The 72,089-nt window shown below is 36.6% G+C and overlaps 1 protein-coding gene and 1 non-coding gene across 2 annotated transcripts; both read right to left on the bottom strand.

The window, feature by feature from the left end:
* Positions 1-6,537: 6,537 nt before the first annotated feature.
* Positions 6,538-60,380, bottom strand: LOC110651676 (proline-rich receptor-like protein kinase PERK13). Its single transcript, XM_058150707.1, has 7 exons — positions 60,228-60,380; positions 59,219-59,407; positions 39,391-39,811; positions 39,239-39,319; positions 39,082-39,152; positions 38,833-38,915; positions 6,538-6,779 (listed from the first exon to the last, which is right to left on the bottom strand). Exons 1-7 carry the CDS (start codon positions 60,378-60,380, stop codon positions 6,734-6,736), a joined length of 1,044 nt encoding a protein of 347 aa, XP_058006690.1. The 3' UTR covers positions 6,538-6,733.
* Positions 16,815-16,921, bottom strand: LOC131182749 (small nucleolar RNA R71). Its single transcript, XR_009151009.1, has one exon. It is a non-coding gene; the product is annotated as a small nucleolar RNA R71 (small nucleolar RNA).
* Positions 60,381-72,089: the final 11,709 nt, after the last annotated feature.

Genomic DNA, 72,089 nt, shown 5'->3' on the forward strand with positions numbered 1-72,089 from the left:
AATTATTTATTTTGAATGTACTTTTAAGATTAAACAAAAAAGAGAGTTAGTCTCCATACATTAAAACTGATTTAAAAAATACTCTAAACAAAAGTTTTTTTTTTAAATATAGTATCAAAATTAAATTTTGTTTTTGAATGATTTAAAAATAAAACTCTTTGCATTATGGAATATATTTAAAATAAAAAATTTTAAAGTATTTTCAAATAGTATGCTTTTGATTTTTTTTTAATTATTAAAAATAAATGCTCTCCAGATACGATGGTCATAGCCTCTTTAGACTCGAGACCTAAAGTTACTCATCTATATCTTCAATTTAATCTAATCACATAAGAATAGATATGCCATCAAATCTAAAATGACACTATGAAATGAATTATTAAATAATTCTCACCTCTTTTCATTATATTTTAAATAAATGTAATATTTAAAATATTATAATAATATAAAGAGTCAAATCAAAATGAGAAAGATGATTTTACTAAGTTAACCTTTTGATGAAGGAGCTTCATCCATTGTGACAAATATGCTTTTAAGCAGCGAGCTTCATCCATCCGGACAATGATTCAATGTACAAATATTATATCTTCATCAGTCACCACATGAGTGTGTAAGAAAAAAACAAAAAAAATTTTACCAAGTTAACTGAAGGAGCTTAATCCATCCTGACAAATACGCTTTTAAGGAAAGGAGCTTCATCCATCCCTACAATGATTCATTGAAAAGATGTACCATTCATCCTGATAAATATGCGTTTAAGGAAAGGAGCTTCATCCATCCGGAGAATGATTCATTGAAAAGATGTTGTATCATTCATTAGTCATCACATGAGTGTGCAAGAAATTAAATATATATGGCCTACTGTTCCACGTTCATGGATTCTAGCTAATAATTTTTCTGACAAAAAAAATAATTGAGGGTTGTTCATGGTTTCAATTGGTGGTCATTTTCGTCACGCTTCTATATTTGCCATTTCTGAAAAAAAAAACAAAATTTTCTGACAAATAGCAATAGGTTCCACTGTCGCCACTGGGTGAGACCTAGACAAGCTTTAATTAAGAAGAGCCCAGGAGGCTCAAATGATAAAGAGCCAAGCCCATGTAAATATTTTAAAATAAATGGAGGAGCCTTGTGGCCTTTACGTAGGAGCTCGAATGCTCTCTCGAGAGGCGCAGCCAAAGCGTGAAACTCAAATGTGAAAACCCATCTTCGCTTTCCCTGAACAGGATCTATTCGAAGCTCCGGCATCCTAATCAAATAAACTTATACACTATATCCAGTCTTGCAGGGCCAAACAAAGAAAGGAAGAGTGGAGAAATTTCCTTAAGGGTACAAAATTTCTTCTCAATAATATATATACCTAGACCATGAGAAGAAACTTCACATGTTTGCCAACCCTTCCAAACATATTAATAATTTTAAACTAATATTTAACATTGTCATTGCAATAATACAAATTCTAATATTGATGTTTACTTTACTTCATATATAAATTATTTAATGAAGATTTAAATTTAATTATAAAGGTTTTCTAAGATTAGTTAGTTATAGACAAAAAATCAGATATTTCAAGTTTGTTTATATATACTAAAATTAAATTTATTTGTTAAATAATTTTAAGGCTGTAATTACTCACATTAATATATTCATGATTTTTAAATAATAAGAGTACTTTTTAATGAAGCTAAACTCAAATTAATAAGGAAAGAACAGTATTTAATTTTTGCCGTTAGATTAACATATTAACTAACAATAAATGAAAACAGAATTGGTCATCATTATATATATATAATAAATCGACTCAATAATTAAATAATTTGTGCATGAATTTGATTGAATACACTTATCCATTGTAACTTTAGTGAGATTACGACGATGTCCTTTTCATAGATATTACCTGTACAGCATGAAGGTGGAGATTACTTGGCAAAGTTGTATACGGTGGAGTACATGATTAATTTACGATACAGCTCTTAGATTAATATTTAATTGTGAAGAAAGTTTCCCAATCCCCTCCCATTTACAATTTAGCAAGCCTTAGCAATCAAGTCTTTTATTAATGAGTCCGTATATTTTAATATTGATATGAAGCATTTTCGTATGAAATTATAGTAGACTAAAATTTCATTGAAGTACCAAAGACATTGAGAGAAACGTTAATTCCTCCTTAGGTAAAATACCCAACGTTAGAAGAATATAATAATCAAAGTGAAAACATCTAGATAAAATCAATTAGTAAAATAATTTGACCTTGTCGAGGGTATCTAAATTCACCCATATTAATAAATAAAGCCCAACATCGACATAAAGTTGCAATGTAAGGAGAATAAAATAAGGTATCTTGTGATTATAATTATAATCAAACTATTTATAAGCATATAGTAACTTTTCTTCTGTAGGGGAGATATAAAGCACAATCAATTGCCATCCATAACTCTAAAGATTTTTAACCAGGCAGTATAACCCTTGACAAGCATGGTAAGTTCTACTCATATGTACTATATATATATAAAATCATGCAAAATTTTATCGGAAGAAGTAAAACTTACGTAGATGCACAAACCAATTATTTTTTTAGCTAAAAGTTTTCTATGCACAAATTGGCATTCCATCAAGCTTAACTCAATAATATAACAAGTTCATTTTCTTTTTCATGATAAGGTTTATCATCCTTACTTACCTAAGGTTGCATTTGAATTTTAGAATTTGGATTTAAAATTTAGATTTCAAATAAGGGTGCTTTAGGAAGAAAATTTTGTTCACTTATGGAAAAACAAGATAACATTTTAAATTTTGTTCTAATTCTACCATTGCTTCAATAAATGACTTTTTCTAATGTTGTGTGGGTGATTAACTTTGTGTGACAAAGAATTAATGGATTAATAAATAAGTATTATCTTTTTTTAAAAGGGCATTTTAGTCAAATATTCTTATAAATTTAGACTATTAAATACTTTTAGTGTTAAAACCTTAAACGACGCTCTTTGTGAACTGAGAGAGTATTATATAGAGCTTACTCATTTAATAAGGTGAAAGTAGTTATCTTAAATTTTTAGTTTTTTAAGCTTATTATGAATATATGGGATTTAGACCAAATCTAAATTCATTTTCATTTAGAATATCTAAACAATATATTTAGTCCAAATTCAAATTCAACTAAGGTCAAATCTTTCAATCCAAATATAACATAAAGTAATTTGATTTACGAATGATAGAATCTTATAGTTACATATTGTTACATTTAAATTATCCCATCATTTAGATTAATTGATTTTTTTTTTTAATTATGACAACCATCAATTAATAGTGAATATACTTGTCAAACTTTTGTTAATAATTTTGGAATCTTTAGTTTTTATATTAAATATATTAGATTGTGTTATTTATCATGTTTATTGATTTACATTTGTAATTTGTAATGATATTTAGCACTGACAGAGCTAGAATGACAAAGGTTGCTATGACCCTTAAAATATTAAAAAAATTACACATAATTTTTTGAAAATTTGGAATATGTAATAAATATAATTTTTATTCATATTAATTATCTTTTATATGTATTATCTATAAAATAAATTATTAATTTCTTTTTAAAAATACATAATTCTTAAATTTTAATATATATATATATATATATATATATATATATATATATATATACTTGAAATAAACAGAAATCACATTTTTATTAAATGTTTCCCCTTTCATTTTATGTTATTTTTCAAATTTAAATAATTATATATTTTAATATAAAATTATCAAGTTAAGCATTATCTAATACCAATAATTAAATTTATAATTTTTAAAAAATAAATTAAAATAATTTTTAAATAAATTATTTTTAATTGTGTCAAGTGTCAAACAATGGTAGATATAAGTATCAAATTTTGATTAATAGTTTTTGAATATTTAGCTTTTATATTTATTTATTTATTTGATATTATATTAACTCGTATTTTATATGTATTTATATACATTAAAAAATCAAAAATTGAAATCTTTTGAAAAATGCAGTATATATTAGGTTTTGTAAATTTTATACACTAATAAAATAAAGATGATAAACTAAATTGAAATTTTTAAATATTTTAAAATTTGTAAATTTTAAGTATTTTATTTTTTTAAATAAAATTATTATTTTTTAACTTTGCCTAATGTCACACACACACACACATAACTGTCACCTTTTCACCATTTAGGTCTCCCTTATAGACTTGACCCTAAAGGACCCTCGTCAAGACTCTAGTCGTCGGAGAAACCTCGAGTTGCCATTGTTAGTTCTTGATAAGTAAATCTTCTCTGCTGATAATATTCTTGATGAGTAAATTCCCTCTGTTCAAAGTCATCATTAGCTTCTAAACTGACAAGAGACTTCAGTTTTTAAGATCTGTTGAGCTCAACATTATGCGATCCATTAAGCTTAAGATTATCTGATCAAGAAAGAGAATGGTAAATTAGAGTAGTTAACTGATAATGTTCAGTTTTTTGACATATGAATTTTAATAAATTAAATAAATGTTAACTTTCAATTAATGCTCCACGCTCCAAGGCCAGCTTCATACGTTTTGCGTACCAGAGATTCTAGGAAAATGCTTGGGGACAACTAAATGAAACAATGAAAAGAGCCGCATCTGAATTGCCCAGCCCCAGGGAGAAAAGACTATCCACTGTTGCACTCAACCGAAAAGGAAAATTGCACTGTAGAGAACATATATGTGGGGAAAGGTGGGAAATTTGAGAAGTGAGGGGGGTGGGAAACCGAAGAACAAAACCTTTCTTGCTCGAATTATCTCACAATTAATGTATCTACACTACGATAAAAAAAAATTTCTGAAGGGCAGATATCCAAGAAATTAAATGGAAGATAGAAAATAAATGATGGAGGGAAGGAGAGGTGAGAACATCAAGCCAAAAAACAGATGTTGGTTGGTTTAGCTTCATTTTGCTTAACCTTAAAAACCCAGTTGTCGAAGTTGCAGAATGTGTTGAGAAAGGAACTTACCATCCTCCCATTGTTGCTAAGATTGGAAGGAGGATGGCATGGCTCTCATGGATCTGCAAGCAGCGTGGCCAGAAACTAATGATATGCCTCATCCACGAAGAGTGACGGAGCCAGCATCTTCACTTAGAGGCCCAATTAAAATACATGATTTATTAATAAATTATTTACTTAAATATTAATTGAAAGGATTAATTAATTAATGATAATAATTATTTCATAATTATAAAATAAAAATATTTAATAGATATAATAATAAAAATAAACGCTTTAATTTTTTTTTGAAAAATTGATTTGTTAAAAAATAAATGAAATTGCTATTAGTTAAAAAATGTAATGAATAATTAATATTGTGAATTGCTAAAATTAAAATATATTGATAGCCTAATATTAAAAAATTTGTTCAATTTATCTCAAATTTATTTTTTTAAAAAAATTATAAAAAATAAATTCAATTAAAATCATAGATTACATAAAATAAATAATATAATTTAACTTATAATATTATGAAAGAAATTTCTTTTTTCTAACTTGAGTATGAAGACATTTTAGCAAGGAAAAAAAAATTTAAAACAGTAATAAAATTATAAGAAAAAAGTTACTAATGTTTTAAATTGATAAAAAAATTATATTAAACTTTTTTTAATAATATTATACAATAATTTAAATTTTAAACAATAGAAAATAATAATTATGAATTTATTAGATATGAAAAAAATAAAATAAAATTAATGAAAATACAGGACCAAGTGATAATAATGATTTGAAATTTTTTTAACATGAGAATTTGTATTTTATTATATTATTCTTTTAATAAAAAATTTTAATTTCTTTTTATATAAAATTATTATTAAATTCACTTAAAATTTTTAAAACTTTCAAGTTCCCGTACCTATGAAAATTTAATATAAAAATGAAAAAAACTTTTTTCTTAAAAAAATTAGCATTAAATCCTCAAATTTTTAAAAATTCCCCAGCTGGTTCCACCCAAGAATGTTGCACTTTTCATACACCTTTTCACGATTCTCAGACCACCAAGTTTCTGCTTGTTGCTCATTAAATCTTCTCCGCCTAAAGCGCACTCGTTTAAGATCTCTAGTTCCATCACGCAAGGCCACTAGAGTTATATGCACACCAGGTTCATACCACTCAGCCTCAACTTCATTACAGCTGGCAACTAATGTTGAATCCCTTGGGGTCACACCATTCTCACCATCATTAAGAGATCTAGATTCCTTCCCCTCAACAGACTCTGACTCAGCACTAATTGACTGAACCCGTCCGCCGCCATTGGGCAGTCTTGCATCTGGAGGGTCATCTCTTCCATTGGTTGGAGTTGGATCTGGACCCTGAGTTCCATTTGACAATGTAGAGTCAATTCCCGTGGGGAAGGCAAAGGAAGTTCCAAAGGCGGAGATCACTAAAAAGTTGATCAAAAGAAAAAAGTAAATTTAGTATGAATTTCTTGTAGCAATCGTGTGTATAACATATTAAATTTCCATAGGAAATGGAAATTCACATATACTACTTTTTGGGAATATGTTGTCATTCTTCTCAAACTGTGTTTCTCCTATACGTATATATCCTTCAACAGACTTTAACTCAGCACAAATTGACTGAACCTGTCCTCCGCCATTGGGCAGTCTTGCATCTGGAGGGTCATCTCTTCCATTGGTTGGAGTTGGATCCAGGAATGAAGGATCTGGACCCTGAGCTCCGTTTGACAATGTAGAGTCAATTCCCGTGGGGAAGGCAAAGGAAGTTCCAAAGAGGGAGATCACTAAAAAGTTGATCAAAAGAAAAGAGTAAATTTAGTATATGAATTTCTTGCGCAATCGTGTGTATAACATATTAAATTTCCATAAGAAATGGAAATTCACATATACTACCTTTCGGAAATAAATTGTCATTCTTATCGTTCCGTATTTCTTCTATGCATATATATCCTTCAAGAGCTCGAACTATCTGCATGGCTAGCTATATGTGAATGTAACTATCTCTATTTTCTTTTTATTTTTTTAATATTTAATTTAGGTCTAATGGTATTTCTTCACATTTTGCATCTTTCAAAAGTAGAGAAAGACTAATCAAACTATCCTCTTACATAATTTTTTTGGATACTTTAATAGATAATTAAAAGTGAAAATGAATAAAATATGCCAATAAGTAATGCAATTGAATTTTGACCTGATTCATTTTTGGACGAGAGCTTGAAGGTTTATATACACAAGCCATAGCACAAGAAATCATTGTTTTCATTTCTTTTTTGTTGTAGTTCATTTGCAATAATTTGGAATCGACAAGATTTGTATAGTCTCCACTGCGCAAAGCATACTCAATTTGAGGTTTTGCCTGAAATCGATAAATACAAGTAGTTATTTTTTCACCAAGGTTTAATTTTCTACCATCATTTTCCCCTTTATTTTGATAGTACAATAGAAAAGCAGAATTTGATTTGAGAGATTTGAAAGAATCCATAAATTTCAAAAGATATTAGCTATTATAGACGTGTATCATACCCAAAAAACAATATCAGTGCCTTCGAATGTAGTTTTTCTCCCAGATATTAGCTCTAGAAGAACCACACCATAGGCATAAACATCTGACTTTTCAGAGACTTTTTGAGGATAATATTCTGAATCTGCATAACTACATTGAATAATTAACAATATGAGAGCCTTAAAGCATAGCTTTTCTCTAAACTTTTAGCTCTAGATGAACCACACCATAACAATAAACATCTAACTTTTTAGAGACGTTTTGAGAAGGATAATGCTCTACTTCTACATAACTACAATTTTTTTTTGTTAACATCTGCATAACTGCATTGAATAACCAAATTGAAAATCTTTGATGGAGAAGCCCAAAAGGGGCTCTTTCTTTATTCTTATTTTATTATAAGTATTCCAAATCAGACTATAATATTAATGTATTCAAGCACTCAAATAAAAGGCTGGCTAAAAAAATCCAAACATTTGCGTTGGTTGCTTATTTTATCCAAATCTATTAATTTTGGACAATTTTATCAAAAGTTATAATATTGAAAAAAATTTATCCAATTAGCAAAATCCAATTGAGGATTTTGATTTTTGCCAGAGGAGATGTCAAGTAGCTTGACAAGTCAGAATTCTTTTTTTTTTTTTATTTGATTCATCTCTCTTCCCCCCTTTCTCATCCTCTCTCTCTCTCTCTCTCTCTTTCTCTCTCTTACACAGAGAGAGAGAGAGAGAGAGAATTTTGGAATAGTAAATTTATGTGACTGTAGTATAATACGTAAGCACTTGGTTTTTTTTTTTTTTTGATAAGCCACAAGAATTTTATTAATAAAAAGGGTGAACAATAGAGAGACGAGGAAGGCCTAAGCAAAGAAAGGTGCAAAATAAAAAAAAAAAAAAAACCCAATAATATTTGCAAACTACAAAAAAACAAGCACAAGAAGAAATTGAATCAGCAAACCCAAAATGATGAATGAAGACTAGCAATGGAACCAAAGAAGATAATAGCAGCAAGATGAAGCCCCAGGCAAAAGAACACTAACTGTAACGTCCTCACCATAGATAGTCCGTACATTTTACTGTTCCGACAACCAATGTCTGTTCGGACAGTCAAAATGTTTGAAACTATGCTTAGACTATAGTGAGGAGGCATAAATTGATGAAATAAATATTAAGAAAATATAGGAAAAATTTTGAGAAAATAAAATAATAAAAATAAACCGATATGCACCATGAAGGGCATTTTGGTCATTTCACCCCCAGAGGTGAATTTTGACCTAAATGTCAAATTAAAAATTTGACAAATAAAATAATTAACATAAAATATTTTTGTGAATTTGAATTAGGGAAATGAGGAGAGAAAGAAGAAGAAAAGAAAAGAAAAGAAAAGAAAAGAAAGGAAAAGAAAAGAAAAATGGCTTATGAAAAATTAGAAAAATTAGAAAAATTAAAGTACACAAATATATATATATATATATATATATATATATATATATATATATAGCCATAAGAGAGAAATCCCCGCCAACCCACCTTCTTCTCCACTCTTTCTCTCTCTCTCCCTCTACATTGCCGGCTGCCCATGCTCCCATTTCCTCCATTGATATTCAAGCTTCCAAGCTTGATTTCTCAAGCTTAATCCACCCAAAACCCATAGCCCACTTCACAAAAAATACTTCCCATACCCTAAGGAAGCTATAGATACCAAAAAGAAGCAAGGAAAGTGAAGTTTAACAAGTTACAAAAAAAGGTTAGTGCTCAAAACTCTTAATCTCTTCTTTAAGCATGAAAATCATGCTAAACCAAGTGAAGATTTACATGAAATTAAAAAGAAAATTTTGGGAAAGAAAACCTTGAATTCAACAGCCCTAGAGGAACCATGAAAATGATGGATTTTTTTGGTTTTAGTTTAGTTAGGGAAGTTAATTAACAAGGTATTATATGTGGGAATTGATTTCATGGTTGTATATGTGAATTTGATGTTTGAAATTAGGGTTGTGCACTTGAAATTGAGGATTTTGTGACATTTTTGAATTTGACCTAATTGTGTTGAGATTGATGCTAATAGAAGTGACATGTATGCTTATTTGGAGTTTGGAGAAGGAGGAGATTGAATTTTGGGAGTGTCAAATTTTCTGCAGGTTGGGACTCAATGAGTCCAGTGTGTTTGTTGAATCCTAACTAACAATGTGTGACTCCAATTGGTATGAGGCCAATTGGAGGTGTTTTGGGACATCCAAACCTTCATTTTTCAAGAAGAAACCCTGCCCAAATTCTGTCGAAATCATGACCAATTCTCTGCCCAAATCCAGATGACCAAACACTGAAACCCAGAAAATGACCAAATGAACAGTACGTGTTCATTTGGTCATAACTCTCTTTATACTGGTCCAAATGACCTAAAATTTACATCAATGGAAAGCTTAGACATAGGGCTACACTTTTCATGAAGACCACTTGACCCAGTTTTGCCTTTAACCAAATCAAATTGTTAGCAAAAATTGAGTCACTAAAACTGCCAACCCAGAAATTGTCCAAAATACTTTTCCTTTGGTATGCTTGACCAGTTTTGGCAAAAATGTCATAACTTGGTCTCCAAAGCTGAAAATTGAGTGAAACTAGTGCCAAAAGTTTTATAAGACATAGCACAACAATTTTTATGTTTTGACCAAGCTCTAGAAACCATTGCATCCTAGGGAAAATATTAGCCAAAGTTGGGAATTGAAATATGGAAAATGTTAAGTTGAACCCAGAATGCCATTTGATACCCGTGTGTTCATTTGGCCATAACTCCCACTAGGAAATTCCATTTGAGATGTGCTAATATGATCTGGAAACATGATACTTAGGGATACAATATTGATTTAGACACCTTTGTCAAATTCTAAGTGTAAAGACCCTAAAAAGAGGGTCAAACATACTGCCCTGAAGTTTGGTTATTGCCTTTATAGGATTAAGAGTCCAGGTTAATACATTGACTATAACTCACTATACCAAGCTTGAAAAAATTATAAAATTATACCTAGGAGCCCCTAAGACATAGAGGAACATATCTTGTGGAGGAACCTAAGTCTAAAAATGACCATAAAATGATCAAATGACTAGTCAAAGTTTATTGACTAGGAATTATAAATTCTGGACAGCTTAGAGGCAAAGGGACCAGTTATGGTATTTTGACCATAACTTGAGTTCTATAACCCCAAATTCAGTGATTCAAAAACTGAAATTTAAGTTTAAACATAGAGGAGCAATTATTATGAAGGAGGTGTGACTAAATATGTAACACCTTAGGCAAATCTCACATCGGTAAAACACGGGAGAGATGCTGGGTTTATAAGTTGGTGGTTCATAACCCCTAGTGACGCGTTTTAAAACCGTGAGGGCTTCGGCCCAAAGCGGACAATATCACTAGTGGGCCGGGCCATTACAAAATAGACATCCTAACCTAGTCAAATTCTTAGATAAAGATAACGCATCAACATGAACCTAAAGAAAGGTTCATGGGAAAAATGCTATATATGATAATTAAAATACACATAAGGATAATTAAATATTAAAAATGATATGAATATGTAAATTGGGACTAAAGTTCTATTAATATGAAATTAATGGTACTAATAAACAGTACCAGAAAATAGCAACTTTAATTGCCCATAGTATACCTAGACTTATTTATTTAGTTTGGATAAATTGGTATACCAATTAGGGACTACAGATAGCAGTACTGCCTATCGAGAAAATCATGAACTGACAATATATGTCTCGTATGATTGTTCTATAGGCTATATGCCTACCTACTGGCCATTGTGCCTACTTTATTTCTGGCTTTACAAGCCTGACAGCGGGTCTTATGCCCGACAGCTGGCCTCGTGCCTGACAGATGTATACAGGGTAGACATATGGCTGTCTAACCTGTATACTCCCATGTATCCAGCTTTTATAATTTGTTATAGGTTTCTTGGGCACTGATAAAAATTAATTAAGACTTAAAATACAATAAGTAATCATAAAAGATCTCGATAATGTTAATTACTTCCAAAGAGCAATAAAAATGTAAAAGACCCAGAAATTATGATTTGCAGATATTATTTCAATTGTTAAATTATTGTTATTATAAATTATGCACCACTAATCGTTATGCTTAGCGCGTTGGTTTTTTATCGCTTAGGTACTGGATACCAGTCCCAACAGCCGCAGCAGCAACACCAATAGTGCACTGACAGAGCTCTGACTAGATCTGCCACTGTCCAGAGTCACTTCACCGGTTTTTTGTATTTTGGTAGGGCCCATGTATAGACTAGTATTTTTGTTCATTATGGCTGGTCATAATGTATTTCATTTTGGACTTGTAATTAAACTTGAGATTAAAATGAAAACTTGTAATTTATTATCTATAAATTTCCATATGAATGCAATAGATGATACTTCATTTTGAAATCTCATAAATAGTTGTGAATGATATGATAAAAGAGAATATGATATGGACATGTAATAGGTAATTAGTAGAAACCCACCAGATGCTAATAAAATAAGGGAGGCTCTGTCCGGGTCTCCACAGAAATAAGATATATATAAAAAAAATTTTACACATAGAATACATGTTTTAAGTGACATCAAAAGTTTACAATAGATATGATAAAATAAGATAGAGTGCTCCGGCACCGAATGTGGCACTTCTTGCTCGGCTCTACAGTAGACGGGTAAAAGGAGCCACACTAACAAGCTTTAGACTCCCTCTAAAAGATGAGCCCCTACTGCAATCTCTTTAAGCATGACTATGGGCAGAAGTAAAGCGACCTTTTAAGATATGAACACCCACCAGAAAATGATAAACTAATCACAAAAAATTTACTAGCAGATGCACACCCTATTCCAAAAATCTACAATGACTGCTATTTCGACAAAGAGCCCAAGCAGATCCATAACTTCGAACACACTTTTATTGATTGATTCATGGCACTTAACGCATGATCAACATTAAATCCACACTGGATGAAAATTTCAACAACTCAAAATATGGCCGCCCAATAGTTCTCCTAAACTCAATAAGAGAAATAAGCTAGGACTTTACAACATGCCATCTCTAACTACCCCAAAACTAAACTCAATTTGCAACAACTTAGGAAAAACAACACTCCGAGTCAGCAAATCATGGAAGCACTCCATAATTGCAAAATTTTGAAGGCTAGAAAAAAATGGAGAGCATAACACGCTTGAAATTAGTGGATCAACTTCAAAAGAAACCTGATATGTAGAAGTGAAGAGATGCAACCAGATTGGCTAGGCATGTGTTCTCAAACAAATGGAAGATTGACTAATTAACACCACAGAGGCTACTAGGATTACTAGCGATACCGATAATCAACTAGAGCCCCAACAAATCAAAAGCTTTAAAATCAATAGAATTCAAATAATCAAAACCAGAGGGAAGATTAACACCTCAGCAACAACAATTAGAATCGATTGAAATTTATTCTAAAAGATTTAAACTTGTTGTGAAAATCACACCCACACAAAATAAAGAACACAAAATTTAACGTGGTTCAGCATAAGTCTACTCCACCAACAAATTCACTATCAAGAAAAAATAATTACAACCACTAATTAATTTTTTCACCCTCAAAATCACTCAAACAAAACTCACAGAATTCAACACACCTCTCCACTTTATGGGCTCTCTGCAATACATACCATATAATGGCCAACAAACTATTCATATATATAGGCCACTAAAACCTATCCTTTTAGAACTCTAATTATTAAACTTCATAATTTAAATTCTACTAAACTTTCTAAACTAATTATACTTCCTAAATTAATTATACTTCCTAATTCCAATTGGACTTGGACTCTAACAATCTCCACCTCCAAGTCAAACGGAATTAGTCTTAACAATTTCTGCAAAAGTCAATTTTCTCTTGGGTACTTCCTTGCACACTTGATTATTGATGTTGCCTCTTGCTTCCACTTGCATTCTTCCAATCAATGTGCTTCCTTCCAATTTGTAGAGATTCTTTGTACCAATCTTCTCACCCTTCATGATCACAAGAGCACATCGACTAACTCTTATGACTCCACCATGAATCGAACACCCATAACCCAAAGAATCCAATTTACCTAAGGAAATTAAGTTCCTTTCAAATTTAGGAACATATCTCACTTCATCGAACACTTTTACTTGATCACCATGCAGCTTCATTTTCACTCTTCCAATACTTTCAACTTCTATCTTATTTCCATTGGCTAACTTCACTTTTTCTCCCTTCTTTTCTTCAATCACATCAAACCACTCCTTCTTTGAGCAAATATGGAATGGGCAAGCAGAATCCATTAACCACTCATCTTGTAATGGATCTTTTGCCTTTTCCTTATCATCATCCACATTCAAACATTCACTATCAATATCATCATCCATTGTAATTGCAGCAGTTCCTTCTTTTTCTTTTCCACGACTCCTTTTGAATTGTTTAAATTCTACAAGATCTTCCTTTATTTTCATATAACGGTATTGAATGTGACCTTGGGGATGATCTTGGTGAGTTTGATTAAAGGTGGAGCTGTTGCGATATATAGAAAATCGCACATACAATAATGGTGATAGTGTAGAGTTGAATTTAAGGTGGAACTCTTGATGCAAAATCAAGATGGCTGATGACATGAAGATTTTTTGAAGAATAAAGCAAGTTACACCTAAGATGAAGATTGAAGAATTGATGATTTGAAGGGTTCAAGCTCAAGCATGGAGATTTGATGATTTGATGACACTCAAGAATTTGAGGTATGCAATGATTGATGGATTTTGAGTCAAGGTGGAGAGATTGTTAGAATTATGACTCAAAATCCTAGTAGGATTTGGAGAGATCTTTTCCTAATTTGAGTGAGAGAAATATTCCTATATAGAGTAGAACTCTTATTTTAGTGTTAATCCTAAATTGAGTAGGACTTCTAATCAGATTAGGATTGAGGGAATGATGCACACATTTTGCATAATCATTTAGGTCTAATTTCATAACCATTTTACTTGATTATTAGTCATTTTTAGCTAATTTCATTAGTTAATTAGTTAGTTTTTCATAATTGTAGATTTTGGATTAATTTGTATTTTTTTACTTTGTTTTGTAGGAAAAATGGTGTTTTTGAAGGACTGAAGAGAATTTTGCCATTGAGGGATGTCTTCTACAGCCAAAGATGTCAAAAACAAGTTTTCAAGCTGAAATATGCATTGACCAAACTGTGCATAACTTGCCGCATAAGCTATGCAGATCTGCATAAGGAGAAAGATCACTGTTCCAGAACCAGCCGAAATGTGCATAAGGAGACCGCATAGCTTATGCACATTCTCGCCTCCCTTATGCGCATTCACGAAATTGTGCATAACCTATGCACTAAGTCATGCAGCTTCGCATAAGTGACCCGTAATCAGCTGAAATCAGATAAGGGTGCATAACTTATGCAGTCCACTTATGCAGTCCCATGAAGAGTTCATTAATGAGCTGGCAGGAGATTCCCTCAAATAATTCCTCCTAGAACATACCATTTTAGGGCTCCATGTCAGAAAAATGCTATAAATAGTCTCATTTTCCCATTTTAGAGGGGAGCAAAAGGAGCAGAAAAGGAAAGGAGGGGTTGAGCAGAATTTGAAGAGTCACCTTCACCTTCCACACCATTTTTAACCAAGATTTGCAGATTTCTTTCTTTCCTTACACTTTTCTACATTTCTAGTGTTTAATTTCTTACTTCTTAGCTTAGATTAAAGCTTTATTTCCATTTAAACTCATCATATCTTGTAAGCATTATGGATAGTGAGTAGTTTACTTTTGATTCTGGAGTAAGGGTTGTAATATTTGAGATATTTTGTGGATTTTGATTGGGTAATCCATATTTTGTGGTCTTAATGAGTTTTATTCATTTCTTGTATGCTTAAATGACATGCTTAGTGTAGGATCCCATTAAGTAATGTTCTTAATCCATGGTTGAAGCACCGAAAGGAGAAGGCCTTGTGATAGATAATCAATAAATTGGACTTAATTAACTTAGACCTAGAAATAGGCTAAGGATTAAGAGGATTCACAGATTAATTAAAGAACTTAATGGGTCTTAATTAATTCTAACTCCACGAAAGTAGGATTAGTTTGATTAAGGCACTCTTTGTCTCACTCGAAAGGGAATTCAAAGGATTTAAGAATTAATCTCCTTAAAACCCATAAGTTTCATAAAATTGGATAACCGATTTAAATCCCAAAATAGCTCGAATATGAAATCCCGAACTCCGGAATCGCCTTTTTACCATTGTTAATTTCTAATCGAATTTAATTACTTACCATTTTGAATATTGCCATATTTGAATTTGCTTATTTCAATTTGATGCAATTTTAGTTTAATTAATACATTGTTGAATAGAATATTAATTTTGCACATTTAGATTTCATACTCCATTACCCATCAATTCATTACTTTAATTTCGAAAAATATTTCAATTTACTCAACTTTTTATATCAAAAATTCAATCATTAACACAACTCCTCGTGGGATCGATATCTTTTCTATACTACTTGTACGACCCGTGCACTTGCGGTAGGGACGCATCAAGTTTTTGGCGCCGTTGCTGGGGAGTTGTTTGTTTAAGATTGAATTCTTGATTATTTTAGTTGTTTTTAGTTTTAGTTTTTGTTATCTTTTCATTTTGTGTTTGTTTGTTCTTTTTCAGGTACTTTTAACCTTTTATGAGAAGAGCTAGAAGCTCAAGTGACACAACCTTACTGTTCAATCCTGAAATTGAAAAGTTTTGTAAAGCCAACAAGAAAGAAACCAGAAAAAGAAAAGAAGCATTGAGAGAAACTGAATTAGAAGCAGAAATGGCTGATGAAAGAATTAGAATTAGTGTTGGTAATGCTGGAAATGGTCAAAACAATGAAAATGAAGCCCAAGGAGAAGAAGTTGTTAATGCAAACGTGCCTAGGGAAAGTATGATGGATCATGCTTTTCCACGTTTTGATGACTTGAGAGAGAGCATAGCAAGACCAAGGATTGATGCAAATAGTTACAAGATGGATTTTGGAGTTCTTCAAATGATTCAAAATTCTCAATTTGGAGGACATCCTTCTGAAAATCCACACACACACCTGAAGAAATTTGCTATGATTTGTGACATGCAAAAACAACCTGGAGTGTCTGATGATGCAGCAAGATTGAAGCTATTCCCGTTCTCTTTGAAAGATAGAGCATTGGATTGGCTTGATTCTTTACCTCACAACTCTATTACAAATTGGGAGCAACTCACTGATGCATTTCTTGCACAATATTTTCCACTGAAAACTCAAGAGCTGAGGAATCAAATGACAGCTTTCAGACCAAGAGAAGATGAAACTCTTTATGAGTCATGGATGAGATGGAAGGAATTAGAGAGATTATGCTCACATCATGCCATTCCAAAATGGATGATAAATCAGAATTTCTACACAAATGTTACTCCTGCAATCAGAGGAATCATTGATGCTCAAACAGGAGGAGAATTTATTATTAAGCATGAAGATGAAGCTTATGAGCTACTGGAGAAAATTGCAAAGAACACTCATCTTTGGAGTAGTCCAAGAGGACCAGCTCCAACTCAGAAAAGGCAAGCTGCTGGAATGTATGATCTTGATCCATTCAACATGATTAATGCAAAGTTTGATGCACTTACAAATGTTCTTGCTAAAAAGATGGAAGATTTGAGTATGTTGGTTAGTTCAACATCATCAGCTGGAAGTTCACAACAAGTGGCTTATGCAGAGAAAACTACCAGCTGTGGAGTAGATTATGGAGAACAAGCAGCATATGTTGGTAATTATGGAAACAAGCAAATGGGGAATCCTTATTCTCAAACTTACAATCCAAATTGGAGGAATCATCCCAACTTTTCATGGGGAAATCAGCAAAGTCAAGTTCCAAATCAGAATTTTCAACCACAACAGCAAAGTCAAGTTCCATATCAGCAAAATAGGCAACCATTGCCTAATTTTCAGCAGAAAAATATGAACCCTCCACCAAAACAGCAAGAACGAAACTCCATCACTGAAGCTTTATTGCAACAGATTCTTGCTAACCAAAATAAGCATGATGAGGAGATGAGAGAGATGAAAGCAAGGTCGAACAGATGCGTACAATCTTTGGAAAACCAGATTGCACAACAAGCATCTTCCTCAAGTGCTAAATCTTTTGGAAAGCTTCCAAGTCAACCAGAAAATCCAAGAGAGCAGTGTCAAGCTATTACTTTAAGAAGTGGAAAAGTTATAAATGATGAGAAGAGTGAAAACAGTGAGAAGAGAGAAAATGAGAAAGAAACTGTTGAGAGTGAAAAACAAGAGAGTGCAGAAAAATATAAAGAGAAAATTGAAGAAAAGGAAGAGAAATATATACCTCCTGAGCCTTACAAGCCACAACTTCCCTTCCCACAAAGATTTCACAAAGCCAAGCTTGATAGGCAATTTGGGAAGTTCTTAGAGGTTTTGAAGAAACTTTACATAAATGTGCCTTTTGTTGATGCTCTTTCACAAATGCCCTCTTATGCAAAATTCTTGAAAGAAATTCTCTCAAATAAGAGGAAACTTGAAGATGATGAAACTGTAGCTTTGACAGAAGAATGTAGTGCTATCCTTCAAAGGAAACTTCCTCCAAAGCTCAAGGATCCAGGGAGTTTTTCAATTCCATGCCACATTGGAGAGTCTTGTTCTACAAAAGCCTTATGTGATTTAGGGGCTAGTGTTAGCCTTATGCCCCTTTCCATCTATGAGAAGCTCAACATGGGAGATCTAAAGCCAACCCACATTTCTCTTCAGTTAGCCGACAGATCAATCAAGTATCCTGAAGGGATTTTGGAGAATGTGCCTGTGAAGGTTGGGAAGTTCTACATACCTGTTGACTTTGTCATCTTGGACATGGAGGAAGATTTTAATATTCCAATTATCTTGGGAAGGCCTTTCCTGGCTACAGCAGGAGCATTGATTGATGTTAAGGGAGAAAAGCTGACTCTTAGGGTTGGTGAAGAGCAATTGGTTTTCAATATTAATAACACTATGAAAAAGCATCATTCTGAACCTGATACTTGCTTGAGAGTTGGTATCATTGATGAGCTGGTTGAAGAACACTTCAGAAAGAAATATCCAGAAGATCCACTTGAAAATTGTTTGGTTCATGGAGGAGGCATAGATTATGACAACCCTCATGTAGCTGCATATGCTCAACACTTAGAGGGAAGTCCACCATTCATTTCTGCTACAGTTTTTCAACTCACACAAAAGGAAAAAGTCGAATTTAAGCAACCATCATTCAAGGAAGAAGATGCACCTAAGGTAGAACTTAAGCAACTTCCTTCTCAGCTCAGGTATGAATTTCTTGGCACTAATAACACTTATCCAGTAATTGTAAATGCAAATTTGAGTACTGTAGAAGCTGATAAGTTGTTAAGAGTGTTGAAACAATTTAGAAAAGTTTTGGGATACACCATAGATGACATTAAGGGAATAAGCCCACACTTTTGCATGCATAGAATCATTTTGGAAGAAAATTGTAAACCATCTATTGAACATCAGAGGAGGCTGAACCCAAATATGAAAGAAGTTGTTAAAAAGGAAATTTTGAAGTTGCTTGATGCAGGGATCATATATCCCATCTCAGACAGTACTTGGGTGAGCCCAGTACATGTTGTCCCAAAAAAGGGTGGAATGACAGTTGTCAAAAATGAAAATAATGAATTAATTCCCACCAGAACAGTGACTAGTTGGCGAATGTGCATAGATTACAGAAAATTAAATGTTGCCACTAGAAAAGATCATTTTCCACTTCCCTTCATTGATCAGATGTTGGAAAGACTAGCTAGGCATTCTTACTTTTGCTATTTAGATGGATATTCAGGTTTTTTTCAAATCCCTATCCATCCAAATGATCAAGAGAAAACCACTTTTACTTGTCCATATGGAACCTTTGCTTATAGGAGGATGCCATTCGGGTTGTGTAATGCACCAGCCACTTTTCAAAGGTGCATGATGGCAATCTTCTCAGATTTCATTGAAGACATAATGGAGGTTTTTATGGATGATTTTTCTATTTATGGATCTTCATTTGATATATGCTTGGCTAACCTTTCTAGAGTTTTGCAGCGATGTGCAGATACTGACCTTGTGTTAAACTGGGAAAAGTGTCATTTCATGGTTCAGGAAGGGATAGTGCTTGGACATTTGGTGTCTAACAGAGGAATAGAGGTTGATAAAGCTAAAGTTGAAGTGATAGAGAAGATGGCTCCTCCTACCAATGTCAAGGGAATTCGAAGTTTTCTAGGACATGCCGGGTTCTACAGACGCTTTATCAAGGATTTTTCTAAAATAGCTAAACCTTTGTCTAATTTGTTAAGTAATGACACACCATTTGTATTTGACCAAGAGTGTTTGGATGCCTTTTGCAGGTTGAAGCAAGCTCTTATCACTGCACCAATCATGCAACCACCTGATTGGAGCCTACCTTTTGAAATTATGTGTGATGCTAGCAACTATGCAATTGGGGCTGTTCTTGGTCAAAGAAAGGACAAAAAGGCTTATGCTATTTATTATGCTAGTAGAACACTGGATGAGGCTCAAACAAATTATGCAACAACTGAAAAGGAATTTTTGGCAATTGTCTTTGCATTGGAAAAGTTCAGACCTTACATTATTGACTCAAAAGTGGTTATATTTTCAGATCATGCAGCCATCAGGTATTTGCTCCGTAAAAAGGAGGCCAAACCTAGGCTCATTAGGTGGATTCTGATGCTACAAGAGTTTGATTTGGAGATTAGAGATAAGAAAGGAGCTGAAAATGTAGTTGCTGATAATCTTAGTAGGTTGAAATTGGATGGTGAAGAATTGGATGAAATCCCTATTGATGAGTTTTTCTTGGATGAACAACTTTTCTCTCTTGTTGCTAAACTACCTTGGTATGCAGACTTTGTGAATTATCTATCTTGTGGAGTTTTACCCCTAGGAATGACATGGCAACAAAAGAAAAAGTTTTTGCATGAGGTGAAGTTTTATAGATGGGATGATCCTTTACTCTTTAGGAGATGTTGTGATGGTCTAATTAGAAGATGTATTCCTGAAGAGGAGGTACAGAGTATTTTGCATCATTGCCATGCTTCTGATTATGGAGGACATTTTGGCATCTCTAAGACAGCTAGTAAAATTTTGCAAGCTGGTTTCTTTTGGCCAAATCTTTTTAAGGATGTGAGGAAATTTGTGTCGGATTGTGATAAATGTCAAAGGAGTGGAAATTTGTCAAAAAGAGATCAAATGCCCCTAAATAATATTCTTGAAGTGGAATTATTTGATGTTTGGGGAATAGATTTTATGGGGCCATTCCCTCCTTCATATGGTAATAGATACATCTTAGTTGGGGTTGACTATGTGTCAAAGTGGGTGGAAGCTATTGCAACCCCAACTAATGATGCTAGAGTGGTAGTGAAATTCTTGAAGAAATTTGTCTTGAGCAGATTTGGAGCTCCTAGGGCTATAATTAGTGATGGGGGTTCCCATTTTTGTAATAAGCAATTTGAGAGCTTAATGAGGAAGTATGGTGTAGTGCACAAGATAGCTACCCCATACCACCCTCAAACTTCAGGACAAGTTGAAATTTCTAACAGAGAGCTCAAGCATATTTTGGAGAAAACAGTGAACAATTCTCGGAAAGATTGGTCTATCAAACTAGATGATGCTTTATGGGCATATAGGACTGCCTACAAAACCCCTATAGGAACTACTCCCTTTAGGTTGGTGTATGGTAAGTCTTGTCATTTACCTGTGGAGCTAGAACATAGAGCATATTGGGCCATTCGGACCCTGAATTTTGATCTTAAGCAAGCTGGTGAGAAAAGGTTATTACAACTTAATGAGCTTGAGGAATTGAGGATGGATGCTTATGAAAGTGCCCGTATTTACAAAGAAAGAACTAAAGTTTGGCATGATAATCATCTGAGGAAAAAGGAATTCAAAGAAGGTGATTTAGTTTTGTTGTTCAACTCAAGATTGAAATTGTTCCCTGGAAAACTCAAGTCAAGGTGGACTGGTCCATATAGAGTTTCTAAGGTTTTCCCTTATGGAGCAATTGAAATTTGGAGTGAAAAATCTGGGAATTTTAAGGTCAATGGGCATAGATTGAAGCATTACATAACTGGAGACCCAATAAAGGGAGCAAGCTGTTATAAGCTCTCCAATCCCTCACCTCTTTTCAGTGAAATTCATGAAGAGTCCAGCTAAGGACTATAAATTAGCTCTCTTGGGAGGCATCCCAAGTCCTTTTATTTTGCTTTTGTTGATTTACTTTCATTTTCATTAATTTTGTTTTTATCTTAAATCTCCCCAAATTAAATTTTTGACATTGTTAAATCTTGTCCCTTGTAGATGTAATTCAATGAAGAAAGGCTGGTAAACTGATGGGGAAGTGATTCTTAACTTGAAAATTTTGTCCTTCAAATTTTCCCAAGAACTGATTGGTTTTTGCTGCATAACCTGTGCAGCAGCTGCAATCTGGTTTATGCAGAGAGGAAGAAAAAAATTTCTGCAGCAAAGAGGGTGTTTGCAGCAGATGGCTTGTGTTTTTGGTGAGGTTGGGTGTGTGACTTTTAAGTATATGTGCTTTTAATGCTAATATGGTGGTAAGTTGGTCATTTTTATAGTTTTGAGATTACTTGGGTTTTGGAATTCAAGTTGGACAATATTGCATCTTCTTGGCAAAACTTGGAGAGTTCATTTCTCATTTGTGGTTAGATGCAACTTTATGCAGATTTTATGGAGTTTTATGTGCTAAATGTTGATTTGCAGAATTTGAGTCAAAATGGCATAGTTCTCAAAGGTCTTTTATGTAGGATCCATTTTTACATGCTTGTGTGATGCATTTTTGATGAACTTTGTATATATTGATGTGTTTTTGGTGAAAATTCTCATGGTTTATGCTTCATGGAATTATATTTCTTCATTCTAGGGTATTTTTCACACTTGCAATTCATGTTCCATTGCAAACTTAATCTTGTTGAATTGTGCATAAGCAACTGCATAGCTTATGCAATCCTGCATAACCACAATTCTTGCCATTTTTCACCTTTATTGCAAGTGCATAAGGAGAATGCATAGCTTATGCAACTCTGCATAGCCTAATTTTGTCAAATTTCACATCTTTAGAAACTTGCATAAGCAGAGTGCATGACCTATGCATATTTGCATAACCTCAAATCCTTCATTTTCTCTCTCTGCCGAAGTTTGCATAAGGGGAGTGCATGACTTATGCACTTCTGCATAACCAAAAATCCAAAACTCCAATTCTGCCGAAGGGTGCATAAGCAGAGTGCATAGCTTATGCACTTCTGCATGACCAGAAACCCAGAAAAACCAAACTTGCCGAGGGGTGCATAAGGAAAGTGCATGACTTATGCACTTCTGCATAACCAAAAACTCCAAAAATTCAAATTTGCCAAGGGGTGCATAAGCAGAGTGCATAGCTTATGCACTTCTGCATGACCAGAAATCAGAAAATTCCAAAAGTTGCCGAGACCTGCATAAGCAATGTGCATAGCTTATGCACTTCTGCATAACCAAAGATTCTGAATTTCAAAACCCACCGAAGAGTGCATAAGCAGAGTGCATAGCTTAGGCACATCTGCATGACCACCAACCAAAATTCCAAAAATTGCCGAACAGTGCATGAGCAGAGTGCATGACCTATGCACTTCTGCATGACCCGATTTTCTGAAAAACCACTTCTGCCGAGAGATGCATAAGGGGAGTGCATAACTTATGCACTCCCGCATGACTTCGCTCCTCAAAATTTCAAGGGTCACCGAAACATGCATAAGGACAGTGCATGACCTATGCACTTGTGCATAAGCCATTTCTCTGAAGTTTAAATCATTCTGAAACATGTATAAAAGAGTGCACAGGTTATGCATAAATCATTTTCCCCTTATGCAGTCTCTTACAAACCCGATTCAAATTCATTTTCGGCAAACAAAAATTCCCACCTCCACTTCCCGACTCTTCACCCCACAACCGTCCTTCAACCTCCATTCCTTCCGGCATTCTCACCGTCTCTCTCCCGTCTTCTCCACTAGCACTTTCATCACGTAAACCCTAAATTTCCCCCTACATTTTCATTTCCCCCTTATCTCTTCCATCATCTCCATCGGCAATGGAGTCCTCCCCATTCAGTCCACCTTCTCCTCTCGAAGTCTCTCCATTGTCATCGATACCCCCTAATCCCAATTCTCCTCCACAAGCGACACCCCCACCACCTCCCCCAACCACATACAAACGTAAAATCCGGTCAAAATCCGTGCGACCCATGTCCTCTACCCCTCCTCTGTCCAAACGCAAAGACCCACCCACCCCATTGTCGGAACCACCACCCAAAAAGCCAAAAGCTCCAGCCTCTACACCCTCTTCCACCAAAAAGACAATTTCGGCAGCCTCACTTGTATCAAAGCTACCCTGGCCTCTCCCTGATACAATTCAAAAAGCAGCTTTTAAGCGCCTTAAGGATAGGAAGGTACAACCCACTAGGTATATATCTGCTGATGCTTTACAATCTCTTGGTTTATTTGACAATGTAGTTACATATCTTGATGGTATGGGTTGGACAGAATTTGTGCATAAGCAGGAGATAGTTTATCCAATTCTAGTTTTGGAGTTTATTTCTTCATTCTCTGCTACCCTCAACTTGCATGATGTAGACCATAAACCAATTATGAAATTTAGATGCTTGGGGCAAAATAGAGAACTGTCATTAGACCAATTTCATAGCATTTTTGGTTTTGCAATTGATGGGTTATTTAGAGTACCACATACTGGAGTAGAGGTAGCCAACAAGGGCATTTGGAATGCTGCCCAATTTTGGAGAATCATCACAAACCAACCCCAAACTTTCTCTGCTGGAAGATCAAAAACATCCCAAATACTCGACCCTGCACTTAGGTTTATTCATAGGTTGATGGCTAGCACCATATTGGGCAGAGGGACTAGTGCTGGTGTTGTGGGAAAATCTGAACTTTTTATGTTATGGTGTGCATTTCACAAAGTTAAAGTTTCTCCTGGTTATTTCTTTTGTGAGCATGTGCTGCATATTGCCACCAAATCCATAGGTGACATTGTTTTGGGTGGGCTTATCACTGTCATAGCCAAGCACTTTGGTTTTAATCCTGCAGAGCACTCAATACCAGCACTTGAGGACACTTCATATTTTGATACTGCACACTTAACCAAAACAGGGTTCAATTTGTCATATTTTGATACTGCCCACCCTGCAGCAGAAACTGAGCCCCTTGCACAACCAGAAACCCAAGCTTTCCCATCCGTCCCACAGCACCCTACTACACCCATCCCACCCCCTCAGCCTGCACAGGACATCCCAGCAGCCTCTGATCAGCCTATACCCCCTACAGCTGAACCTTCCTCATCCACAGCACCTCCTGCATTCAACACTAAAGCCTTATTCACCTATCTTGAAAGGCTTAGTGATGATATATTCTTTGTGGATAGGAAGCTTGACACTGGTCTTGATACACTTAAGGATCGTCATGATCACCTATTTGACCTTGTCATGGAAACCAGGGACAAGCAGAAAGAATTGAAGGAAATGGTGAAGCAACTTATGATCTTTTTGGGCATGCCACCACCACCTCCATCACCCCCTCCAGCACCATCCTTTCGACAGCCGGCAGCAGCCACCAGCCCCTTAGCAACATCTTTGGACAAGGGCAAAACAATAAACCTCGATTAGCTTTTGTTTTACTTTTGTTCAATCTTGTAGGACCTTTTCTTTGTAAATATGTTCAAACATTTATAGTTTGTTTTGGATTATGTTTGTTAGTTCTGAATTAGTTTGTTTTAAATTCTGTTTTTCTTGAAGTTTTATTGGATAGCTATTACATTAGTCTTCTTTGATTTTCATAGCACTTATTGCCTTTTTGTACATATTTGCCCATACTTTGTATTTATTTCAAATGTTTCTACTGCTGGTTGTACATTTCTCTTGCCAATTCCCATGCAGCAGCTTTTGTATACATTGCACAGCTATGAATTTCCTCCTGCAACTGTTTTGCATAGCCTGTGCAACCCTTTCTGCTACTTATGCAGCACTGCACAGGTTATATTCCCCTTTTGCAACTGTCTTGCATAGCCTATGCAACATATATTGCCTCTTATGCAGCACCGCACGGCTTATGCACCTTACTTATGCACATATTCTGGACAGCACTTAACTCTGCATAACCTGTGCAGTTTCTTATGCATCCCTTTATCTTGAATTCTCATCTGCTCCATACCAGGTAACTCTTTCTTTTTGCTCTTAATCTTTATAATTCCTGGTAATTACTATTTGCTTTGACTTTTGATAATCCATTGTATGAGACATTGAGGACAATGTCCAATTTTGAGTTTGGGGGTGCACATTCTGATTTTTGCTTAATTTTTGCTTCATTTTTCACATTTTGAATATAGGAACATCTCATCCCATTTCATTTACATATATTGTAAATATTTTACATATATTTCCACACATACATATACATAACACATTTACACACACATTATACATCACTTAGAAATTATACACATTGCATACAAATAGACTTCCTCCATTTAGTTAATGCATCACTCATTTTAGGAATCATGCACCATGCATTAAAATCTTTTGCCAAATCCCTTGAGTATTGAAAATGTGCCTATGAGAGTGATTTGACTCACCTTTTAGTTGGGTTTGTGGATTGAAAGTTTCCTAAAAGGTGCAAGGTTTTGGAGTGTCTATCCCTTGCCTATATCTTTTTAGCCAAAAAGCCACCCAACTAGTCATTTGGAGATGGAAGTGTTTAGAGGGAATTATTGGATATAAGGTAGTCAAATGATGTCTCACCAATCCTAGAACAAATTTTCTAAATCTTTCAAGGCGAAATACCAGCCTGTACTTGAAGAGAGAGATGATTAGGCATTCTTTGATTTAAAACCTTCTCATTTTAAACCTTTGGCCCTTTTTCCCAATTAAAATTTACCCTTGCAAACCCCTTTGAGCCTTTTTATCCCTAATTTTTCTTGAAATCCTTATTACTACCTAGCCAATGAACCAAACACTCCAACCCTTTTCATGAGAATAATTATTCATAATATTAGGTACATAAAAAAAATAAAAAAAAAAAGAAAAAAAATACAATAAAAGGGAGAAGAAATGCTTGTCACCTTGTAAAAGTGCTAGTATATGTACTTTTCATTATTGTCATTCAAATTGAAAGAAATCCACCCAAAGTATTAAAAGAAATGAGTTTGGGGGTGGCAAATTCTAGGGACAAGCATCAAAAGAAAATGCAAAATACAAGTCTAAAGTATCAAAATGTCCCTCCATTTTGTGTGTCTTGTAAGATATACTAGCACTTAACAATCCTCATTGTGTATTTCTTTCTCCTATGTATAAAAAAAAAAAGAAAGAAAAAGATATAATAAAGTGTACCTTATGTTTCAAAATTGCAACATATTCTCATGCTTTGAATACTTTTTACCCATTTTTCTTTTTAGCCTCTTTTTGAATCCCATGGCCCCATTACATCCCTAAAAAGACCTTTGATCTCTTGATAGTACTTGCTACATTAGTGGAGATAGGAGTAGGGAATTTGCCTATGGGATTGGAAAACTATTCATCTATTCATTCAATTCCATCATTCCATTTAGAGACACTTTGACTATTGATTGTTCTAGAATTCCTTTTGAGCATGACCCTCTCTTTTGATTGGTTGGTTTGGGGATTTTGAATGATAATTGACTTGATGGCTAAGCGGTGAAAGCTTGGATAAGCATTAAATTCTTTGCATTTTGAAGGATGGGTATATGGATTCTTTGGTATGGCTGAAGGTGTGTTAAGTTACTTCAATTGGTAATTTTCATAGCTCTTTGGATAAGGCACCCCTAAAAATTTTTGCATCACATTTTAAAGTTTGCTTGAGGACAAGCAAAAGCTTGAGTTTGGGGGTATTTGATGCACACATTTTGCATAATCATTTAGGTCTAATTTCATAACCATTTTACTTGATTATTAGTCATTTTTAGCTAATTTCATTAGTTAATTAGTTAGTTTTTCATAATTGTAGATTTTGGATTAATTTGTATTTTTTTACTTTGTTTTGTAGGAAAAATGGTGTTTTTGAAGGACTGAAGAGAATTTTGCCATTGAGGGATGTCTTCTACAGCCAAAGATGTCAAAAATAAGTTTTCAAGCTGAAATATGCATTGACCAAACTGTGCATAACTTGCCGCATAAGCTATGCAGATCTGCATAAGGAGAAAGATCACTGTTCCAGAACCAGCCGAAATGTGCATAAGGAGACCACATAGCTTATGCACATTCTCGCCTCCCTTATGCACATTCACGAAATTGTGCATAACCTATGCACTAAGTCATGCAGCTTCGCATAAGTGACCCAGAACCAGTAGAATCGCATAAGGGACTGCATAACTTATGCAGTCCACTTATGCAATCCCATGAAGAGTTCATTAATGAGCTGGCAGGAGATTCCCTCAAATAATTCCTCCTAGAACATACCATTTTAGGGCTCCATGTCAGAAAAATGCTATAAATAGTCTCATTTTCCCATTTTAGAGGGGAGCAAAAGGAGCAGAAAAGGAAAGGAGGGGTTGAGCAGAATTTGAAGAGTCACCTTCACCTTCCACACCATTTTTAACCAAGATTTGCAGATTTCTTTCTTTCCTTACACTTTTCTACATTTCTAGTGTTTAATTTCTTACTTCTTAGCTTAGATTAAAGCTTTATTTCCATTTAAACTCATCATATCTTGTAAGCATTATGGATAGTGAGTAGTTTACTTTTGATTCTGGAGTAAGGGTTGTAATATTTGAGATATTTTGTGGATTTTGATTGGGTAATCCATATTTTGTGGTCTTAATGAGTTTTATTCATTTCTTGTATGCTTAAATGACATGCTTAGTGTAGGATCCCATTAAGTGATGTTCTTAATCCATGGTTGAAGCACCGAAAGGAGAAGGCCTTGTGATAGATAATCAAGAAATTAGACTTAATTAACTTAGACCTAGAAATAGGCTAAGGATTAAGAGGATTCACAGATTAATTAAAGAACTTAATGGGTCTTAATTAATTCTAACTCCACGAAAGTAGGATTAGTTTGATTAAGGCACTCTTTGTCTCACTCGAAAGGGAATTCAAAGGATTTAAGAATTAATCTCCTTAAAACCCATAAGTTTCATAAAATTGGATAACCGATTTAAATCCCAAAATAGCTCGAATATGAAATCCCGAACTCCGGAATCGCCTTTTTACTATTGTTAATTTCTAATCGAATTTAATTACTTGCCATTTTGAATATTGCCATATTTGAATTTGCTTATTTCAATTTGATGCAATTTTAGTTTAATTAATACATTATTGAATAGAATATTAATTTTGCACATTTAGATTTCATACTCCATTACCCATCAATTCATTACTTTAATTTCGAAAAATATTTCAATTTACTCAACTTTTTATATCAAAAATTCAATCATTAACACAACTCCTCGTGGGATCGATATCTTTTCTATACTACTTGTACGACCTGTGCACTTGCTGTAGGGACGCATCAGGGAATTAACACTATAAATAGGAGAATAGTAGAAAAGATTATTTGGCTTTTGCCCAATGAAGAGAGGGGCTTTTGCCCATTGATGAGAGTGGCTTTTGCCCATTGAAGAGAGTGGCTTTCAGCCCATAGAGTGAGGTTGTCGCTCATTGTAGAGAGGGTTTTCCCAATTGCTGCAGATTTGGCTCTGCCATTGATGAGGGGCTTTTGCCCATTGCAGTGAAGAGAGGCTTCGGCCTGAGGTGGAGAAAGGATATAGAATTCAAGAGGAAGGGATTCTTGTCCATTGATGAGAGGGCTCTTGCCCATATAGTTGAAGGCACCCTTTGTGGTGTAGTGTTATAATAGTAAATATATTGGGTTATGTCTAGAGGAGACTGAGAAAGACTAACTAATATATTTACTATGAGTAGTTTGATGTAGTATTGATTCTCTTGGGTGTAATTGGGTTGATGGATAGTATAGTTTTGAGCTTGTAATGATGATTTATTTATTGTTGATAGTAAAAGATGGCATGTCCGTGAATGTAGCCCTATGTGAGAGGGTGAACCACGTAAATATTGGTGTTTTGTGTGTTTGTTTTATTTCTTTGCAGTTTACATGCTTCTGAGATACACAACAAAACTCAATGGGCAATGCATGATACATAGGCAAACACTAATTTTTATATGAAGATGAAGATAAGGAAATCCCCATAAAGCAAAACCCATTTGGAGAAAACCAAGAATTGAGCGATAACAACTAACTCTCTATTCTAGACAATATAATATCTTTGGAATATCCAACACCATCAAAGGAAACCCAATACATAACTCCTAAGGCCCGAATACTCTTAATCATCGAGAAAGCAGCAATGAGACATTGAAATCCATAATGGAAGCAACAACCCAAACAAAATAGCAGGTACCCCAGCAACTATAAACAAAAAATAGATAAGAAACAGAGTTATAGAGTAGCAACATACTTCTTTTGGTCCTTAATAATTTGTCGTGCTAGTTGATCCAAGATAATTGATTCATCTACTTTGAAAGTTAGGCCAAGATTCCTGCCTAGCTCGAGCGTTAGTGTCGCATCTTTATGGGGAGAAAGTGGCAAAGGATCTAGTAAAGCTTATAGGTGATGAGTTCATCCGCCTAATCTCACTTTTAGTCATTGTAGAGGCCTTCTTGGATCTGCGTTTCAAAGGTTGTTTTTTCCCATCCTTTGATAACTTAGGGTACAACCCTAATAGGTCAACAATAGCTTTAGTTCTTCTCTATCATTTAAGAACTCTGTTTACTTTGAGTTTGAGGTGAGATAAAGCTATATCATTTGGTAGGCTTGAGCAAGGTAGGGGTAGTTTACTGGTGGGCTCTATATTGAGGATAGTTAGGCTTCTTGTGCATGAAATCACTTGCATAAGCCCATGAAGTGGGCTTAAAGGAAACTAATTGAAGCTTATTGATAGATCCATTCTTATTCAGTGGTTCAACTTGTGCTCTTCCTTCAAGGACATCTAGGTCAAGAGAAGGTGAGGAATGCAGTGAATCTTGCATATCTAGCGATTGAAGTTCAAAAAAAGGATCCATTGTAACCTAGACAAGTTGGGTTCCCAATCGTGTCTCGATAACCGAAATGAAGTCATTAGATGGTACACCTAGATGAGAATTATTAACCGGGACATTAGTAGTGTGGGTGTCATCTTGGAACTACAAAGGAGAGTCTGCCAAGGAGCCAAAGGACCGACACCTACCTAGCTTATTGTCATCTTCTGAGGCTCGATAAGGCTCAGCAAAATTATTATCAAAGGGTTTGTCTCCAAGAGTTAAATGACCAAAGCTTGCATAGTTGGCATTTCCATCAGCTGACAGGTTAGGAGTGGATTGAATTGTATCCACATCATCAACAACTTAGAAGAAAATTTTTGCACATGTAATGGAAGAGCCATGGAAGAGCTCAGTGCATGGCTCTTCAGTAACGATGATATTATAACGAACTTTGTTAACATCCATAGCCAGGACCTTGTTAATAGGAAATTTGCAATTGGTATTAATAAGAATTCTTACAAAATCCAACCTTAATTTGACTTGCGCATCACTAGCGACAGAGATAAAATCACCAAATTTATTTCCAACCCATTCCAAAAAATTTGAGGTCCAAACATTCAATGGTAGCAATCTAATCCAAATTAGTATTCTTGTTGGCATATAAACTTGCTGCCAAGGATGAATATCTGCAACACACTAATTTAGCTAGGAACAGTCATCAAAGAAAGGTTCCATGACCTCTTTTGAATCAAAAGTTAGCAGCACTTGGTTGCCTCCCATTGGAAGTACCTTAATTGAAAGAATACCATCTGCCATGAGATGTTCCTGAAGGTTAGTGATTGCATGAGTGTTTAAAAGCGAGCCCACTGCTGATCTTGAGAGCCATTCTCTATTTTCATCTGTGCTTGGATCACTTCTGCCTACATGATAGATCCGCTTAACGAGGCTGGCCTTAGCATATGTCAAGGCTTTTTTTTTGCATTGTCACTATGTATAGGACAAGTAGAAGACGCACCAACATCCAAGGGGAATTTCTCCTTTTTACTATTAACTTCTTATACTTTGTATACTCTAGTTTGGGGTTGTACTATTCGCTTGTTGTGATTAGCATGAAGAACCTAATCTTAGGATTGGGAATGTGTCCCTTGTCTACGATTGTGCCTTGACTGAAAAGCTCATAGCTTGTATGTTAGTACCCACAAGCTTTTTAAATCATTTAGAAAGTTCCTTAAAATGGACTAAGATTGAACACGAATGAAGCCAAATCTCCTTCCCCTTTTATTGAATTTGTTAAGAATAAAGATATTAAGGACTTTACCAAATTTGGATAAAACATTCCAAAGATGTGTCCTAATATGGAGGAAGATTTTCACGGTATAGATAGGAGGGTTTTGATATGTGGATCTATTTTGGGAAGCCTGATGGGAGTTGAAGGGAAGGTTTTGATTGCTGCTGGGGTGAAGGGTGTCAAGGGGTAGGAAGTTTGGGGAGAATGATGTGTAACATAACCTCTTTAAGGGGCAAAAGAGACAATTTGTATTTTATTTTTATTTTTGTAATTTTAGGGGTGTGACCACTCAAGCACATTGATGTTTCCTCCTGCCACAAGGCATTATGTCCCAAATGCTCTTTAGGGGGGAGTGACTGGTTGGCCTTGGGTGGGCAACTGGCCTAGCTAGTCACTGTGCTTGCCGTGTCCCGTTGTGTGCTCCTTATAGGTTTCCCCCCTGCCTATAATGGACTGGTTGTAATTATGTTCCATGAATGAATGAAGTAGCCTTTTTATGAAATGCTTGTGCCTTGCTTTGTTGTGCCTTTCATGCTTGTGATGCTTGCTTATTTGTTGCCCCATTTATACGAGATGCTTGTGATGCCTCCCAAATTAGCCTAACTTGGCCTAATGCTAACCATGTCTCTGATTTCTCGCAGTTGTTGTGAGATTCTTGTGGGTTGACTTGTCTTGAAGAGTTCAAGCCAAGTGCCACACGGTCCCAACTGAGTGCTGAAGCTGGACCTGTGACAATTGGTATCAGAGCAGCGATTGATCCGTGAGCTGAATTAAGGATGACCAACTTTACTAATCAACTTGATGACCTGGAGAGAAGGGTTGAGGACGCTTTTGCTCTCATTGATAATTGTCCCACATACGAGGCATTGACAGAAGAACTTGAAGTTGTCCGCCTCTCTCTTGATCAACGAAATAAGCACGTTGAGGTGCTAGAGAAGAAAGTGGAGCAACTTGTGGCTGTGGTAGCCAAATTGATTGGGGGTGAGGATGAGCCAATAGAGCTTGAGGCCATCCAAAATTCCCTACCAACAAATATTACTCGATTGGGGATATTGAGAGCAGAGTGCTCGCATTAGAGGCAGAGGCCTCTCAAGCAGGGGATTGTGCAGAAAGCTTAAAAGCCCTCACCATCGCCCATGATTCCTTGGTGGGTAGTGTGAATGACATGAAAGAAGACGTCGTCGAAACGGCAAAGAAACTTTAAGGAGAAGTCCAAGTATTGCAGGGACAGGTGAGTTTGCTCATGAAAGCAGCAAGCAATACGAATGGGGGAGCCTTTGAGATGGGAAAAGCCAAAATCCCTGAGCCCAAGTCTTTTGGAGGTGCCCGTGATGCCAGGGAGGTAGATAATTTCATCTTTGACATGGAATTATACTTCACTGCTACCAAAAATGACTCTGATGCAGGTCAATTGAAGATGGTGCCGATGTATTTGGCAAATGATGCAAAACTATGGTGGAGAACCAAGGTGGAGCAATCTATTTCTGGCCAATGTTCCATTATCACATGGGACGATTTTAAGAAGGCACTAAAGGCTTAATTTTATCCTGAAAATGTGGCCTATAATGCGCGGTGCAAGCTAGCAGAGTTGCAGCACACAGGCTCTATCCGAGAATATGTAAGAGGCTTCACGGCACTCATGCTAGACATTAAGGATATGTCTGAAGCTGATAGATTGTTCAACTTCCAGAAGGGTCTAAAGCCTTGGGCCAGGAATGAACTGGTCAGACGGGGAGTAAAGGAACTCAGCACTGCCTTAGCTGCAGCTGAAAGTCTCGATGATTATACAAGCAATGCCTCAAAGAGAAAGTTTAACTCTTCGCTAGGTTCGGATAATCGCCCAAACAAATGGGGTCGAAATCCGAGTGGGGGAGTGGATCGAAGCAACTCCACCTTTGGAGGGACTGAAAGGAGAACTTGGACCTCGGGGCCTAACACCAACAAACCTATGAGCCAAAATAGGGAACAGGGTAACTCAAGACAGGGGTCGACACACATGTCCACTGATAAGACCAACTCCTTTAAGACTAATCCGTTGAAATGCTTTCTCTGTGATGGACCACATCGGGCTAGAGAATGTACAACTAAGAGTGCTTTAAGTGCCTTAAAGGCCATCTTTGAGGAAGAAAAGAAGCCCGAAGAAGGAGAAGAAGAAGAAGATAGGGAATCAAATGATCGTGATGCCTCAGTAATGGGTGCTCTTCGAATTCTTAGAGCTCTGGAAAAACAAAAACCAACAGCTACTGCGGAGAGGGGATTGATGTATGTGGACTTACTCATCAATGGGAAAAATGCTAGGGCTTTGATAGACACAGGTGCCACTGACAATTTCGTAGCTGACACATTGGTTACCCGATTTAAGCTAACTGTGCAAGCAGATGCAGGAAAGATAAAGGCAGTGAATTCTCAAGCCTTGAACACCGTGGGAGTCTCTCGTGGGGTGTCCTGTCAGATGGGACCTTGGAATGGCAAAATAGGTTTTACAGTGACTCCCCTTGATGACTTTGATGTAGTAATCGGAATGGAATTTCTGAAGAGAGCTCGAGCAATCCCAGTCCCAGCTGCAGATTGTATCTTATTAATGGGAGACAAGCCATGTACCATTCCCACAAGTTTTAGCCTAATCAGTGAAAAGAAGTTGTTATCGGCCCTCCAGTTTAAGAAAGGTGTCAAGCGTGGGGAGCCATCATATGTGGTAGTTCCCCTTGTCAAAGAAGGTGGAAAAGCACCTCCATTCCCTCCGCAGATTCAAGATGTGATGGCTAAGTTTCAAGATGTAATGCCCGAACAGTTACCTGCAGTCTTGCCGCCCCGACGTGGTATAAATCATGAGATCGAGTTATTGCCAGGAACCAAACCTCCCGCAAGAGCCCCTTATAGAATGGCCCCACTGGAATTGGCAGAATTAAGGAAGCAGTTGGATGAGTTATTGGAAGCAGTATTTATTCGACCAGCAAAAGCTCCGTTTGGTGCTCCAGTTCTTTTCCAAAAGAAGCAAGATGGTAGTTTGGGGCTTTGTGTGGATTATTGGGCTCTCAATAAAGTCACAATACGAAACAAATACCCCATTCCCTTGATTGCAGACTTATTCGACCAGTTGGGGCAAGCTAAATTTTTCACCAAGTTAGATCTCCGATCGGGATACCATCTAGTTCGTATCAAAGAAGGAGATGAGCTGAAAACTACTTGTGAAACACGGTATGGTGCCTTTGAATTCCTGGTAATGCCCTTTGGACTAACAAATACTCCTGCCACTTTCTGCACTCTAATGAATCAGGTCTTTCATGACTACCTTGACAAATTCGTGGTGGTATACCTTGATGACATTGTGGTGTATAGCTCCACCTTACAAGAGCACAAAGAACATCTTCGTCTAGTTTTTGAAAAATTGAGGGAGAACAAGCTTTTTCTGAAGAAGGAGAAATGTGCTTTTGCTCAAACCAGGATTAAGTTTCTGGGCCATGTAATCGAGTAAGGGAGAATCCAGATGGACCAAGCCAAGATAAAGGCAATTCAGGATTGGCCGGTACCCAAAGGTCTTACAGAATTGAGATCATTCTTGGGATTAGTGAATTACTATCGACGGTTCGTGCAAAGCTATTCACAGAAGATCTACCCCCTCACGGAGTTGTTAAGGAAGGGAAATAAATGGCAGTGGACTATAGAATGTCAAGCAGCATTCGAAAAATTGAAGCAGATGATAATAGCAGAACCAGTGTTAGCTCTCCCAGATATGGAAAAACCTTTTGAGGTACACACGGATGCTTCAGACTTAGCATTGGGAGCAGTTTTGATGCAAGATGGACATCCAATTGCTTTCGAAAGCCGAAAACTGAAAGATGCAGAACTTCGCTATACAGCTCAAGAGAAAGAGTTATTGGCGGTAGTGCACTGTCTTCGTACATGGAGGCACTACTTGTTGGGGTCAAGATTTGTAGTGAAGACAGATAATACAGCGGTGAGCCACTTCCTCTCTCAACCAAAGTTGACTCCCAAACAAGCACGATGGCAGGAATGCCTAGCAGAGTTTGATTTCCTATTTGAGTATAAGCCAGGGAGTTCTAATCGGGTTGCAGATGCATTGAGTAGGAAATCGGACTTAGCACCCTTGAAACATCTCGCTCAATTATCAAGGAGCCAGGCAGACACATCATTGCGGAGACAAATTCGGGATAGCTTGAAGAAGGATCCTCAAGCAGTAGCATTGATGAAACTGGTGGAAGAGGGAAAGACCAGACAATTTTGGTTGGAAGATGATCTCTTGATGACCCGAAGAAATCGGGTGTATGTCCCAAAGGCTGAAAATTTGAGGAAGCTTTTACTGCAGGAATGTCACGATACCTTGTGGGCCGGGCATCCAGGGTGGCAACGCACATTGGCTCTGTTGAAGCAAGGGTATTACTGGCCTCAATTAGAAGATGATGTGAGGGAGTACACGAAGACTTGCTTGGTCTGCCAACAAGACAAGGCAGATCGACAAAAGCCTGCTGGATTATTACAACCTCTGCCAGTTCCAACTAGACCATGGGAGAGTGTCTCCCTTGATTTCATTGCGGGATTACCGAAGGTTGGGGAGTATGACCACATCTTGGTGATAATTGATAGATTTTCAAAATATGGAACCTTTGTGCCGATGTCAAGATACTGTTCAGCTGAGGATACGGCTCGTGCCTTCTTCAAAAATATTGTGAAATACTGGGGGATCCCAAAGAGCATTATTAGCGATCGGGATGGCCGATTCATAGGCTCCTTCTGGTCAGAATTGTTTCGCCTCTTGGGGACTAAATTAAATGTCTCCACCAGCTTTCATCCACAAACAGACGGCCAAACAGAAAGATTCAATGGTTTGCTGGAGGAATACTTGCGGCATTTTGTAAATGCCAGTCAGAAGAATTGGGCCTCCTTGCTCGATGTTGCACAATTTTGTTTTAACTCTTTAAAGAGCTCTGCTACTAATAAAAGTCCTTTTGAGATTGTTTCAGGACAACAACCTTTGGCACCTCACACGTTGGATGGTCCATACACTGGCAGGAATCCCAAAGCATACCACTTCATGAAGGAGTGGAAGCAGACAGCTGATATTGCCAGAGCTCGATTGGAAAAGGCAGCCAAACGCATGAAGAAATGGGCAGATGAAGATCGACGACCACAGGAATTCACAGTGGGAGACCTGGTGATGGTGAAGTTACTTCCAGAACAACTCAAATTTCTTCGCAACAGAGACAGCAGATTGGTCCGCAAGTATGAAGGGCCTATGCCGATCATTGCCAAAGTGGGCCAAGTTTCCTACAAAGTAGAGCCACCAGCATGGATGAAGATCCACCCAGTTTTCCATGTGAGCAGGTTGAAGCCATACCACGCCGATCAAACTGATGTCAGCCGCAACAAATCCTTCAGGCCAGCCATCACCACTGCACCACCAGTCAATCAAGGAGTCGAAGAGATTCTTGCCGAAAGAGTAGTCAGAACCACCAAGAGGCCGCCCCACAAGGAGTATCTCGTCAAATGGAAGGGCTTAAGCGCCGAGGAGACCAGCTGGGAGAAAGCAACAGACCTCCAACAATATGTCCAGAAGATTGAAGATTTTCTACAAGCGCAGTCAACGAGGACGTCGACCATTCAAGTGGGGGAGAATGTCAAGGGGTAGGAAGTTTGGGGAGAATGATGTGTAAACTTAACCTCTTTAAGGGGCAAAAGAGACAATTTGTATTTTATTTTTATTTTTGTAATTTTAGGGGTGTGACCACTCAAGCACATTGATGTTTCCTCCTGCCAGAGGGCATTATGTCCCAAATGCTCTTTAGGGGGGAGTGACTGGTTGGCCTTGGGTGGGCAACTGGCCTAGCTAGTCACTGTGCTTGCCGTGTCCCGTTGTGTGCTCCTTATAGGTTTCCCCCCTGCCTATAATGGACTGGTTGTAATTATGTTCCATGAATGAATGAAGTAGCCTTTTCATGAAATGCTTGTGCCTTGCTTTGTTGTGCCTTTCATGCTTGTGATGCTTGCTTATTTGTTGCCCCATTTATACGAGATGCTTGTGATGCCTCCCAAATTAGCCTAACTTGGCCTAATGCTAACCATGTCTCTGATTTCTCGCAGTTGTTGTGAGATTCTTGTGGGCTGACTTGTCTTGAAGAGTTCAAGCCAAGTGCCACACGGTCCCAACTGAGTGTTGAAGCTGGGCCCGTGACAAAGGGGAGGGGGTGGAGGAGGAGGAGCCATCTTTATGTTGATTAAGCATTTGGTTTCTTGTCAAATAAGCCAAAGTGGTGAAAGAATGGCTACAATATGGATTAGATGGTTTATGATAGATGTATGAATGTTTAATTCATATTGTCAAACCATAGTATCTTGAATTGGGAGAAGCTCAATTCAAAGGTGCTAGTTTGCACACTAGGAACTGATTATTCATAAATCCTGAAATCAGTCCATTATAAACATCAATTAATTAGGTGCATCAATTACTCCCAATAATTAGACATTTTTCACTTCAATATCAGGTTCCTTCTGCTGGAACTATGTGCTTGTACCATATCGCTGTGTTAATTGTTTATTTTTTATGTTCGCCTGTTTATATTTCACCTACATTGCTGTCATTCTAGGTGTTTGCTAGATTTATTTTTCTTGAATTTAAGTTTCATAGAAACATCATTAGCACAAGAAAATAGAAATATTGCCATCATATAAGTTTACTACTTTATATTTTTTATTTTTTTTGTGTGTGTGAAAAAGAGAGATGAATCAAATTAAAAAATTAAAAATTGTGACCTGTCATACCACTTAGCATTCCATGTAACAAAAGTCAAAATCTATTAGCAATAAATGTAAAAGATTTGAATTTATTCTGCTAATTGACCTAAAAAAAAGAAAAGAAAAGAAAAGAAAAAGCATCTTACGCTTGAGTTCCCTTGTTTGATCTAGTGATGTGAGTGGGGCTACCAGTTTCCGGAAAAAGAAGGGCAAGTCCAAAATCTGCTATCTAAACAAAAATAATCTAAGCAGATTTAACAGATTTATCGTGGCAATTTTTTTTTCGCAATTGTAGGATATAATTTAATATGAAAGACAATCAAACATAATAAAATAAATTGATATCCAAATATGAAATTAATATCTCTTAAAAACATCTTGGCACGTAACTCTACCTTTGGCTCATACTTATCGTCAATAAGTATATTTTCGGCCTTAACATCACGGTGAATGATTTTGGGTGTACCTATATGGAAACAATAAATATTTTTAGCTATAAATAAATTAACAACACAAAAACAAGAAAAAAAAAAAAAAAAAAAGCCTACTCACAGTTTTCATGTAAATATTCCAGCCCTTTAGCTGTTCCTATGGCGATTTTCATTCTCTTTGTCCACTCCAAAGTCGTCTCTCCTGTGTTATCATATCTTGTGAGTAACATCATATTTATTTTTTGTATGTCTCGGGGCAGAGAAAGGATTTACCATGTAAATGATGTTTCAAGGATTTTTTGGGAACATACTCCAAAATAAGCAATATATCGTCTCCTTCAATGCAGTATCCAAGCAGCTTAACAAGATTTTTGTGACTCACTCTGCTAATAACCTTAATCTCCTCCTTCGATTCTTCTTCCGACTGCGACCGTTCATCCGGACGAATTTTTAGTTTCTTAATAGCAACTTTTTTCCCATCTAGTATTCCCTCATAGACTAGACTAAAACCGCCCTCGCCGAGGAAGTTTCTGTTGGAAAACTTATCAGTTGCTTCTGCTAGTTCATCATAGTTATATTGCCTCAGCCCAAATCCTTCTCGTGGGGTAGATCCAGCATTAAACCAAACTATAACACGCCTCAAAGTGGAAGGAAACAAAACGCTAGAATTAGAACATAAGAGTATATATTTTCCCTATCCATCAACCATCTAGACAACTTCTAAGGACAAAGAAATGGAACCCATAAAAATAAAATAAAGGAGTGGATTAGTTTCGTCATGATCTTGTAAATCAAAGCATAATTCAAGAACGGAACCATACCTATAGTTTCAGATCGGCGATCTGCCTCAGTGATTCTGAAACAATTCCTCACGAAAGCCATCAAGACCGCAAGTCGATACAGTACTATGATATAGTTGTATAGTTATAAACTTCAGGATTGAGGACTTTAGAGAAAAAGAGAGGGTAAGGTTCAGATTTTAGAGAGAGAGAGAGAGAGAGAGCAAGAGGGGAAATTATGATGGTGTGAACCCTTGATAATGCATCTTCCTACATTTTTCTCGGTCATTACATTGACAAATATGTTGAATTTGTCGGTTAATTAGGTGAGGCATTCTCCTTATCTAGTATTGGAATTTTCTTCGGATACAATATCATCCATAATGATAAAAATGTAGCAAAATCAAAGGCTATTGAATCTTGAATTAAATTTATTCCAATTACTTTTTTTATACTCAATATTATAATAAACAAATAAATAATGACAACGTATCATAAGTATTTTATATTTAATAAATAAATAAATAAATAATATATATTTTTAAATGTTTTACTTATGACACGCAACACATATTCATTTAATGTGGTATAGGTGGATTCACTCTTTTTTATCAAATTAAATTGATAAAATCCATTTTTATAGTATTTAAATAGAAACCAACAAATTAAATTTTAAAATTTTATATTTTTGATTTTTACAGTAAACGGGTTGAATTCGGTTTAGATAGTTTTTACTTCTATTAACACTTTTTAGGCTTTCATAATTCAACTCTCATTAAACCTTTTTGATATAGATATTATTATACTCAAGTGAACTCAACTCAACTCAACTAAACCTGTTATATGGATTCTCTTTCTCCACTCTAAATGATTTTGAGTTAAATTCTTAGAAATGTGTAATGATTCTAGATTATGTTATACTGCTCTCTTCCAAAATAAAAAGTCAAAAGAAAACAGCCAATGGCAAAATCGTAATAATCTTGGAAGACAAATCCAGCTTGAACTTCACAACAACAAAAACTCAGTAACAGCGAAACCACATAAGGTCACCAAAAAAAAAAAAAAAAAAATCATAGAGAAACTCAATTCTCTTCTCTTATAGTCAGCTAAATTCCTGGTATAGAAACCCAAATGGCAAACAAACTAGAGAATCTATTGCAGTTAATAAAATCAAAGGTTCGAGCCTTGAAGAAGAAGTCGAAGAAAGCATACATCAAAATGGACAAAAGCTCTAGTGTGAAGGTTAAGATCCGTAGTACAAAAACTAGACAGCTTATTGACAAAACTCTCAAAGTAGCGATAGTCCTAGCAAGAGAAGCATTTCTTGATGACACCCAAAATCGAGTTAAATAGTCTGTGCTTAGATAAAGTATTTAACATGGCAGCCAAATTGTTAGTATTCGGTCAAATAGTCAGATCGAGTAGAAGAATGCCTTGACAACTCAGACTGAACAGAAGGGTGCTTGGGCAACTCGAATCGAGTAAAATCAAACCGAGCAAAAGTTTGCTAAGAAAGAAGAGCAGTGACAATGCTTACAAGAGAGAATCTTGGGATATTAACCCAATATCCGATATTCAGGCAATCCATACAAATAGCTATAACGATTACTTAGCCTTTAGTCTATAAATATGAGAAACGGTCATTAATAAGGTAGACTTATTCTGCTAAAATCATTGCAGAACTCTTTCAATTGTCATTTTTCTATTCTCAAACAGTATTTCTAATTTGAACATCAAAGTGGCTGGCCAGAAAACCATCGACCTCACTGTTTCTTTCTATTTACAGGCTTACTTAGCACTTGGACTATTCTTCAAAAGCTCATAGCAGTGTCAATGCCGTCGTATGTGAGAAACTCATATTATCAATTGATATCCCACATTTGAAACCATTATTTATTGTTTGCATTTTTCTGTGCTTTCTATGAGTTTTAATTTTTAGTCCTTATTTATATCCACTTTTGTGTCTTTTTGCTATCTTAATAGTAGCAAACCCAAGAAACATTGGCAAAAATGTGATGGCTGGCACTCCTGTGATTGGGACCAATTCATCAGCAATTGCGATGACTCAGAATGTAACTGGGCCCAATGTTGCACCCAGTGGCCAAGTCTCACCACGCAATTCTGGTTTGTTGCCTGTCAGATATGACCAATAGGGCCAACCCCAAGGACTGACGTCGAAGTAGGTCCACCAGCGCACTAGGGAAATGGAGGCACAAATTGCTTTTTTAAAGGGACTGATCCCAAGTAACAACTCATCGCCTAGAGCACTTGCATTGGGGGCAGAACTTCCTCCAAACTCCAAAGGCACCATTCAGAGAAGCTAATCCCACTCAGCCTAGAGGAACAGGTCCTAAGGCTACTTGGGAGGCTTGTTCTATAAACAACACAATGACAAAAACTGAGCGAACAAAGATGGATGAGTAGGAAGAGCAATTAAATGAATCACCAAAGCTAAAGGTGAATTGAGGTTTGGTGAACGCTCTTTAGAGATATCAAAAGTTGGTGGAGGAAGAGAACTTCGGATTGGAGATGAGTCTCCATTGTCTGAATCAATATTGGTTGAGCAATTTTTACTAAAGTTTAAATTATTTGTCTTGGAAAAATACGAAGGAACCATACATCTGAGGAGCCATGTAGCAAACTTTTGAGTAATGATGATGCTATAGAATGTGAATGACAACCACCTATTCCGGTTGTTTCCAATAACCTTGATCGGGCTAGTATAAAAATGGTACCATTGCCTCAAGCCTAGATTAATCTAGTGTTTCCACTAGCTCGCCACAAAATTTAAAAAATAAATTCATCTCCTGTATCCTACTGAAAAAGCTACCCTCGGATCTCCAGAAGGTGAAGCAGCAGGGGGGAGAGTCCTTAAGGGAGTACATTGCCCAGTTCAATGCCGAGGCAATTCAGGTTGAAAGCTTGAACCATGAGACTGCATGCAAAACTTTGAAAAAGGGTACAAGAAATGTCAAGTTCGTCAATTCCTTCATTAAAAACCCAGTGGTGGATTACTATTAACTGATGGAAAGAGTACAAAAGTACATCAGGTTGGATGATAAATGATAAGCCTTGAGAGAAGATAGGAAGTTTAGACAAGGCAATGACAAGAGATATGGAAAGAAATGTAACAATCAGGCTTCAATCACTAGAGAAATTATCCGCTTTGGCCATAAGCCTCATGGTTTTGTCTCATAGGTGGAATGGAGAACTTCCCAGGAGGTCACCCATCCTAGGATTTCTCTCAAGCGAGCACGCTTATCTTTGGAGTTCTTCCAACTCTCCAGGCTATTCCACCAAAAGGCGCCTCTAGTGATTAGTTCCCCCATTTTATATATCATTACTTTTTGAACCCAAGACCACCTCCGTGCTTTGTCGATGTGGGAATTGCCCAAGGGACCTTTCTCCCCCCCCCTTCCGGGACTCAGCGTCCTTGCTAAGGTTTGCCCCACCATCGCCCAAGAGGACACGCGAGCGGCTCTGATACCAATTGTAATGATCAGGCTCCAATCACTAGAAGAATTGTCCGCTTTAGCCATAAGCCTCACGGTTTTGTCCCATAGGTGGAATGGAGAACTTCCCAGGAGGTCACCCATCCTAGGATTTCTCTCAAGCGAGCACGCTTAATGCTGGAGTTCTTCCAAATCTCCAGGCCATTCCACCAAAAGGCGCCTCTAGTGATTAGTTTCCACATTTTATATATCATTACTTTTTGAACCCAAGACCATCTCCGTGCTTTGCCGATGTGGGATTTTCCGACAGCTAAGAGATAAGATCAAGCAGTTATGTAACACCCCTATATGCATAGCCTGGTATATTTTACTATTCCGATGACTGATGTCGGTCCGAACAATTAAGGGGATTATAACCACATTTGAGACACTTAGATAAGCTCTGAATGCAAATAAATAGTGACTACCTGATAGGTAAGTATAAATAAGAAAAACAGAACATAAGAAGTTAAATGAGTAGGGAGTAACAGCGATGGGTGACCTTTCCCAGAAGTGACTGCGAGGTCAGTCTTAACCAGAATTTTGAACATAAAAATGTGACGCCACGGTGCTTAGGAATATTGCGAACACAGTGGAAAAGAGAAAATCACAGAAAAGCATTGTTAATCAAGTCAAATAATTAGGTCAGAGATCCGAAAGAAATATCGAATAACTTACAAACCGGATTGAACCGGCGAGGGGTAATTTGGTCAATTCACCCCTAGAGATGACTCCTAACCTAATTGTCCAATAAAATTGAGGAAATGAAAATTTCAGAATCGAGAATTGAATTAAAGAACTATTGAAAAATTTAAGCAAAAGAAAAAGTAAGGAAAAATGGAATTATTGCATCATGTGGATGACATCAATTATGATGTCAAAATTTAATTTATTTTTCCCACATTTTTTGACCAAGTAAATAACACATAATACAACATAAAATAATAAACAAAATGAAAAAAAATTTCATTTTGTCTTCCTCACCAATTCGGCAGCCCTCACTCTCTCTCCCTCTCCATTGTAAACCACCATGAAAGCTTGAGCAAAGCTTGATTTCACTCAATGAAGCCCTAATTTCCCCCTCAATTTCCTCATAAAAACTTGTTATCCCAACTTAAGAAGGTGATTGAGCAAGAAAGAAAGAAGAAAAAAAAAAAAAAGAAGTGACGAATTGAACATCAAAGAAAGGTTAGTAGTTTGAATTGAAAATTTTAGTTTATTACTTGTGTTCTTAGTTCAAGTAACCTAGAAATTAACTTAAAATCAAAACAAAACAATTGTTGGGGGATTAATTGGAATTTCAGCTAGCTTATGTGAGGGTTGAAATTGAATAAATTTGATGTAATTGAATGATTATTTAGGTTGAATTATGTATGTAGACCATGCATATATACTTTGATTTTATTAGATTTGAAATTTATGTAATTAGGGTTCTTGGTATTTTGAGAATTTGGGGAAAAATTGGGGGAATGTTCAATTGATGTAATTGACCTTAATTGAGTTGAGAAATGGTCAATTGGGACCATTGGTGGTGTGTGTGAATTGCTAGAACCAAGTTACAATTCAGATTGGTTAGTGTTTAGATTCTGGTAGCTTGACCTAGGTCCATTTCAGGGACCAAAACTAAAAATTTACCAACCCAATTGGTGTGAGGCCAATTGGGAATGAAAACAGACACATAATAGCACATTTTTCATTTAGAAACCATGCCTAGAAAATAACCATAACTTAGTAAACAATTAGGCCAAATCTGGATTTGGGCACACTGGCCTGTAAAAAAATGACCAAATGAACTGTGTTTATTCATTTAGCCATAACTTGGGCTATACATATCCAAATGACCTGACTTTTGTGGAATTGGAAAGGTATGACATAGCACTACAACTTTCATGAAGAACACCAACCCAAATTCTGCCCATAACCCAATCATTTTGCCACCCAAATTTAGTTGTCCAAAACTGCCAGAACCAAATTAGGTGCCCAGAAAATCTGGGTTAGATCAATTCAGCCAGCCATGTTCAAATGGCCATATCTTGGGCTACAAAACTCCAAATGGAGTGATTCAAAAAGGGAATTAAATTTAAGACAATAAGAAACAACTTCTATGAAGAAAACTTAACCAAATTTTCACAGTAACATGACCAATGGAACAGTGCAAAATAGGATACCAAATCTGGAAAATTGAAATTTGTACTTAGGAGACCTGAAAAATTGAAGGGGCAACTAAAACCAACAAAATTGGTAACCAAAATGTGGTATGTGGGTGAAATTGAAATTCTCATACCTATTAGGCATAAGAAAGTCAACAATTTGACTTGAATAGTACCGTGAATAGTAACCCCGAAATACAAAATTTAAAGAACGTTAAATTAAGCATATTAGGGCTAGACATAAGTATTTGTAAAAGTATTTTTGAATTTATTATAAGTTATGATACTGAAACACTGTAAAATTGTGTGTTTCAGTTGACAAGAATACCGAGAAAGAACCCGAGACATCGAGTCAAGGCCTAGAGGAGACTCGCACGAGGTTTGTGCACAACATAAAATATTCTTTAAATTTCTTTTACAAAATGCATAAAATGAATTGTGATTTATTTATATTGCAAAATGGTGATTGAAATGTACACTATGCTTTTGATCTAAATTGTTAGAAATTTAATGATATGTGTTTTAATTGTTAATAAATGTTTAGTAAATTGTCAAGATAGTTTTGAAACCACAGTGTCATCACCATATAATTGAATGCATCACTAGCATGAATAGTGGAACGAATTAGTTTTAAATTTTGATTCTCTCTCTGGCTGAAGTGTTGAGGTGTATGTCAGTAGAGGAAGAAATTGAATGGGTACCCATAGATTGAGCTAGCTAGCCTTGAGATTCCTCATAAGCCTCTGGCTATTGAGATGAACATTGTTCCGATGGCATGATATAACTGTGTGTTTTTATGAAATCTGTTTTGAGACTTCCTAAATGTTATTGTTTGGACTAAAAATTTATAAATTATGTTTTGTATCTGCTTTTCATGTTCAGTACTATATTTGAATAAATGTGATTTAATTTATGCATAAAATGTTATTTTAGTATGTTGTGCACCACTGAGTCATAGTACTCAGCGATAGCTTTTTATTGCTGTCGCAGGTAAAGAGACTGATAGGGCAGCTGAGTGAGCTGCTAAGGATTATTGTGCTACTTTTGGATATTTTGTCGGGTATAAATTTTATACCCTGATTGTAATGTTTATTTTGATGTATGTAACTGTATGTGCATGTGTAAATTGGTCTTGAGCAGTTAGTACAGATTTTTGTAATAATATTATTTTGGATTTTCTATTTGTTAATTAAGATATGTATATGTAAATTAAATATTAAATGCAATGTGGATGAATTTATGAAATATTTTGAGATGACAAATTTTGATTGAATTATGTTGAACTGAGTTATTTTGGTGGTTGGGAGTTGTGAAAACAATTATTGGAAGTGTTTTTTACTGGTTTTTGAAAAATTGTTTTCTCAAAATACAGACGGCACTCTGCCGAAATTTTCCAAAATTTGCGGATAAATAAAAATGGACAAAAATTTTAATTAGCTTTTAAACTCCTACTAAATGTAAGAAAATGCTCACCACTTCCAAAAAGAAAGAAAATGGTTTTAAAATCCCTTGTAGAGTACTTAATGTGTTATCGGTAGATGAAGTTCGGTAGTTCATTAGGTATTCTACGGGATCATGTTATGCCTTACAGAGGGGTAAGGTGTGACATGTTTTAGTGGTATCAGAGCAAATTTTTGAAGTATGTTTTGACTTGTGAATTTGTGTCCTTTCTTTGATAAGTGCAACTGCTCAGTGTCCTTATTTGTTTCATACAGTGCATTATATCATAAATATGAACTAACAGAGGGAAATCTCCTTGTGTTATTTGTTCAGGAGATATCCTACCCCAGATTTGAAATGGAAGAAGGGAACCGCTCAGTTAAGCAATTTGTTGAAGCTGAGGCACAAGGGAAAGCCCCAGCTCTACAAAATGTTAGTGTGTCAATGGCACCAGCCCCACAAATGCCACAGTTTTCGGCACAGTTCGCCCAGCAAATGGCTGTAATGTTTCAATAAATGGCTGGAGGTATGCCTGTTCAAGCTCCACTTCAGACTCCTATGGTGCAACCTCAGGCTCCAGTCAGACAGTATGATAAATTATTGAAATATGGGGCGACAGAATTCAAGGGTATAGTAGACCCTCTAGAGGCAGAGCAGTGGCTGGAGAGAATGGACTGAGTGTTCAAGAAACTACACTGCCCAGATGAACTAAAATTTGAATATTCAGTGTCTTTGCTACAAGGGGATGCATATGATTGGTGGAAGACCATCCCCCATAGCTTGGTAGAACATCCAGTACTAACCTGGGACGACTTCATCAAAGAGTTTAGACAGAAATATGTCCCAGATGCTTATGTGGATCAGAAATTACAAGAATTTTTAAGTTTGAAGCAAGGCAACATATTAGTGGCAGAGTGCGAGAGGGAGTTCTCCCGTTTAAGCCACTATGCTGGGAGTCTCCTGTCTACCAGCAGAGAAAGGTGCAAGAGATTTGAAACTGGCTTGAAGCCCAGTCTGAGGATGCAAGTAGTGGGATTCAGACACAGTAACTTCTCTGAGCTGATCTTTCAGGCACTGGAGTTAGAAAAAATTAAATCAGAAGAAAAACCAGTGAAAGAAAAATAAGAGAAGATCGAAAAATCAGAAAAAGATAAAAGTGGAAAAGCAGTAGAGCAAGGTCTCAGTTGTACATCTGGTAAAAGAAAGAAATTTGGGGGATCAAGCAGAGGTGGAAGGTTTGGAAGGGGCAGATTCTCTAGACAGAGACCTCTTCGGTCTGGTCAGCAATCGACCAGGAGTTCTTATCCTCCCCGCCCCTGTGAGACATGTAGCAAGACTCATGGGGGAGAGTGTTATTGGGCTACAGGAGCTTGCTTTAACTGTGGAGGCATGGGCCATCTTGCTAAGGACTGCACCAGTGCCAATAGATTTGGGCCAGCTCTTACCACTGCAGAAGAATCCATCCAGAGTTCTGCTACCAGAGATTCACAACCGGTTAGCAGAGGAAGAGGCAGAGGTAGAGGCAGCATTTCTGCCAGTCAGGCTCGTTAATCCTCTAGCCAGAATTTATAAGATGAGACAGCGGAAAGAGGCTGAGACTTCTGATATTGTAGCTGGTACTTTCTCTATCTCTGATCAAGAAGTATTTATCTTATTTGATTCGGGTTCTACCCACTCATATGTTAGTGCTAGTAGAGTCAGTTCCTTTGTTGTTCCATGTGTTAAAATGGATTTGAAGTGTTAGTAACCAGTCCGTTAGGACAAGAGGTCTGGGTCAATAGAATCTATAGAGATTGTCCTTTGGTGATCCAAGGACATACTTTCCTATTAGATTTGATTGAAATGCCCTTCAGAGATTATGATATCATCTTGGACATGGATTGGTTAGCCAGGCATCATGCAATGATTGAATGTAGACTGAAGACAGTCACTTTTGGTCTCTCTCAGTATGGTAATGTGATAATACATGGGGAGAGGCAGTTATTGCCGTTAAACATCATTTCAGCTGCACTGGCTAGAAAAATGATTAGGAAGGGGTGTGAAGGGTACTTGGCACATGTGATAGACACCCAAGTGGGAAGTCCAGCACTGAGGGACATCCCTACCGTATGTGACTTTCCAGATGTGTTTCCTGAAGAGTTGCCAGGGTTACCTCCAGAAAGAGAAGTGCAGTTTGAGATTGATGTTATGCCTGGTGTGGATCCAATCTTGATTACTCCATATCGAATGCAACCTGCTGAATTGAAGGAGTTGAAGGTGCAATTGCAAGAGCTGCTTGATAAGGGCTTCATTCGCCCTAGTGTGCCACCTTGGGGAGCACCAGTGTTATTTGTTAGGAAGAAAGATGGCACTCTCCACTTGTGTATTGACTACTAGCAGTTGAATAAGGTGACAATAAAGAATAGATATCTATTGCCCCGCATTGATGACTTGTTTGATCAATTGAAGGGTGCAGCTGTGTTCTCCAAAATTGACCTGAGATCGGGTTATTATCAATTGAGGGTGCAAGAGCAGAGTATCCCTAAAACTACCTTTAGAACTCGCTATGGCCATTATGAATTCCTGGTCATGCCATTTGGGTTAACTAATGCTCAAGCTACATTTATGGATCTGATGAACACTATCTTCAGGTCATACCTTGACCAGTTTGTAGTTGTGTTTATTGATGACATATTAGTTTATTCAAGGAGTGTAGAGGAGCATGATAGACACTTGAGGATTGTACTGCAGACGTTGAGGGAGAAACAATTATATACAAAATTATCAAAGTGTCAATTTTGGCTAAAGGAAATATCCTTTTTGGGGCACATAGTATCAGCAGAAGGCATTAAGGTAGATCCTAGCAAAATAGAAGTTGTCCTTAATTGGAAGCCACCTAGAAATATCACAGAGATTCGCAGTTTTTTGGGGTTAGCTAGATACTACTGCCGTTTTGTGAAGAGAATTTCTATGTTGGCTTCTCCACTGACCAAACTGCTTAGGAAAGATGTGAAATTTCAGTGGACGGTTAAATGCCAGCAGAGTTTTGATGAATTGAAGAGGTGTTTGACTGATGCTCCAGTCCTTACTTTACCTACCCCGGGTAAAGAGTATACTGTTTACAGTGATACTTCTCACAATGGGTTAGGCTGTGTATTAATGCAAGAGCATAATGTCATTGCATATGTATCACGCCAGCTGAAACCGCATGAGAGAAACTATCCGACACATGACTTGGAGCTTGCAGCTATTGTGTTCGCTCTTAAGATTTGGAGACACTATTTGTATGGGGAAAAGTGCTACATCTACTCTGATCATAAGACTTTGAAGTATTTGGACACTCAGAAAGAGTTGAATTTGAGACAGAGGAGATGGTTAGAGTTGATAAAAGACTATGATTGTCTGATAGACTATCAACCAGGGAAAGCAAATGTGGTGTCTGACGCTTTAAGTCGTAAGACTATGGCAAGTTTAAGAGTTTCTCCTTTGTCTATGGTACATGAGTTGAGAGCATTGCATGCCAACTTAGAGATTAATGATGAGGGGTAGACAGCAGTTGCATGGCATGTACAGCCAGTGTTGATTGATCAGATCAGAATGGCTATTCAGAATGATGAAAGATATTAGAAGTTACTAGAAGAAGTCAGACAAGGCAAGAAACCTGAGTTCTCCATAAGAGATGACGGTCTACTGCTACACCAGGGCAGAATGTGCGTTCCTAATGATGCTGACTTGAGACAGATCATTATGAAGGAAGCACATGTATCTCCTTTTGCTATGCACCCTTGTGGTACTAAAATGTACAGAGGATTGAAAGAGCACTACTGGTGGATGGATATGAAAAGAGATGTAGCTGAATTTGTATCTAAATACTTAACTTGTTAGCAAGTGAAGGCAGAGCATCAAGTACCAGCTGATTTGTTATATCCACTACCAGTACCACAATGGAAATGGGAAAGAATAATGATAGATTTTGTGATGGGACTTCTGAGGACACAGAAGAGCCATGATGCAGTATGGGTCATTGTTGACAGATTGACCAAATCTGTTCACTTATAGATTCTGGGGTAGTCTTTAGAGAGCCCTAGGAACTAGATTTAACTTTAGTACAGCATTCCACTCACAGACAGATGGCCAGTCTGAGAGGGTAATTCAGATCTTGGAGGACATGCTACGGGCTTGTGTGATAGATTTTGAGGGCAGTTGGGACACACGCTTGCCTCTGATTGAGTTTGCATACAACAACAGCTACCAATCAAGCATTGGGATGCTGATACACTTGAATTGTGTAGATGTTTTTAAGCACATTTGTATTCTAAATCATAGCATTTAGACAAGTATTTTCATGCATAGTAGTTGATTTCATTAGTTTTCATAAATTCTATTGCCAAGCCCTTAATTCCATGTTTTCTGCATTATTTCAAGTGTTTGGGTGAAGCCTCAAAGGATGGAAGTGCAAAGGAAAGCTTGGAGATAAAAAGACAAAGAATTGCTGCTGATACAAAGTACATGGGTCATGTAAACCAAGCCCCAGACCCGTGTAACTCTCTGTCAGAAGAAAGCCAGGAGAATCGATGAGAAACATAAGTACACGGGTCGTGTAAGTAGACCCGTGTAATCTGCAAGGACCCGTGTAATCTGCAAGGGCGCAAGCTTGAAGAACCTTATGGGAACAATAGTACACGGCCCGTGTAGTTGGCACAGACCCGTGTAACTTTCTATACCAAAACAAGACCACGCGATTCTCCTCCAGCAATTTACACGGCCCTACTTTGTGGGACCCGTATAGTGACACACGGGCCGTGTACTATGCTACAACCTATTTTCTGACTCGAATTCCCCTCCTATTTTCTGATTCGAATGAGACTCCTAAAGGTTTTTGGCCTCAAAATGACCTAACCCTAGAGCAACCAATATAAATAGAAAAGAAAACACCAGGCAAAGGGGGTTGGCCACTGTCATCGGGAATGCTGCTGAAGGTTGCTGTTATCGGACTCTACATCAAGACCAAAAGAAGTCTTTCAGCTGAAGCTCCACAAGATCAAAGCTAAAACTCTCTTTAGTTCCTTCGTTTCATCTCCTTAGACAGAATTTTATTACTTTATTTCTTTTGCATAACTCTCTTTTTATTGTTTCTTACTTTTTATCATGAGTTTTATTGAACTCACCATGAGTGAGTAGTTTTCCTATTCTGGATTTGGGAGAGTAGCTCTTGTAATTATTATTATGGATGAACATTGAGTTTTATTTGTTGGATTTGAGATTCGTTTCTTGATTTAATTTCTTGTGATCTTAATGCATGCTATGTGTTGGTACCCACTTAGTTATGATTGTAGATGTTAATTGAAGGACTGAAAGGTGAAGATTAACATTAGAAAATTGAGATCTTAAACCTAGGAATTCTGACCTAGACATAGGCTGATACCTTTGTGGAACTTAAAAATTGGTCAAAGGTCTTAAAGGATTTTAATTGATTTGATCACCACGAAAGTAGGGTTAAAGTTAATTAGAATACACCCTAGATGCCTTGAGAGAGGATTTAGGATAGCTTAGGACTGATTTCCATCAAGGAAAACGATCCTCAATTCAGTAAATAAATGAGATAACATCCCTAGTATGATTCAAGTATGAAATCTTAATTCCAGAATTGCTTCAAATAAATCATTTAGTTTTAAGTTTACCATTTTAGTATTTAAAGTTAACAAACTTCATTCCCTAAGTATTCGATAGCGTAGACAGTCAAGATTTCTGTGTAGATTGGTACTTGTTAAACAAAATTCCTCATGAGAATAATACTCTACTTATCACTTTATTACTTGTTAGCGATATGTGCACTTGCGGTAATTGCGAAATAGAGAAACAAGTTTTTGGCGCCATTGCCGGGGAATTTTGGTTTTAGTAATATCAAACGATAAGCGATTTAGCTGATTTAGGCAATTACATTTATTATTTAATTTTATTTTACTAGTTGTATTTCTTTTCTTTTCTCTCAGGCACCCGATCTGGTATATGACCAGAATAAAGCCAGAAGAAATTTTAGACTGTTATCCAGAAATAGACAAAACTCTGAAAGCCATCAGAAAGGAAAGGAAACATCAAGAGCGCGGTCAAGGAGATCCCGAAATCCCAACCATGGCCAATAATAATGACAGACCAAGACTCTTGAGAGATAACGGAGCTCTATCTATCCAAGGATTTTAGCTCAGTGTCACTAGACCCACAGTGGAAGCCAACAACTTTGAATTAAAACCAGCATAGTTCTAAATGATTTAACAAACCCAGTTTACAGGTTCACCAACAGAGGACCCACACTATCACCTCCAATGCTTTCTTGCCCTATGTGATACATTTAAGATGAATGGAGTGTCTGATCAAGCAATAAGACTCAGAGCATTCCCATTCTCCCTTCGGGACAGAGCAAGGAAGTGGTTACTTTCTCAACTGGCTGGAACATTCACTACATGGGAAAGCCTCTCTCAAGCTTTTCTAGCAAGGTATTTCCCACCTGCAAAGATTGCAAAGCTGAGGCTTGCGCTCAACACCTTCAGACAAAAGGAGGGAGAATCACTCTATGACGCAAGGGAAAGATATTAAGACCTGCAGAGGGAATGTCCATACCATGGCATAGAAGATTAGCTATTGGTGCAAAATTTCTATAATGGATTACTACCCTCTACAAGGAGCACAGTTGATTCAGTTGCAGAGGGTGATCTAATGGAGAAAACAGTGCCACAAGCACTTGAACTCCTAGAAAGGGTTGCATACCATAATTATGAGTGGTCAAATGAAAGAAGAAATGCAAGAAGAACTGCAGGGGTCTTGGAAGTAGATGCCCTAAGCATGATAAATGCCTAGTTTGATTAGCTCACAAAGAAACTCAAAAAAATGCAAGCCAACGCAGTTGGTACAAATAGTCAACATGAGGGCAGCTACGAAGGAGGATACATGAATTCAGAATACAGCAATTTCAACTAACCTATAGAACAGATGAACTATGTGAATAATGGAGGAAACTTCAACCAGAGGCAGCCAAACAATCTGTATTCAAATACTTACAACCCTGGATGGAGAAATCACCCAAATTTCTCATGGTCCAATCAGCAGAACCAGCCAATAAACAAGCAACAAGGGTACAAACCTCTAGCACCCCTTGGATTTCAGAACAGAGGTCAGAACATTGCACAGCCATCACTACCTCTCCAACCTCAACAACCTGAACCGAAAATGACCATGGAAACCATGATGGAAGGATTCCTAGTAGCTCAACAACAACAAACTGAATTGATTAAACAAATGACTTCCATAATGGACCAACTTGCTACCCATAACAAGATGCTAGAGAATCAAATTGCTCAGTAAGCAAGTTCTTCAAGTAAGGCTACTGGCAAACTGCCTAGTCAACCAGAAATGAACCCAAGGGAGCATTGTAAGGCAGTTGCACTGAGGAGTGGGAGAACTCTAGTACAACCAGAGGTAGAATCGACAGAGGAAACCATAGAAAAATCTAAAGACCAAGCAGAGAAAAAGGAGGAAGAAGCTAAGAAAGATCAGGAAGAGGAAGCAAGGAAGATAAAGAAATTACGAGAACCATACCAGCCTCCCCTACCTTTTCCTCAGAGATTTCACAAAGCCAAATTAGACAAGCATTTTGGGAAGTTTTTGGAAGTTTTATAGAAACTTTACATTAACATTCCCTTCACTGAAGCACTTTCTCAGATGCCATCTTATGCCAAATTTCTTAAGGAAATTCTGTCAAAGAAAAGGAAGCTAGAGGACTATGGAACAGTAGCTCTAACAAAGGAATGCAGTGCCATTCTGCAAAACAAACTGCCTCCAAAGTTGAAGGATCCAGGAAGCTTCTCCATACCCTGTATCATTGGTAACAAGAAAATAGACAAGGCCCTCTGTGATCATGGGGCAAGCGTCAGTCTAATGCCTCTATCAATATGTAAAAAGCTGGAGATCAGGGAACTAAAACCCATAACAATCTCATTGCAATTGGCTGATCGATCCATTAAATATCCTGTAGGGATACTTGAGAACATCCCTATTCAAGTGGGCAAATTCTTCATTCCAGTGGACTTTGTTGTCCTTGAGATGGAAGAAGATGTCCAAATTCCCATCATCTTGGGAAGACCATTCTTAGCAACCACCGGAGCTATCATAGATGTCAAAAATGGATGATTAACCCTTAAGGTAGGAGAAGAAGAAGTGGAGTTCAACTTGTTCGACACAATGAAACACAAATTTGAACCTGATCAATGCTTCAAGGTTGACATAATTGACGAACAAGTCAAAGAGGAATTTCATGAGACACATCCTAAAGATCCTCTTGAAGTATGTATTGTGTGCAGCCACACAGTGGATGATGAAAATACTGAAATAGCAGCATGTGCACAACAGTTGGTAGCTCCTCCACCCCTACCTTTAGCTAAGGCTTCCGAGATGGAGGATTTGAAGGAGGAACAAACTGAAGGTAAGCTCCAGGAAAACTCCAAACAGGTAGAGCTTAAACCTCTCCTGTCTTTGCTAAGGTATGCATTTCTGGACTCAAATTCTAAATATCCTGTTATAATAGATGCTAGCCTGCCTAAGTTAGAAGAGGAAAAATTATTAAGAGAACTTAGGATCCATAGCAAAGCATTAGGGTATAAAATAGAAGACCTGAAGGGAATCAACCCTTCGATTTGTATGCATAGGATACCCATGGAAGAAAACAGTAAACCTACAATCGAACACCAAAGAAGACTTAACCCAAACATGAAAGAGGTAGTCAAGAAAGAAATTTTAAAACTTCTAGATGCAGGTATCATATACCCAATTTCTGATAGTAAATGGGTTAGTCCAATACATGTAGTTCCTAAGAAAGGTGGGACAACAGTTATCCGAAATGCAAGCAATGAACTAATCCTTACTAGAGTAGTCATTGGTTGGCGAATGTGCATAGATTATAGAAAATTGAACAGTGCCACCAGGAAAGACCATTTCCCCCTCCCCTTCATTGACCAAATTAGAAAGATTAGCGAAACACTCTTATTTCTGTAACCTGGATGGGTATTCAGGATTCTTTCAAATTCCTATTCACCCAGAAGACCAAGAAAAGACAACATTCACTTGTCCCTATGGAACATTTGCATATAGGAGAATGCCTTTTGGTTTTTGTAATGCCCCTGCTACCTTTCAAAGATGCATGATGGCTATCTTTTCTGACTATATTGAAGATATTATGGAAGTTTTTATGGATGATTTTTCTGTTTATGGAGCTACTTTTGATGATTGCCTAGCTAATTTATCTAAGGTGTTGCAAAGAAGTGAAGAATCAAACCTGGTCCTAAATTGGGAAAAATGCCACTTTATGGTAAGGGAAGGTATAGTTCTGGGACATTTAATATCAGAAAGAGGAATTGAAGTAGATAAGGCAAAAATTGAGATTATTGAAAACATGCCACCACCAACATTAGTCAAGGGAGTGCGAAGCTTTTCGGGACATGCAGGATTCTACAGAAGATTTATCAATGACTTTTCCAAAATAGCTAAGCCACTTACTAACTTGTTAAACCAAGATGTTCCTTTTGATTTTGATGAAAATTGCTTTGTCTCCTTTAACAGAATCAAAGAGACCCTGATATCAGCACCAATAATGTAGCCACCGAATTGGGAGCTACCATTCGAAGTTATGTGCAACACGAGCAATTTTGCAGTTGGAGCAGTGCTCGGGCAAAGAAAAGATAATAAGCTCCATGCTATTTATTATGCTAGCAAGACACTCGATGATGCACAAATCAATTATGCTACCACAAAGAAGGAATTCCTAGTAGTGGTATTTACAATAGACAAATTTAGATCTTACCTCATCGAGTCAAAAGTCATTATATTCACAGATCATGCTGCAATCCGGTACCTTATGAACAAAAAGGAAGCAAAAGCAAGATTGATTCAATGGATTCCACTCCTGCAAGAATTTGACCTTGAAATAAAGGACAAAAAGGGATATGAAAATATAGTAGCTGACCATCTTTCTAGACTAAAATTGGAGTACATGGAAGATTTCGAAGAGTTGCTAATTAGCGATTCATTTCCTGATGAGCAATTACTTGCATTCTCCAAAGCTCCATGGTACGCTGACTTTGTTAATTTTCTTGTATGTAGGGTACTACCTCCAAACATGACTTATCAGCAAAGGAAGAAATTCCTACATGATGTGAGATATTACTTATGGGAAGAACCACTACTGTACAAGAGATGTAATGATGGGCTGATAAGAAGGTGCATACTAGAGGAAGATATGGAAGGTATCATTTATCACTGCCATTCATCACTATATGGAGGACATTTAGGCACTTCAAAGACCGTAGCCAAGATTTTACAAGCAGGGTTTTACTGGCCACATTTATTTAAGGATGTAAGATCCTTTGTGCTAGCTTGTGATCAATGCCAAAGAACAGGTAACAGTTCAAGAAGGAATGAAATGCCACTGTATGGTATACTTGAGATAAAATTGTTTGATGTATGGGGAATAGACTTCATGGGACCATTTCCCTCTTCTTATGGAAACAAGTATATTTTGGTTGGAGTTGATTATGTGTCAAAATGGGTAGAAGCTATTGCAACGCCAACCAATGATGCTAGAGTGGTCATCAAGTTCCTTAAGAAGAACATCTTCACAAGATTTGGCACACCACGAGCGATAATCAGTGATGGAGGAAGTCACTTCTACAACCAACAATTTGAAACACTACTGAAAAAGTATGGAGTGACTCACAAGGTGGCCACACCTTATCATCCTCAAACCAACGGTCAAGTAGAAATATCAAATAGGGAACTAAAGCAGATTTTGGAGAAAACTGTAAACAGATCCAAGAAGGACTGGTGCATGAAGCTAGATGATGCACTATGGGTATACTGCACTGCATATAAAACCCCGATTGGCACAACACCCTTCTGACTGGTTTATGGAAAATCATGCCATCTCCCTGTTGAACTTGAGCATAAAGCCTGCTGGGCAATTCAGGTACTAAACTTTGACCTCAAAGCTGTTGGTGAAAAAAGGCTCTTACAACTGAATGAGTTGGAAGAAATCCGACAAGATGCATACGAAAGTGCCAAAATCTTTAAGGATAAAACCAAAAGATGGCATGACAAGCGCATAGCAAGGAAAGAGATAAAAGAAGGAGATCTTGTTCTCTTATTCAACTATAGATTGAAACTCTTTCCAGGGAAGCTGAAATCAAGATGGTTCGGACCTTTCAAGGTCACCCAAGTCTTCACACATGGAGCAGTAGAGGTATGGAGCGAAATCTCAGGTACATTCAAGGTCAATGGGCAGAGGCTAAAGCCTTACTTTTAGGGAGAAGCCATAGAAACGGGAGTAAATTGCACTCTCAATCCTCCTACTGATAGACCATAAACAAGCAAAGTCCAGCTAAAGACTATAAACAAGCGCTTTTTGGGAGGCAACCCAAAATTTTTCTGAACTTTTCTTCTTTTCTTTTTTCTTCAATATTGAATTTTTGTTTCATACTCATTAGCATTTCATTTTGTAGGATTTTTTTGAAAAAGGGAATAGAGATCAAGAGAGGAAGGGAATCACCAAGTCAAAACCACAAAAGGGAAAATTGAACAAAACTGGGGAAGTAACTCTATTGTTAATCTTTGCATCCATTTCATGTGTTATTATTTTTCATCTGCCAAAGATTTAAAAAACCAGAAAATTACACGGGTCATGTACTAGTAGTACACGCCCCGTGTAACTTTCTGGAAGCCCATAAATTTCATGCAATCTCAACCCTTCGGAGACAGAAATTTACACAGGTCCATATCCCAAATTACACGGACTGTGTAATGTCTCTAGCAGAATAACTGTGAGACAGAAGGTTACACGGGGCTCCTTGAATTTTACATGGGTCGTGTAACATATCCAGTAAAGTAATTCGACAGACAGGAAGTTACACGGGTCCCATAGCTGATTTACACGGGCTGTGTACTACGACAGATTTCGAAAATTTCAGGTAGAAATTTACACGGCCCTACATGTCGGGACCCGTGTAGTGATACACGACCCGTGTATCTCGTCACAGACGCAACTCCTAGGCCGCGAAAAGCACGAAACGAAGAGTCTTAACGGCTCTTTAAATACACCCCTAGCATTAAAACCCTTCATAAACAGAAAACCTTTCATCTACTCCCTTCTTAGCCTATAAAAACCTCTCAAATCTCATCTCCCTTCACCAAAATCATATTCTTCTCCTTCCCAAAAACACACCCATGGCTCCTGCGAAGAGATCTGCAAGGAGAATCGGCTCTTCTTCAAGACAAAGAGGAGAATCCTCACCTTCTCCACCCCAGCCTCCAACTCAATGCCCAAGGACGAGGGTAGCCACTCCCCAACCATCTCAATAAGCCCCTCCTCCACAGCAACCACAGCCCCAACCCGCTCCACGACCCAAAATCTCTATTCCTTGGTGATTTTGAGATGACGCCCACAAAAAAATGTGCACCCGACTTCATGCATGAAAAATATCCTCCATCAAATACATAGATTTTCTACTTTTAGAGCAAATCGGGTTGCAAGAAGAAATCAATGGGCTACTTGATAGCATTGGGTGGATAAGGTTCGCCCAACTCCAATTTTCGACTTACGAAGACACAATGCTAGAATTTTTGGGTAGCTTCAAGGTCAACTTATGGCCCACCGACAGGGAAGACAGGGGCAGAATTGAGTTTCGCCTACTTGGTGTAGACCGGGTAATGAATATGGACGAGTTCAATGCCATCTTCAGCTTTGACAGTACTGGCCACCAAGAAATCCCAAGGAACCGCATGCTATATAACAACATCAACTTTTGGGATTCCATTGCACCAAACACAGAGCCCTACAACTCCAGAAAATCCAAATCAATGGGCATCACTAGTCCAGCATTGCGATACATGCATTGGTTTGCCACCCACACCATCATGGGCCATGGCGACAGCCTTGGCGTTGTCAACGCTAGTGAGCTATTTTTCCTATGGTGCATGGTCACCAGGTAGCGGTGTAGCACTAGCTTTTTCCTGTGCAACCATCTCCGACGCCTTTGCCATCAGCCTACCAGGCACATAGTGCTTAGAGGCCTTGTCACCACCATTGCCCTCCACTTCGGCTTTGTTCCAGGACATCATAGACTGCGCTTTGTTACTGGAACATTGAGAATTGATCAAACTATTTGCATATCCATGGGGATATGTAAGAAAGTGGGCAACAAATGCTACTTGGTGGATGCTGAAGGAAAAACCATCCCTCGAAGAGACGAGGCAAGGAAGGGACCCAGTGAGACTTCACAACCCCAAGAAGAAAGGCAAGAGCGGATGTTTGAAGAGTCCCCTATCCGAGTGCCTCCATACACACCACCACCGATGGACTCGGTCCTTGCATACCTGCAGCGCATAGAGACCACACTATATGGCAGGATGCGAGCTATCGAGGACAGCCTCCAGGAAGCACATAACAAGCTGGACATTCTAATGGACAAACTAAATGAGGAGTGTAACACCCCTTACCCGGTCTATAGTGTAGCCGAGCAAAGTGTGCTACATTCGGTGTCGGAGCACCCTATTCTGTCTTGTCATGTACAATATTAATTCAATTATATTATATTATGTGTAGAAATTTTTTTGTCCCATTCTGTCACATCATTTCTCATGTTAATTGTTCATGTACCATATCATAACATTACTCATAAAATCTTCAAATAAAATAAACTTGCATTTTATTCATATAATATTACTCACAATAATATACAATTTTATATACAATCCAAAATTTAGTTACATATCTCAATCTGATTTATTACATACAATAACCAAAATACAAAATCTAACTATACATGAGCCCTACCAAAATGAACTGGTGAGGTGACAATCTACACTGTAGCAGATCTGCTCAAGTCCTATCTAGGCTCTACTACTGCTGCTGCTGTGGCTCTCCTGTACCTATGCGTGGTAAGAACCAATGCGCTAAGCATAATGCTTAGTGGTGCATACATTGAAATAAAAATAAACAAATAACTGAAATAATTATTCTACGTGTATTCTTATAAGGAAATATAAAATTTTATGAATTTCTAGGTCTTTTACATGTTTATAGAACTTTGGACAAAATAAATTAATCGAAATCTTTTTATCATGTATCTTATGTTTAATTCAATGAAATTCACCTTAACAATCTTCTCCTATTTTTATTTCAATTTAAGATTTCTACTCATTTCTGTGCCCAAGTAACCTACAACAGACTATAAAGACTGGATACACGGGAGTATACAGGTTAGACAGCTGTATGTCTATCAAGTATACAACGATCATATCAGGCACAAGGCCAGCGGGCAGGCATAAGCCAGTAATAATAAAAATTGGCACTATGGCCATTGGGCAGGCATAAAACCAGTAGAACAATCATCTTAGACATATGTTGTCTGTCAATGATTATCCCTGTGGGCAGTACTGCAATATGTAGTCCCTAAATGGTATACCAATCGATCCAAGCTATATAAATGAGTCTAGGTGTACTTTGGGCAGAATAATATTATTAAGTATTTATAATTTCATTAATTCATGTTATTTTTATGCTTAACAATTTATTCTAATTCATTTCATCTCATATGCCTAATTCTTTTATAGACTTTTCTTTAGGTCCAGATTTGGTACACTGTTTTTACATAGCAGATTGACTAGGATGTGGCCACTGTTTGGCCACACTCCCTTCATAGAATTTGTTTCTCTATGTCTTATAGTCACTCAAAAATTTTTATTATAATTTTTCAAGTTTTGTAGAATTAATTATGGCCAAATCACTCACCTGGACTCATGTACCCTGTTCTACCAGGACTCATGTTTAGATTAGAAACTTTGACTCCCATTTTAGGGTTCTTATGTTCATAATTTGAGGACCAAGTCTAAAACAAAGTTGGAGCCCTGTTTCTTAGGGTTCCAGATCTGTATGGCCCAACCTAATTGGAGTTTTCTAGTAGGAGATATAGCTAAATGTGTGTTCTGAGATCAAATGGTTCTTTTGAAAATTTCCAGAATTTATATGTTAACTTAACCTAATCAATTGACCTAGTTCCCTAGGTTTCTGGGTTTTGGTTAAAAGATCAATATTGCATATCTATGTCTTATAAAACTTTTACCATTGGTGTCATTGCATTTGGGTTTTTATAGACCAAGTTATGGCCATTTTGCCAAAACTGGTTGGGTGAGCTTTAGTCCAGAAAATTCTGGGCAGAATGGTGCAGGTCAGTTTGGTGTCCTAACTTGAGTCAATAATTTAATTTGGTTAGAGGCATTTCTAGGCTTGGTGTTCTCAATGAAAGTTGTAGTCCTAGGTTTAATCTTCCCAATGGTTAAAATTTAGGTCATTTAGACCTGTCTAGAGGGAGTTATGGCCAAATGAACATGTTCATTTGGTCAATTTTCTGGGTTCAAGGTCTAGACATCAGGATTGGGACAGTAAATTGGTCAACTTGTGGACAGAATTTGGGCATAGTTTCTTCATAAAAAATGGGGCATTTTGTCCTAGGTTTCATCTCCAATTGGTCTCACACCAATTGGAACAACACAACTCCAGTTATAACTCAAACAATGCACTGGACTCAAAGGTCTGATTTTCCTGCATAAGAATCAACACTCCCAAATTCAATTCTCCCAACTCCACAAACTTCATTTGACATATATAGCACTTCTAATGGTCATTAAATCATCTCAACATCATCCATTTCAAGACACACATCAATTTCCTCAAAGTTAGGTCGAAAACCCTAACTCACAATTCTTCAATTCATGTAAACACATGCCAATCAATTTGTTCATCACAATTACTCATCAATATCACTAATAAACACAAATAATTTCCTCAAAACCATCAAATCACAACTCATATAATGGCTACTAAAATTTAGTAATTTCCTATCCCTACAAATTTCTTTTAATTTTGTATCAATCTAACTTAATTTAGCAAGCTTATCATGCTTAGAAAAGAAATAGAAATAAGTTAGTGCACTAACCTCTTTAAACAATTCTTGAGGTTGTAGAAACTTTGGAATTTCCTCACTTTTTGATAATCAAAATGTTCCTCTTAGTGTGGGGATAAATTTTCATGAAGGGTGTTTAGGGTTTTAGGGGGAGAAAATGGGAGAATCAAGCTTGATTTTTAAATAACAATGGAGGAAGGGAGGTTTGGTAGTGTGCCGGCCATGGGAGAAAACAAATGAAGAAGATGATTTAAATTTTTAATTCTTGTCTTCTTTTAAGTGTTCTTATCTCTTCATAATCCTTTGTCATGTTCCCATTGGCTACGTTTTTTTTTTGTTATTATAAATAATTATACTTTTAATTCTTTCTTTTTTTTTCTTTTCTTTATCTTTTCCTATTTTTCATTACTTAATTCATAATTTTAAATTTATTTTTGATATTTTTAATCTTGCTTATTTTAATTGACATTTAGCTCAAAATTCACTCTGGGGTTGAAATGACCAAAATACCCCTTATTAGACTTATCGAGTTATAATTATCTGTACTAATTAATTAATTTTTTTTTATTTTTCTTAGCATTTTTATTGCCTTTTAAACCTCCTAAAGCCTTCAATTAAGTCTCAAAAATTCTTTTCTAGGGTTCCTTGCAGGTCTGGGGTCGGTATCTGTCTTTACCGATACTTTCCTGCACGGTCACCCATCGCTGTGACCCTGGCTCATTTAACCGAGTTGCACTTCGTTTCTTTTACTTTTCTTTAATTTTAGTTAGTCTATATTCAGTCAATTTATGTTTCCTCATTCTAGTTTGAGTGTAGTTTCAGACATTCAAACTGTCCGAACAGAAAATTAGTCGTCAGAATAGTAGGATGCACGGACTACCTAAAGTGAGGGCGTTACAAGGAGGATGAGGAGGAAGAGGAGCAAGGATCACCAACATCACCATCATCATCATCAGAGGCCTTTTAGAGATAGGACTATAGGATATGATCTTTATTGTAATAGCTTACATGCCCTAGTCCTAACTTAAAACCATAGGTCTCTTTTATTTGCTTTATGTTCAAAAATTTTCTATGCTTAATAAATATTATGCTTCCTTAAAATTTTTGTACACTTCATCTAATCTTACACATTATATTGACATCGAGGACAATGTCTAATTTGAGTTTGGGGGGAGGGGGGGGGGGGGGGGGATACATTTGCACTTGCATATCATTACATGCAAATCATTGCATTGTTTAAATTTAGCTACATTATTCTTGTGTATCAAATTCAGCTACATGAAAATTTTTGGATTGTAAATTGTGAAACTTAGCACTATAACCAAAATTTTTATAAGCTAATAATTGGACTCCACCGGATAGAGGAATGAACGTATCTAGATGGGCAAAAAGGGATTCTAACATGTTGTTTGTGAAGAAGCTAATCTCTTTTATAGAACTAGACTAGCTAAACCTCTTCATAACTATTAATTTATCACATTAAACTTGTAAAATTAGGAGAACAAATTTTGAAACACAAGCAAACTCAAAAATTGCCTCACTAGCTCTAGAACATATCTCTCGGACTTGTCAATGCGAAATCCTAGCATACGTTTGATGAAGAGATGATTAAGGCATTCTTTGATACAGCCTTACTAGCCTTGCCACCCCTAAATTAAAATGTATATCCCTTGTAGCCACCCCTCAGCCTGTTTATTGCTTACCCATGTTATTCACCTAGCCTCTAACATAAACAACTACCATACCCTTTTAAGGAAGCTAAATGCATAAGTAAAAAGTATATTAAGTGCACCAAAAAAATTGTGGAGAGAGGATGTGGAACTCAAGAAAGAATGCGAGTGTGCAATTGAAGCCAAAGAAAAATCTGTTAGTAGTATGCCCTAGAGCATATCATTTACTATGTATCTTGTACATGTTTTTATTAATAAAAGGTATTTCCACTTTTCCGTTTACATAAGATATTTATGTGTAATAGAAAAGGTCCATTGATATTTTGTTAGAGATTCTTTTCTTAAGTTGTTAAGAATATAAGTGGCAGTATTTCTAGTACAAAGTATCATAAATAGGTTCACAATCGAGGATACTTCATAATAAGGACATGACTTATCCAGAAAGATTATATTCATGTTTGTTCCTAAGTTATTTATATGAGATATAAATAAGATTAGAATGGTGAGTCTCATGCCATATGACAAACATGATAGGCACTTATAAATGATAAGTAGGCCGAACCAGTGACACTTATGACAAGCACATGGAGTTTACTCTTGTCAATGTTTTGTCATAAATCATACATAGTGATAAAATTAGGAGAACCAGTTCCTAAGTTATTTTCACCCTTTGTTGGACAAGGGCTAAGGGCTAAAAATATTTTGGAGCTAGTACATAGTGATATATGTGGTCCATTTAAGGAAATGGCTAAAGACAGTTTTCATTACTTTATTACCTTTACTGATGATAAATCGAGGTTTGAGTATTTGTATTTGATGAAATACAAACATGAATCTTTTGAAAAGTTCAAAGAATTTAAATCTGAAGTAGAAAATCAAACAGGAAAGAGTATTAAAGCTCTTCGATCAGATCGTGGAGGTGAATATTTGAGTACTGAATTTGATGAATACTTAAGAGAACACGGCATTGTTTCCCAGCTGACTCCTCCAGGAACACCACAGCTAAATGGTGTATCTGAAAGGAGAAATCGTACCCTATTGGATATGGTACATAGTATGATGAGCTATACTGATATGCTAATCTCCTTTTAGGGATTTGCATAAGAATTAGCTTTGTATATTCTGAATAGAATTTCATCAAAATCAGTTTCTTCCACACCTTATGAGATATGGCATGGAAGAAAACCAAGTCTTAAGCATGTTAAGATTTGGGGTTGTCCTGCTTATATCAAAAGGCTGAACACTGATAAATTGGAAACCATATAAGAAAAAGGTCGATTTGTTAGATATTCAAAAGATAGTTTTGGACATTATTTTTATTTGCCTACTTCACAAAAGGTTGTGATAAGTAGAGATGCTACATTTCTTGAACAACAGTTTGTTCAAGAAGGTGGCAAAGGAAGGCAAATAGAGTTAGAATTGGAGAATTCTGACCAACCAACAGATCAGATGGATATAGATACATCTAGTCAACCTACTCCTATTGATGAAACATCTACAGCTATTCCTCGTAGAACAACCAGGGTATCTCACCCACCAGTGAGATATGGTTTCCTTCATGAAGAAGAACAAGAGTTGTCTACTCATGAAGAAGTAGATCATGGAGATGATCTACTTACCTATGAAGAAGCTATATCAAATATAGACTCTTCAAAATGGATTGATGCTATGAAATTTGAGATTGATTCCATGTATAAGAATCAAGTTTGGAATCTTGTTGACCCACCTAAAGGTATTGTACCTATAGGAAACAAATGGGTTTTCAAGAAAAAAATTGGTTCTGATGGAAAGGTAGAGACCTATAAGGCAAGGCTAGTAGTGAAAGGGTTTCGCCAAAGGCAAGGAATCGACTATGAGGAGACTTTCTCGCCTGTTGCCATGCTTAAATCAATTAGGATTCTATTAGCAATAGCTGCATACTATGATTATGAGATTTGGCAGATGGATGTCAAAACAGCTTTTCTCAATGGATACATTGAAGAAAACATTTTCATGGAACAACCTAGGGGTTTTGAATCCCAAGATGGTTCCAAGGTATGCAAGCTAAAGTGATCTATTTATGGGTTGAAGCAAGCTTCGAGGAGTTGGAACATCCGTTTTGATGAAGCCATTAAATCCTTCGATTTTATCAAAAATGAGGATGAGCCATGTGTATATAAGAAGGTTAGTGACAGTGCTATCACTTTCCTTGTCTTATATGTGGATGACATACTGTTGATGGGTAATGACACAGGTATGTTAACAACTGTAAAGGTATGGTTGTCAAATACATTCTCCATGAAAGACTTAGGGGAGGCAACCTATATTCTTGGGATTCGCATCTATAGAGATAGAGCGAAAAGAATAATTGGTTTATCCCAAAGTCTATACTTGGAAAAGGTGTTAAAGAGGTTTAACATGCTTGATTCCAAGAGAGGATTGTTACCAGTGAGACATGGTATCCATCTTTCTAAAGAGATGTCTCTAAAGACACTTGAAGAAAGAGATAAAATGGCCAGGATTCCATATGCTTTGGCTATTAGAAGTTTAATGTATGCAATGTTGCGTACTAGGCTGGATATCGCATATGCTGTTAGTTTGACTAGCAGGTTTCAATCGAATCTAGGTTTGGAACACTGGATAGCTGTTAAGAATATCCTTAAGTACTTGAGAAGAACTAAGGATTTATTCTTGATATATGGAGGTGGAGACTTGCAATTGGATGGTTATACTGATTCTGATTTCCAATCAGATATCGATGATAGAAAGTCTACCTCTAGATATGTGTTCATTTGTAATGGAGGTGCAGTCAGTTGGAAGAGTTCCAAGCGAGCACGATTGCAGATTCATTGTAGAAATTTGAGTATATTCTTTGCATCGGATCTTGCAAAGGAAGCTGTTTGGATATAAGAAATCCTGGTCTCACTAGAAATCCAAACACATAGAAAGGCACTACCACATTATCAGAGAAATAGTTGGGCAAAGCGATGTAGCCATGCAGAAAATAGCATCAGCTGAAAATCCAGCTGATCCATTCACTAAGCCTATGTCTCAAACTCAGCTAGACTGACATCTTGAGAAGATGGGTCTAAGATATTGTAATGAATGGCTTTAGTGCTAGTGGGAGATTGTTAGTAGTATGCCCTAGAGCATATCATTTAGTATGTATCTTGTACATGTTTTTATTAATAAAAGGCATTTCCACTTTTCCATTTACATAAGATATTTATGTGTAATAGAAAAGGTACATTGATATTTTTGTTAGAGATTCTTTTCTTAAGTTGTTAAGAATATGAGTGACAGTATTTCTAGTACAAATTATCATAAATAGGTTCACAATCGAGGATACTTCATAATAAGGACATGACTTATCCAGAAAGATTGTATTCATGTTTGTTCCTAAGTTATTTATATGAGATATAAATAAGATGGAATAGTGAGTCTCATGCCATATGACAAACATGATAGGCACTTATAAATGATAAGTAGGCCGAACCAGTGACACTTATGACAAGCACATGGAGTTTACTCTTGTCAATGTTTTGTCATAAATCATATCAGTGCATATAATCTTTAGACCTGAGATAGCACAGTTATCTTGTATATAGGTAGTTTGAGTTTAATACTGCTTTCATACTTGTACTGTGTATGGGTATATGGGCATGTGTTGGCTCCTACTAGTTATATATGGAGGTAGGTGTTGATCAAGATGGAATATGTTCCTCTAAGTAAATAGAGATAAAATCCTATGTTCATTTAATTATTCTTGATGTTTCAAGTTCCTGGCTAGGACAGATAGATTTAATCAGAAAAGAGTTTCTGATGAAAAAATCTTTTTAATCAAGAACTGGAATTAAAAGAGAACATAATATTCATAGCAAATGGAGTTTGACATAAACCATGACTCCAGCTTGAGTTGGGATTTTATAACAGAGAGATTCTAGTGCATGGTAACATATGATTATAGGTTCATTTAAGGTAAACCTTATTACTAATTGGGTGGCCATGGCATGCTATGCTAGGTGTTAACCATGGTCTATGAGGTGCATAAAATGATTTAGAGAAATCATTTGTGGTAAGAAAGAGTTCTGATGATATTAAGAGTTGATATCATATCTCATTGCCAATTAGTGATGAGCCTAGTAAGTCACATACATACACAAGTTATCACCTAATTAAATATGATTTAATTAATTAATTAAAGAGTTTAATTGATTAATTAAATAGGTTTGGTTTGCAATTAGATTGCAAAGTCCCTAGCATGACTTGAAACCAAATCTAGATTATTGGATGTATAGTATAAGTTAAATTTATATTTAAAATGTTTAAATATGAATTTAATTAATGAGAAAATTAATTAATAAAGATTAATTAATTGATTTATATTTGATATAAATTGATTAGAAGAAGAGAAATAATTATTTTGGGTTGAGAACTCAAAATTAAGACACAGGGGCATTTTGGTCATTTCATAGGGTGACATGTGGCACCATGAGATGGTGACACATGGCACTACACATAAGCTTTCCAAATGTCTTTTAATCATGTAAGATGATTAAAATTAAGATTGAATATAGGTTTGACACTTGGCATAATGTGATTGAGTCAATTAAACCTAGAACCAATCAGAGGGTGACATGTGGCAGGGGTTTAATGTGTTGACCAAGCTATATAAGTGTTGTTATAAAAAAAAATAACACAACCAGCAGCTCCTCATCCTTGGTGCTGCCACCCAAGTGTCTTCCTTCTCTTCCTCTTCATCTCTCATCTATTCCAAGAGATTAGCAAGCAATTTCTTGAATTAAAAATACTAGAAATCGTTTCTAGTGTCCTGTTTACATCTTTAATCTCTTAAAAGGCAGAACTTGATTTTCTAAATAATAGAAAAAGCTTTAGAAGCTGTTCAAGGGCTGCCATAGGTGTTCTTGGTGTGGACAAGCTAGGGGGACAACATCTGGTGTCCTGAAGATGAATCTCAAAGGCGCAAATACACTGCAGTGCATCAAGAGATTAGTGTGTTTGTTCTTGATTTAATCAAGGGTTCTAAAATTAATCTGAATTTTAAAATCTTAAATGGAAAATACAGATCCAAAAACATATTAAAAGAGTTTTAATATATTTTTTATCATTAAAATCAAATAGATAAAAATAAATCTTGCATGATGCATGTGACCCTAAGTGAAAAATTTTGAATTCAATGGTATAAATTTGTGTTTTTCACGCTTCCGCTCCTTCAAAATCTACCTTTCCAACCCAGCAAAAGCAATGAGTTTGGGGGAGAGGACAAAAAGGAAAAAGAAAAGAAGTCCGGAGATAAGTGTCATGGAAGCATGCTTGACAATATAAAAAGCCAAAAGCCTTTCCTTTCCACACAAAATATGTAGAAACAAATTTAGTATACTTGGATTTTATGCATACATGCTATCCTCATATTTGCATTCCCTAAAATCCTTTCATTGGCAACCAAGTCTTTATCCCCTTAGCCCCATTATAACCCTTTTAAAGACCTTTTGATCTTTTGAAAAGTGTATGCTACATTAGTGGAGATAGAAAATTGAGATATGCCTATAGAGTTAGAATTGAAATACTTCATCTCAATTACTTACGAAAGAGGCAGATTTGAGGGAGTTAGTGTTTCTTAATTCTATCCCGATAAAACAGGTTTTTTGTGGCATATTAATGGTCTTATATAGAGGAATAATTAGTCGAAACACCATGAAATGAGGTGAAGTTCTAAACAGGCAGCTGTTAGAACCCTTATGCCTTGAAAGAGGGGAGTTAGTATGAAGGTTGGAGGAGTTCAATTCCATGCTTATTAAATTGATGGTTGTATTCCTAAGTATCCCCTGAAATGTGCTTTAAAACAGAGTTTTGTTTTGCTTGAGGACAAGCAAAAGTTTGAGTTTGAGGGTATTTGATACACTTGAATTGTATAGATGTTTTTAAGCACATTTGTATTCTAAATCATAGCATTTAGACAAGTATTTTCATGCATAGTAATTGATTTCATTAGTTTTCATAAATTCTGTTGCCAAGCCCTTAATTCCATGTTTTCTGCATTATTTTAGGTGTTTGGGTGAAGCCCCAAAGGATGGAAGTGCAAAGGAAAGCTTGGAGAGGTAAAAAGACAAAGAATTGCTGCTGATACAAAGTACACGAGTCGGGTAAACCAAGCCCCAGACCCATGTAACTCTCTGTCAGAAGAAAGCCAAGAGAATTGATGAGAAACACAAGTACACGGGTTGTGTAAGTAGACCCGTGTAATCTGCAGGGACCCATGTAAGTCTCTGCCGGGCGCAAGCTTGAAGAACCTTATGGGAACAATAGTACACGGTCCGTGTAGATGGCACGGACCTGTGTAACTTTCTGTGCCAAAATAAGACCACGTGATTCTCCTCCATCAATTTACACGGCACTACTTTGCGGGACCCGTGTAGTGATACACGGGTCATGTACTATGCTACAGCCTGTTTTTTTGCTCGAATTCCCCTCCTGTTTTCTGATTCGAATGAGACTCCTAAAGCCTTTTGGACTCAAAATGACCTAACCCTAGAGCAACCAATATAAATAGGAAACAAAACACTAGGCAAAGGGGGTCAGCTACTGTCATTGGGAATGCTGCTGAAGGTTACTATTGTCGAACTCTACATCAAGACCAAAAGAAGTCTTTCAGCTGAAGCTCCACAAGATCAAAGCTGAAACTCTCGTTGGTTCATTCTTTTCATCTCCTTAGACAGAATTTTATTACTTTATTTCTTTTGCATAACTCTCTTTTTATTGTTTCTTACTTTTTATCATGACATTTGTTGAACTCACCATGAGTGAGTAGTTTTCCTATTCTGGATTTGGGAGAGAAGCTCTTGTAATTATTATTATGGATGAACACTGAGTTTTATTTATTGGATTTGAGATTCGTTTCTTGATTTAATTTCTTGTGATCTTAATGCATGCTATGTGTTGGTACCCACTTAGTTATGATTGTAGATGTTAATTGAAGGACTGAAAGGTGAATATTAACATTAGAAAATTGAGATCTTAAACCTAGGAATTCTGACCTAGACATAGGCTGATACCTTTGTGGAATTTAAAAATTGGTCAAAGGTCTTAAAGGATTTTAATTGATTTGATCACCACAAAAGTAGGTTTCGAGTTAATTAGAATACACCCTAAATGGCTTGAGAGAGGATTTAGGATAGCTTAGGACTGATTTCCATCAAGGAAAACGATCTTCAATTCAGTAAATAAATGAGATAACATCCCTAGTATGATTCAAGTGTGAAATCTTAATTCCAGAATTGCTTCAAATAAATCATTTCGTTTTAAGTTTACCATTTTAGTATTTAAAGTTAACAAACTTCATTCCCTAAGTATTCGATAGCCTAGACAGTCAAGATTTCTGTGTAGATTGGTACTTGCTAAACAAAATTCCTTGTGGGAATGATGCTCTACTTATTACTTTATTACTTGTTAGCGATACGTGCAC

Source organism: Hevea brasiliensis, chromosome 8 (assembly GCF_030052815.1).
Source record: "Hevea brasiliensis isolate MT/VB/25A 57/8 chromosome 8, ASM3005281v1, whole genome shotgun sequence".
NCBI classification, from domain to species: Eukaryota; Viridiplantae; Streptophyta; class Magnoliopsida; order Malpighiales; family Euphorbiaceae; genus Hevea; species Hevea brasiliensis.

Coding starts and splice junctions, on each gene's coding strand:
- LOC110651676 (XM_058150707.1), bottom strand. CDS start 60,380: ATGCGCTGCAGGTATGCAAGGACCGAGTCCATCGGTGGTGGTGTGTAT. Junction 59,408..60,227: donor CCTCGTCTCTTCGAGGGATG/GTTTTTCCTTCA, acceptor ACCAAGGAATAG/AGATTTTGGGTCGTGGAGCG. Junction 39,153..39,238: donor GGAATATTTACATGAAAACT/GTGAGTAGGCTT, acceptor GTTTCCATATAG/GTACACCCAAAATCATTCAC.